Raw genomic sequence first — 51,729 nt, forward strand, 5'->3', positions numbered from 1 at the left:
CTGGAAGTGTCCAAGGCCAGGTTGGACGGGGCTCGGAACCTGGGCTAGCGGAGGGTGGAACTGGGTGATCTTTAAGGTCCCTTCCAACTCAAACCATTCCACGGTTCCATGATTCTGTTCTATGACCCTCAGCAACAGCAACAACACCACCACAGCTGTGTTGTTGTGTTTTAACAGCAGCTTTAAACTCCACCTGCTTGCGTCCCTCTCACCTCTCCCATGTCTCCCCTCTGGCAGGTGACACCCTCATAGTCGAGGAGGACACGTCCAAGCCCGACCCCGACCCGCCTGTGGTGGCCAAGAGAACCATGTCCCACCCGCTCAGGGAGGCCGTGCCCGTGCTGGCCAGGAGGGTGGTCCCAGCAGACAATTCCTGCCTGTTCACCAGCGTGTCCTACGTGGTGGAGGGCGGCGTGTACGACCCCGGCTGCGCCCCGGAGATGCGGAACCTCATCGCCCAGATCGTGGCCAGCGACCCCGAGTCCTACTGCGAGGCCGTGCTGGGCAAAACCAACAGGGAGTACTGTGACTGGATCAGGAGGGAGGACACCTGGGGGGGGGCCATCGAGGTGTCCATCCTGTCCAAGTTCTACCAGTGCGAGATCTGCGTGGTGGACACGCAGACCGTGCGCATCGACCGCTTCGGGGAGGACGCCGGCTACGCCAAGCGCGTCCTGCTGATCTACGACGGGATCCACTACGACCCCCTGGAGCGCCGGATCCCCGACTCGGACATTCCCCCCCAGACCATCTTCTCCACGAGCGACGACGTGGTGCTGGCGCAGGCCCTGGAGCTGGCGGACGAGGCCAGGAGGAAGAGGCAGTTCACGGACGTGAACCGCTTCGCCCTGCGCTGCATGGTGTGCCAGAAGGGACTCACGGGGCAGCTGGAGGCCAGGGAGCACGCCAAGGAGACTGGACACACCAACTTCGGGGAGGTGTGACACGGGCAGCATGAGGATGGTTCCATCAACTACCTCACCGGTCCAGGATCAGATTCTGGATTCCCCCCAGATAAGCTGTTTTTGCAACCATGAAAAAAAAACTCCGTTCGTGACAAAAAAAAAAAAAAAAAAAAAAAAAGATAGAAAAGCTTGAAAAGCAGAGTAGCAAAGTTAACTTCCTGGTGGCCAGGTTTGGGAAGAGGGGATTGGAAATAGGGATCTCCTCACGTAGCAGGTGGTGGGCAGGGGCAGCTACACCTCGATTCCTGGAATAACCTTTTGTGTGTGGTCTGAGCAGACAGACACAATCGGGCTCAACACTGGTGTAAAATCCACCTCTGAGTTGCTGAGTGAACCTCTCTACGTTTTCCAAGTGATTAATCCAAAGGTTTAGGAAACACACATAGCATTACTTACACTAAGAATTAGGCTTTGCACGTGGGAGCACTCCTCAGAGGAGAAGCTGCTCGTGTAATTGAAATAGCAAATACAACATCAAAATGCAATTTGTAGTAAAAAGAGGATCTCAGAGCTGCCCTACACCATGTCGCCATCAGGAGCAGACTGTAGTTTGTGTGAAGAGAACTTTAGGGAAAGAAGTGGCCTCTAAGCTTTAAGGTAGCCTTCTTTAAATTAATGAGTAGATGGATAAGTGTTGAATAAACCTATTAATCCTCCATAGGTAGTTTTTAGTTGCTTGAAAAAAAATAACTCAACCCCCCTGGTGTTTACACTGCATCAGAACGTAGGCATGTTTTCCTGGAATACTTGGTATTCTTCTTCTTAATAGTATTGGAAATTATGGCAAGAGGGAAATAAGTAGTTAGGGAATTGACTTAATTTGCATCTGTTAAATACATTTAAGCAGACTTTACTTGAGTAGAGCCAGTCATGGCCATAGTGTTACAAAGCTGTTCCAGGTTCCAAATACTGTATTATGAGCACTTTAAGGTTGAGTTCTCACTCTTTGCTGGTAATAAGTTTTGCCCTTTAAAGGCCAGAGTGCTGAGCCAGAAGGGAGGCTTGAAGTTTCTTCATCTGCTTTCTGCCTTAATGTGTTTGTTTTATCACTGGTGACTGTAGAGTAGCAAGACTTTTAATTCTGATAATAAAAGGTGCAGTTGAAATTTCAGAACAAAATAAGCTGTATTTGTACTGTTGAGTATCAGGGAAGATTAAATGGGTTTAATATCTTACCTCACAGTGGGGTTGTGAGGCTGAACTGCAAGTGCTTTTGAGGTCTTTTAAAAGGTGCTGTAAAGGTGCATATTACTGAAGGGGATTTTTTTTTTTCCTTTGAAATGCCTGCAACACATACTTGTTTCTTGAATTTTAAAATATTCTTTGCCTGCCATTTTTCTGTTACTGTCTTGAGTGACCTTCCTTGCACTTTTAAAACGAGGAGCAAGAACGTGCATCTATCTTTGGACTGAGGCAGAAAAAAAAACCCACTTTCCACATGGAACCTAAAATCCAGTTTTAAAGGCCTCCATTCTTTAAGGCACCTGACTAAAGTGGTGCAGCAGAACCACCTTTTCTACACAAAAATCACGTTTCACTGAAGTTCTCAGCGAAAGCTCCCGGTTGGATCTTGAAACACAGGAAGGTCTTAATGAAGAAGAAACATAATTACACAAGTGCTTTTCTGAATTAAGGCATGAATAATTAAATACAAAGACTAGAATCACCAAGAGCACTATGGACCAGGTTTGGTTTTAATTCAGTATTAAAATAGCACTGTTGGAAGTTTCCTGTAGAAAACCATTTAGCTTCCAGTGTTAAACCCCACTCTGCTTTTAGCCTGTCATTAGGAAAAGAAATAAAAAAAAAAAACCCAAAACCCAACATTAAAACCAGCCCTCTAGAAGCTGATGCTTAAAAACCTAAAGAAATACCCGCCAGTTCAAAGGAACTTGAAGATTACACTGTGTTATAACTACTTGAGCTGAAATCCTGTCCAGGAATGAGACCAAGAGACTGTCAATCCCGAGGTGTGTTCCCAGCTTTCCCAGGGAAGCAGTGAGATGCCTTGGGCAAGGAGCTGATCCTCACCCTTTGCCATCTGTAAAATGGACACAAAAAACCTACCTCAGAGAGGTGCACGAGGTGTCTTTGGGTGTCTTTGAAACAGGAGTGGAAGATCCATATTTATTGTCTGCCATGTTTGCAAACGCATTGACTTCGGGGAGCAACACTTAGATTTTAGCTTCGTGTCCTTGGATGGTTTTCTCAAAGTGTGTAAAACATCTTGTTTTTGTTGTTGTTGTTTTGGTATTTCTCAGTTGCAGTATTTTTTCAAATTAGCATTCTTTAATCCAGAGTGTTGAGCTTTGCTGGATCATGTTTGCCTTGGAAATCTGCTGACAGAGAGAATCAGTTCCGTTTGAGGGAGACGTGTCACTTATCACTGCTTGGATGTTTTCTTTTGTTGCCTAGAAAATAAAATCTCTTTGCTTAAAAAAAAAATAAATCTCAACTGAACTTCTGTAATTCATGGCTGTAAAAGTTCACACTGTTACAGGCTGACAGACTCAAAAAACCACCTATGATTTTCCTAAACTGGCCCAAACAAAAATATCTACATTATTTCAAATGTAAGGTCTGGGTAGATTTAAAGTGCAACTCCCTTTCTTTCAGGGTTTGTTTTTTTTTAGTACCTTTTAACCAGGATTTGCCTGCCCTTAATGATACCTTTAGGGAATTATCACAAAAATGACATCCTGCTATTAGTGGGATGAACTTCTGAACATCACTCCTACATTTGCACTGAACTGTGATTAAATGTACAGCAAGATGTTAATTAGGGATATTTTAGACTAGAGCTGGTGTGGGACACAGGTACAGGCAGGGAATAGTCTCACCTGGCAAGAGCAGTCTGGAAAGTCTCTATAATACTGACTTATGTCCTTACCATCATTTCTGTTCTCACACACACTTAAAAGAAGCCTTAAATTCCCAGGTTGCCCAGAGGAGCTGTGGCTGCCCCATCCCTGGAAGTCTCCAAGGCCAGGTTGGAGCAACCTGGGATTGTGGAAAATGTCCCTGCCTGTGGCAAGGGGTTGGAACTAGATCATATTTAAGGTCCTTTCCAACCCAAACTGTTCTGGGATTCTAGGATAAATATCAAGAGATACCTGAGATACCAGGACTCACAGAGAATTTTACATACCTCCAGAATCTTTTATGCATTGAAATGTATAAATCATTAAATACACTTTACAAATATTTGGGCTCAGTGGTACACAGATCTAGTCCATGGATGCCATAGACTGAAACACCAGTCTTGGGAGAAAATCAGTAATACCCTGAATTTCTCAAGGGCAAACCCAATTCCTTAGTTCTGGATGAACTCAGATAAAAAGAGCAGCTCCCGGGGAGAGCACTGAGAAAAGGAACATCTTGTTCCATGGTACAGAAACAGCATCTTAAATCAGCACCTTTCCATGTGCAGGGGCACAGGAGGAGCCACTGGGGACAGTCTGGGGACAGTCTCCTGTTCCCATCCCACTTTCATCAGGAACTGGTGGAGAACATCACAGTGCTACAGTTGTGATCAGTCCTGAGGCAACAACCCACTGTGAAACTGCACCACAGGAACACAATGTTCATTTTTAAAGCTCTCTGACCCAAGCAAAGTTATCTATTTGCCCTTCTCCACCTTAGAGGAGCAGGAGAGGCACGAATGAGAAAAAGCGGAATTTCTCTGCCTGAAACACAGAAACCCACGTGTTGGGGCAGTTTCTGAGAAATCAGACTGACACACAGCCTCTGAATCATCTGTGCTTGGCTGATTTTACTGCCCCTGCCCTGCACGAACCCACCCATGGGCCAGCCCTGCCAACCCCTCCCTGCCAGGGAAACTCTCAATAAGAGGAACACAAAAAGTTCTCAGCTTGCTACTTCGAAAATTACAACCATCCTACAATTAAATGTCTGCCTGCATTTTAAGTCCAACTGCATCCAGCTGCAAAACTGCCATCAGGTTTACTCTGCTCTGGCCTGGACAGAGTAAAATTCCTTCAATTTGGGTGAAATCAATATTGTTTTTTCACCAATCTGAGCACCAGAATGGTTTCTGTAACAGAAATGCAATAGGGAGTTAACAAAATTAGGTTGGCCGAGATTGCAGTTTCCTCACCTATTATTTTTAATTAAAGCCTTGAGGAAAATGTTGGGGAACTGTATTATGCCTTGAGAGCTGCCTTCTCATTTCTGGTGTTGAGTTAATGGCAGCCAAGCTATGGAAACACATCACTTCAGCTCTCTCCCTCTGTTCTGTAAAATAGAGATAATAAATAGAGTTCCTTGACCATATTAGGGTTTAATGACTTCTGTAAACTGCTGTGGAATGGCAGGCAACAGCTACCTGGTATTTTCCATAACTGATTTGTCAGCACACGGGCTGTGCCTGCAATTTGGTTTAAGGAAAGTGTCCAACAGCCCCACAGAGTCAAATAAACGTCTTAAGTTGACAGGAATCTTATCAGTGACGCCATGTGGATGTGTTTCCTTCGGGGCCAGCCCTGAATCATTTGTGTTTATGGACAGGGTGGGGCCCAGCGGGTCTGAGAACGTGCCAAAGTCCTTTCAGGGCATTGTGAAGTTTTCCCTGCATCATTTGACTCCCTGCATGTACTTCGTGCCATATATATGAAATCAGACCTTGTTTTGGGTCAGAGCTATTTATATTCAGTGGAGGAAGAGGAGGAATGTGGAAAAAGAACAGGTTCTTCCTGGGCATCTGATTCAGAGGAGCTCAAGATTTCTCTTAATGGACCATGACACTTTCCTGACCCCCACAGGGCTCTGCAGGCAGCCAGCTCTGCCTGTTTTATTGCACACATTCGAGGCCTTGTGCTGTCAGGACACCCTCACCCTCTCCTGTTGCTCATTCACACGCTGTTTGCCGTGGAATAACAAAATAACTCCTCGTTTTGGTTTGCTCCCCCTCTTAAAGCAGCCTCAGCACCGAGGCACGACTCAGCAAAAACCGGCGAGACCTTAAAACTTCAATTTAAAATTTAAAATTAATTAATCAATTGAAAAGAGTTAATTGATTTTAACGTTTAGCGTTAAAAAGACTTAATTAATTTTAACGTTCAACATCTAAACTCTCTTTAAATCGCCTCACCATCCAGCAGGACACCAGTTAACACCCCCGGAGCAGCTCCACCAGTCCTGCCCTGGCTGTCGCAACGCTCCGAATGTGCCGCGTCCGCATCCCTTCCCTGCTGCGGGCCAGCCTGGGAGAGCAGGAATGGTTGGGGCTGGCTGGGCTTGTCAGCAGCCTCTGGCTTCTTGATTTGCTCCTCGGCACACGTCCCCTTTTGTAACAGCCCCAAATCCGGGCGCTCAGCACCGCAGGTGGGAGCTTCCTGGCTCATCTGCTTTCTTTTCTCTCCGTCTTTAATTAGCTGATGTTTCCACTTCCCTGTTCTGTGCGGAGAAGGGAACATGCGTTGCAACACGGCCTTTGGCTAAAAATACAACTTTAAAAAAAAATAAATCACCGAAGCACAAAAAATGTGAATGAATCCGGTGGCTGTGCCAGTGCCGGAGATTTCCTGCAGGGTTTCTGCTGGGATGTTTGTGGTTATTCAGTGAGAAGCACCTCGCAGAGCAGGTACAAGTCTGGGGGAGGAGAGGGGAGAGGGGGGAGCAACGGCCAAAGCGCTGTTTGTCAGCGAGAAAAGCTCTGATTTTAATAGTAGAGCCCAAAGTCGGGGTAAAAACAAACCACTGCCTTCTCTCAGCTGCCCCTGCAGCACCACCGGGGCAGATCGGGGGTTGGGGGTCGGTGTCACCCTGTATAAGGTCCTGCAGCTGGGACAAACTGGGCTCGTCTTTGCTTTCCCCTGGAGGGAGGCGGCAGAGGTGATACCCTCGTGCTCGGAGAAGGGGATGCTGCCGCAGGAAATGCCTCAGCAGAGTTTCTGAGAATGTATCAGCGTGAAGAGGAATGGACTTGTAGAGGGGCCCGATGTAAGGAAATATTCCAGGAGGGGCAAAGGGACCTGCAAGTCGGTGCTGGCACAACGAGCCCTGGAGAGGCACAGACCTGGGCACCCCCTTCCCTAGCACGTAAATAAAGCTCAGTGGCGAAGCTTCCCTTCCAAAACACTTTCTACCTGTCCTTACAACCTCCTGCCAGCGCACAGCAGCACGCAGCAAACTTTTGGCCTCTGGGAAGCTCTGCTGGTCTACAAGTACATACCTGTTCTAGCACAGTCTGTGTTTTTAAGAGCCGAGAGAAGGAACCGGCTCCTACCCCCCGAGCCTGCGGGACCTCCTGCACAAACCACCTGGGAGAAGAAACCTGTTGTGGGGGTGACGCGTTTCAGGGCGCAAACGCCCAGCCAGGGACGTAATTACCGTGTACAAAGGCTTTTTGGTCAGGGCAGCAGCTCGGAGTGCCCCGAGTGTCAGCGAGCAGCTATGCGGCAGAACAGGATGTCGGATTAAGGAGTCTCCGGCGAAACCCGTGCCGAGGACATCAGAGGACACCCGGCGGAGCAGGGAAGTGAGTGAGCTGGGTGGTACCAGCCCGCAGCCTCCCGGGTGCTGCCTGGGCTGGCTCGGAGAGCTCGGCACGCCACGACCCAGCGCTTTGGGGTCACAGCATGGAGGAGTTTTAGGGGCTTGCAGTGCCCTGAGCCCAGCCCGGAGCAGCAGGAAAGATGCCCTGCGTGGGGGCAAGATGAATTTCTGTCGCCCCGGTGCTCGTGGCTGCAGGTGAGGGGCCGGGGATCGCTGTACCTGCAGAGCTCCCCGCCCGCCCAGCACCCGCGCAGCCTCATCTCCGCCGGGGAGGAGGGTTAATGTGTAACCCGGCTCTGTTTGGTTAGCCCAGAAAAGCAAAGGAGTCCTGGGATAGGCACGGCCGGGACAAGGAATTGGGCAGCACGCGACGACGGACGGCCTGGTAAAAAAAAAAAAAAAGAAAAAAAAAAAAGACAAAGGAAAAAAATACAGATTAATAATAATAATGATCTATATTCCTTCTTGTCCTTTGCTTTCTGTGCTTTTCCTGCTCGATGGGCTGCGGGTTGAGGGGCTGAGCGTCTCTGCCTGGGTGGGATGGGGGGTGCTCTGGGTGCCTGCAGGGCTTTGCTTTGGAAGGGTGAAATGTGGTGGAGGTGTCACCAGCAAAGCTGGTTTGAAGGTGGTGGTGGGAGACAAGCTGGGGAGACCCACAGCTGCTGGGGGAACTTGTGCTCAGGACAGCAAACAGCTCGGGCAGCTGCTGCATGTGCTTAATCTACTTGTTTAAATAGGAGAAACTGTAGATCTGCCACCATCCCCTTTCCCCCTGAGGTGGGATCCATCCTGCTGTGCTGCTCAGAGCAGGAGCAGCTGGGACGGTGCCTGCAAAGGGGGGGTTTTGCTTTCATTTGTGTTTCGGGCTGGCCAGGACAAAGCCAAGGCAGGAGGGGTTCGGCTGCTCTGCCTCAGATGGCAAAACCACCGAGGTCCTCTAGCACTGCTGGAGAGCTGGGATAGGGAGCTTGGAGTGGTGCTGGCTAAAAGAAAGTAGCCTCTTCACATAAAGCAATTAGCATTAATTGCTACCCAGCACGTCTTTGATGTTTGAGGGCTCCGTGGGCTTTGCAAAGGACAGTTATGGCAGCGGCCACGGAGGCTGAGGGAAACTGGCTTTTTGTTTTAGATAAAAAACAGCTTCTTCCAATAGAATTTTTAGTGGGGGAAGAGCTACACAGCTATGAAAAACCAGCTATAAAACAGCTTTTCAAGCACCACATCTTTAAATGCTCGGTCGCATTTTTAGTTTGTGGCTGTTCCTCAGCGAAAAGGAGGAACTGTAAAATCCTTCTGAATCACGAAAACTGGGGGGGGTTCAACACTGATTTTTTTTTCCCCCCTTTCCCGAGTTATGCATTGGAGCCATAATCGCATCAGAGAACTGGTGGGCAGGAAAATGAACTTCTTGTTTTGGTGCAGATCCTCTCCAGCGCCCGGCGAGCTCGGGGCTGAACTTTGCCTCCCCGTGAGCTGGGGCTCGGCGGCTGCCAAACCTCTGGCAGCTGCTTTAGGTCTCTACAAGTACTGTTTGAATGAGAGGAAATTAGTTCTTTAGTGGACTGAAGATGGTGGGCATCCTCATGGAAAAGCTGGCTCCCTCCCACTCAGACACTGCTGGCCCCAGCCAGCTGCCAGCTCAAGTTAAAGCAAGACTTTCACTTCCCCAGAAGTGTTTTGCTCTTTCAGATTTGGGAGGGAGGCAGCAAGAGGCATTAAAACAATCATGGTCAAGCCTCTTGATACTTAGAAGTAGATATAAATCTACAAATCTGTATATCTAATTGTGATATAAATCTAAATTTCACGTTGTGGGCGTTCAAGTGCACAGCAAAACTGTGCAGAAGCCTAAAGTCCCCTAAACTCAGCAGGTATCTGCTTTCTGACAGCTCAAAGCCCTGGCTATGAAGTGATCTGAATTCAAAGGATCCAGGGAATTGCTGTTTCAAAGCCACCACTTACTGCAACGTCATTTAAGCAGTAAATAATGCAAAGCCAAGACTGAAATATTAAACTCCTCCTGCATGGAAGGATTAGATCTGTCAGGGTGTGGGCGTCGAAATCTGATTTTTGTGGCGTATTCCAATTACAAAGGAATTCTTTCAGGGTCTAACGCTCCGAACAAGCAGCCAGTTCTGCTCACTTATCTCTGGATCTAATTCCCTGATCCTGCTACAGGCAAAAAAAAAAAAAAAAAAAAAAAAAAAAAAAAAAAAAAAAAAAAAAAGAAAAAAAGCAGCAGCAGTTTGTTCCTGTGGCCAGGTTACAGCACAAAGAGCTCCTCTGTCTCCCGCCGAGAAAATCCTCTCGCGTGGGTCCCCGTGTGTGGCAGGGGGGGTTTGTTTTGCTGCTCCCATTCGCCCCCGCAGCCCCAGTTCCCTCCTGAAGAAGGGGGTGGTGCGTGTGAAGGAAACTAATTGGTGGTGCCAGGGAATTTTGGAAGCTTCCATGCTTTACCTCCATAAGTAATCACACCTTCCGTGGGCAGCAGAGCTCTCTGCAGGTGTAACTGTCCCCTCTGCCACCCAGGACCCTGTTCTGGGGTGGTTTCGGGGTTGGGAACCTCAGTTCAGGGCCTTTGTCAGGCAGCTGCTGCCACGTTGGGGTCCCTCTGGTGTTTGGGGTCTGGGCTGCATCCAGAAGAGCATCAGGGGGGCATTGAAGTGAGCAGAGGGGACATCGGGGTGCTCTTTGCAACCCCCCTGGGGCAGCTGCATGCCCTGATCCCTGCAAGCTGTGCCAGGCATGTTCCCAAACACACCCAGGCATGCCCTGAAGGTACAGGGGCACCTCCCTGGGGGCACCTCCCTGAGGGCACCTCCCCATGGCTCCCCAAGGAAGGGTGGCAGAGGAAGCTCTTTGCCAGGAGGAAGCTCCTGACAGAGCAAGGATGTGAGTAAACAGCAACATTTCGGGTCAGCACGTTCAGAAGTTCAAGCTGCAGGGCTGGCAGAGGGTGTGGTGGAGGGAAGAGGTCCCATGAGCCAGGGCTGGGGCAGGATCTCTGCTGCTGAGCTCTGAGGCTGAGCTGGGCTTGCACAGCTTTTTCCCTTGCCTAATCCACCCCTCTGAGACCCACCAACACGAGCTGGCTGTGGACGGGCTGTTCCAGAGCTTATCCCATCTGGGGAAAACATCAGTTCGAGGATGCTTTGAAACAGCCCAGCTGTGTCTTCTCCTAGAGAGAGCAGCCTAAGATGGAGCACATTTATACCCATCCAGCAGCTTCAGAGCCTCCCTCCAGCTGAGCCAGGGGGGAATCTCACAGCTTAATGCTTCTCCTTTCTCCTGCTCCAGCTGGGATACTGCCCCCGTGCCGGACGCCACGGCAGCCCAGGATATGCCCAGGAAGGAGCTGGGGATGGCTGGCTGCAACTCTGGCAGCTGTGACAGCATGGTCAGCACGGCCTCCAACCACTCACAGCGGGTAAGTCACCCTGGTGTGATCAGCTCGGGCATGGAGGGGCTCAACGCGCCCCTCTGGGCAGCTGAGGAAGGATTTTGGTCAGATCTCTGCTCCAAACCTCTCTCCATCAGTGCTTTGGAAGCACCTGGGGGCCCTGAGACAGCACCGTGCTCAGGGTAGCACAAGGACCAAATTAATCCCTGCCCCAGAGCACTCCCAGACCTCCCATCCTGCCAGGGGTGCGGCAGCACTCGGGAGCCTTCGCTCCTGAAAGGTGTCCTTTGGGACATGACCCCGAGAGCCCAGTGGCTCCTGTGCTGCCCAGAGGTGCAGATGGAGGGCAGGAGGGGCCTGGCCATGCCCCAGTGAGGGATTAGACCAGTTGGATTACTGGGTCAGACTGGCTCCAGCAGGGGAGACAGCGAGCTGTGCTCCTCCCAGCTGCCAAGAGATTCATTTCCCAGTTAAGGCACAGAGGAGTTTGGACCATGGGTGTAGATGTGTAATTTTTCCACTATCTGTCCATTAAAGCTTGTTTGTCTCCCAAGACTGATTCCAAGATTGATGGACTAATTACATCCTGTCTGACTTGGAGCATAATTGATATGTGGAAGTGCAGCACTCAGTCCTGACAGGTTTTCCATTTGATGTATTGCAAACCAGAACCAAACCCTCTGAATTTAATAGGGATGGAAAAACTGGTTGTGATATTGCACGGCAAAAGATTTGGATAAGTGTCTCTGCAAAACAGCTCCACCTGGGATAATTCCTCCTCTGTGTTTGTTGATCTGATGCACACTCCATCCTGTCCTGCACTTCATTTTCTTTCATGATATATTGCAGGAATCACCTTGTAACCTGGCATTTCCACAGCAATATCTGATATTACAATATCATATCTCCTGGTACTCGAAATACAACAAAAATTAAACAGGGTCTTGCTGAGGTTTGAATGGCAGAACAAGGAGAGTTCATCACCTGCACAGAAACCTTCAGTACTTAGGATTTTTCTAAGGTTCAGCATTGCTGAGCAGGACAGGTGTCTTTACCAATAGATCACCCATGTCACCCATCTGCTCATATTTCAGAGTAAATTAAAGAACTAAAAGGTAGAGGCCAAGTTTTCAAGATCAGAATAACCCATCTTCTGACACACAGAGTGGGGCAATATAAAAATGGCTTTAAGTATATATATATATTTCTATTTTAGAGGAAGTTGTATATATATTTTTTTTATATTTTTTTGTCTATTTTTCAGTGGTTGCAATACCAATTTTTGGAATAGCCACTGGCCCAAGTCTCCTGGCCAGGAGCTGTCACAGGCTCCTCTTAACTACCAGGACATTAAACAGAAAACACCTTTTTAAACAGAAAACACCATTAAACAGAAAACACCTCTGTCTCTTACCTTTATGCTTTATGTTCTTTTTTCCAGAGTGATAACAGCTACGACTATTTATCTGTGGAAGAGAAGGAGTGTTTGATGTTCTTAGAAGAAACCATTGGCTCACTGGATGCAGAAGCAGACAGTGGGGTCTCCACTGATGAGACTGACTATGCAGAGCCCTCCAAGCTGCCTGGGACACGGCCCAAGAAAGACCCCATGGGCCGGGGTAAGCAGGAAACCCTTCTCCAGGATTTGTGTGCAGAGGGAATGTCTCATGGGGGGCATTCCCTTGGCAGGGATGGGAGGGGCAGTGCCCCAGTTTTATGTGTGTGGTGAGGCACAGCCAGGTGATTTCCATCACTCGCTGTGGGCACAAACTGCCTTCTCCTGGTTCTCCTGGGCAGCTTTGGAGCAAGGTCAGCAGGACCACAGGGCAGAGCACCTCTGCTCATGCTCCCAGCAGGCTCACACAGATTAACCTCCTTCACCAGGTGCTTTGTCAAACCCAAAGTGTGTCTGTCTGACTTCCCAGGCAGTGACAGGTCAGTTGGAGTCAGGGTGAGCTGTGCTGGCTCAGTGGGTGTGAAGTGTGTCCTGCAGACAGGAAGGTGCCCTGAGCCCATGTGTGGGATGGTGTGTGACTTCATCTCTCTCTTTCCCCAGATTTGGGAAATGGGGCTCCCCCTCCAAGCAGAGGTCAGCGTGCAGCTGAACAGAAGAGTGGCAAGAGCATCTCTGCCTCCTCCAGCTCAGCTCCAGCGGTGGTTCCAAGCCCAGGCTATTTCAGTCTTCCAAGGAATATCCCTGCAGCAAACAGAGCTCCTGACAGCAAGGTGATTGTCCACACGGCGAAGGACCCGGTGCCAGGACAAAAACCTTCACAGGAGGACAGGCTTGACCAAGCCAACACAAGAAGCCATGTGAAGTCCATGGGATCTTTGATTATCCAACCTCAAGATCCCTTCCAGGATGACCAGGTGACCCACGAGTGGTCACGCAGCAATCGCTCAGATGCCAAGGGGGAAACGGCCAAGGAGACCAAGACTTGGACTTCATGGGGCCAGCCAGAGAAATCCACACTGGAAGAGGCCTCTCAGGACCCTGATGCCAAGCGAGGGCCTCCAACTGCCCCCAAGCCGCGAAAATTGCCACCAAATATTATCCTGAAAACCAGCAAAACCAGCCCGGTGCCGCTCGCCACGGAGCACATCCAGAAGGTAAAGGCACCACCTCCACCCTCAGGTGGCTCTCAGCCCAGCTCTGCCAGTGATGCCGCTGCTGAAAAGGTGAACCCCGGGCACCTCGACCCCAAGGAGAAGGAGAAAGCCCATCGGGAGGCACTGGAGAAGCTCGGACTGTCACAGGACAGGAGGGAGCCCAGCGCCCACCTCCAACCTCCCACACACCCCCAGCCAAGGGAGGCTCCGCTCCCCGTCCCTGGGGAGCCCGAGGCAGCAGGAATCCGACAAATAGCATTCAAATCCAACACCCTGGAGCGCTCTGGAGTGGGGCTGAGCAGCTACATGGCCAGCACCAAGGAGCAGAACGCCAAGAGCAGCAGCTCCCTGGGCAAGATGTCCTTCATCGAGCGGCTCGCCCCGAGCTTCCTCAGGGGCGGCCGCCCCCGGCCCGTGTCCCTCGTGGCGGGGAAGGACTTTGCTGGCCTGAAGGAGCAGGGGCAGGTGGAGCAGGAGAAGAGCAGCAAGAGGAGATCCCACCCTCTCCCGAGCTTCCCGAGGCCCTCCCGCTCCGCCGTCAGCGTGAAGATCTCCCCGAAGGGCACGACCGACGAGAACCGGCGCGAGGCACTGAAGAAGCTCGGCCTGCTGAAGGAATAACTCCAGGGGCTGGGGGGAGAGGGGCTTTTCACCCCAAAATCCAGGTGCCTGCACTGCCTGTCCCCTGGCAGGTCACTCCTCTGCTGTGCTCTGCTGCTCTGGCACCTCAGGAGAGGCCCCCGGGCGTGTTGGAGCTTCATGACCAGATAAAGTAATGCCACATGTACATAATATTTTGTACATAGCAAGTGTATATGAGCTATTTATATAAAGCATCACTCGGCATGTGGGCAGGGTGTGTTCTCCTACAAGGTCTGTAATGCATTTGGGGATCCACTGAAACAGGGAAGCCTTAGAATTAGGGGTTTGGCTTGTTTTAAAAGGGGTTGCCTGTGGATAAAGCCTATTTGGGAAGAACTGCAGGACTCTGCTGTTCCTTCAGGACTTTTTGGGGGGTATTTTTATTACTTTTATCACAGCCTCTGAGGCCTGAGCGCTCACCTCCCACATGCAAGTGCCTCCCAAAACCACCACTGCCACGCACAAACTCCAACAGGCACTGGAAGGGGCTCAGCAAAGCTCTCCCTCACACGGTGTCTGCTGGAGGGGCTGGAGGGCTGCCCACACATCCCACTGCCTCCTCTGCCACCCTGCTCTCCCACCCAGCCCCAACCTGGATCTGGCACTTGGCAGACGTATGAACGTCATGAAGTGACTGTTAAGAAGCAACAGGCTGTGTTGGTGTCAGATCCAGAAGTGCTGCCCAAAAATGAGAGAGATGCAAGTCTGAAACAACACCAACTCATTCCCTTTCAAACTCTCCTGGCATCTCTCAGCCCCAGCTGATGCTGCCAACATCTGTGCTGCTCACCTTTTGTAACAGAGGCGGTTTATTTCTCTAATAAACTTGTATATGATCAGAAAATGACTGTGTAGTACAGATTTATGTTGCAATCAAAACTCTGGGAAAGCTAAATACCGCTTTTTAACCTTCAATATATCTTGATTTAAGGAGTGTGAGTCACCCAGGCAGCAGCTGGGCATTACAGCTGATGGGTCTGAACCAGAGGCAGGGGATCCTGCACCCCAGGAGCCACAGAGATGGGATTCTGTGTAAGTGCACAATCAGCAGATGCAAAGTCTCCCATGGCAATCCCATGGAACAGCCTGGTCTGGTGGAAGGTGTCCCTGTCTAGATCAGGGGGGTGGAACAAGGTGAGCTTTAAGGTCCCTTTCAACCCAAACTGTTCCGTGATTCTCTGACTCCTGGCTCTCCCTGGGAGCACAAGGGGGGAATGTGGAATACCTGGTGCTCCTGTGTTTACTGGCAGGCTTGAACCAGCCTGATGTGCAGCCAGGCAGCAGGAGAGGTTCCACCCAGCCCTGAACTCCTCGGGCTGGAGACTTTCAAGTGCAAATGATTGACTTTAAAGGCAGCAAGAGCACTGTCTAAAGAGGAGAGGAAGATGTAAGGTTAAGCCCCAAATAAAGGGGTCAGCCAAGCTCTTGCGTGGTTTAATGGTACATTTTCATCCATGTACTCCTCTCCTCTCACCATTCCATCTTACCCACAGCAGATTCCAGCTACTTAATGCTCTGTCTCACTGCTCATCACTTGCATAATGCAGATACATGACTGCTGCAGACTCAAAGGTAACCTCACCTCGATTATCTAATGAGAAAGGAGGAGAGCATTCAGGTCTCCCTCAAAGCAGTTTTGGCCTGAAACAGAACCTAAACTTTTCTTAAAACCAGATTGTTTTGGAAACAAAAGGATTCTTTTCCAATCCTTGGTTTTAGTCAAAACCAGAATGTACTGGAGCTGTGAAAGCTGAGTTTTGATCAGATTTCCAGGCAGAAATCTCACTTCCAAAGATTGCTTATTAACCTGTGATGGGGCGGAGTGACGTTCCTCAACAGGGGCTGTGCACATTGGAATGAAATGCAAACAAAAGAGGCTAAATGAAAACAACCTTTAGCCACCAGGAGATCAGGGTCATTCCTCTGGGAATGAACTCCAAATCTGTGCCTTTGCACAGGGTGAAGTGCTCCTGCTGCTGCCAGACCCTCTGGGTTGGATCACTCACCATGGGCAAGCCCTCTTCCAAGACTCTAAAGAGCTGACAAGTGTACCCTCAATGCCTTAATGCAGGTTATACAGACTGTGTTTATGTGCCACAACGATGTTAAAAAAGACCTAAAGAAAACACTCAGCTTTGCATTTTGCACAGAATATTCATCTGCTTCTTAACTATCAGTCCTACACTGGCTCAGACATATCATTTCCATGTCTACATGAGCCTGTCAAGACCTACTATCCCAATTAAAAGCATCCTGGTGCTCATCTTTCATTACAAAGATAAAATTCAGGAGAAGTGGTTTGTTAAATTCTGGCAGTCTCAAAGAAGAACATCATCTGTGCTGGGCCACAGTCTCCAGGAGAAATCATTCCTTAGCCCAGCTCATCAGCCCCGAGCATCACCAGGGCCTCTCTCATCTTACAACAACCAACCAAGGCAAATCCTGGTCCTTTGAAATGAAAAAAAAATTAAAAATCAGTGTGGCAGACTCAAATTTAGGAACAACATTCCATGGAAATTGGTGCCCTTCCCTCAGCCAAGGGTTTGCTGACATGCAGAGCTGCCCCATCACATTAAGATGTGCCTGTGCAGGAGGTGACTCCAAGCTCTGCTCCCATCAGGGGGACACCTGTCCTTTCCCAGGACAGCCTAGTGCAGGATTGACACAATATACTCTGTGTTTCTCTCCATTACCTTCTTTAAAAGAAAAAAGGCAGCTGTACCCCCAAACCTTATCACTGCTGCTCCCACCTGTGCCACCCTTGGTACTGGAGAACCAAGAACCTGCAGGTACAGAAACCCAGACAGCAAAGACAAGCCCCACCAGAGGCATTCCAGCCTTTTCCTGCCAGCTCCTGCTGCATTAAAACAACCAGGGTTTCTCGCCTTGGGTTTGTTTTGCCTTATTTGCCAGTGATGCAAATTTACCTGATAACATCTTAAAAACAAAACTAGATCCAGCATTCCTCGTTCCTGCTCTTAAAACCCGTGGGTTCAGGCTCAGGTTGGCAGGGCAGGGGGGTGAGGACACTGTGCTTCCCCGAGATCTCTTTGTTACCAAACACCCTTTAACTTTGAAGTCCAGGCAGTGACAGAAAGGGGCACTGTTGTTCTTTGCACAGGGATTTAAGTGCAGCAGGGACAGATTTGGCTCATTTCTCATTTCTCTCCCTCGCTGGAGTTTAATCATTAACTCCTGCGGGCACCCTGGAGCAGGCAGGGGTTGTTCCCATTTATTAATTACACCTCTGGCTGCAGAGAGGCTGTGCTGAGGTGCTGACAGCAACCTCCACAACTGCTCAGTGGACACACACGTGGGCCTGGAGCTCTGGTGTGATCCCTGGTGCTGCCACGCTGCTCACACGGAAAATATTCACCCGCCAGCACGTGGCTGTTATAGGAAGGAAATTCCCTTAACAAGCAGAGCCCAGAAGAATAAATTCTGTAAAAGTTAACTCTCCTTTAGCAGTAGAAGGTGCAAGGCAGTGGTACACCCTCAGGAGGGTCCTTTCCATGTGCTGCCATCCCTGCTCCCAGCTGCCTTGGAAACGATGCTGAGAGATCCCCTTGTTGCTTCCAGTGTTGCTGCCCCTGCTGGATTTATTTTCTTTTTTGGTTTGAAGGAGAGGGGTCCTCAGATGTCCCTGCTCCAAAAGCTGGGGGCACCTTGGGGACCTTGTGCAGAGCAAGGTGAGTGTTCCCACCCTGGACAGGTGAGGAAGCAGCACACGGTGGTGTCACAGGTCAAGCTGCCTGTTACTACCCCTGAAAATCACCTCTGTCAGAGCCAATCTGCCTCCACCCAAAATAAATCTTCAGAGAAACCCAGGGTGTGCCCAAGGCCAGGCTGGACAGGGCTTAGAACAACCTGGTCTAGTGAGAGGTGTCCCTGCCCATGGCAGGGGGTTGGAATGACATGAGCTTTAAGGTCCCTTCCAACCCAAACCATTTCCATATATGATTCTATGATCCTATAAAATAGCACTGAGTAGTCTTAGGAGGTTCCCTAAGACTATTTATTATATTCCATTTTATTACTAATACAAGGACAATTCTATGGTTTTGCTTCTGGTGTGGTAATAAATGTCCTCAGATAGATTAGTTGGGCTGAAGCCCAGCCAGTATTGGGGAGTTTATTGCACAGGTTTGGTACAAAACACAATTGCTGCAATATAAGTAATCATATCACGATAAAGAAGGCAAAACCATTCAACAGAGATTTATCTTCAGGCAGGGACATTCCAAAGGGCTTCAATGATTGTTTTACACAGAAAACAGTCTGGCCTTCAAAGCCTGTCTGCACCCAAGAGGGGAAGAGCAGAACTTTGTACCCTTCAGCAGAACTAGGGCAGAACAAAGTGGTTTCCACCAATCTCCCTCTGAACCCCACACACTCCTCACACACTGAAAATCCTGGAGACACACAGGGTGCTGGAACCAGCCCAGGGCCTTCTCGGAAGTGCCACAGGTAGATTTTTGTTTGCAATAAAACATTTTTATCTGAAGGAAAAGCAGAGCAAAGTCCCTCTCAATAACACAACCGTGAAATGCCTCCATAGCTTTGAGGATATCAGCAGGTCTGCACCTCTCTCAATTAAGATTATTTGCTCAGTGCAAAAGAGGAACTGTGTGTGTGCAAGAACAAACCTCCTTTAGATCCATCCCCTGTGAGGCCACAGGTGTGGCCATTACCCCAAAATAAACTGTAATTGTCACAAACATACCTGGGTTTTGGTGGTACCTCTGCAGAGCTCTGGGTTTGGTGCTGGATGATGGTGCCTTTCCTGTGGCAGATTTTAAGTGTACAATGGTTAGAATGCAGCAAGATTAAATTCAGAGAGAAATCAGGCAGGGACTGGCAAGGCAAAAAACCAGAGAGACAAACAACCCAACTCTAAAGCAGGAGCTTAAAAGTTAATTTTACACACCTGCAAATGGTTCCCAGAACTTAGCTGGTGCTGGTGATGATGTCCTTGTGGGAGAAGCATCTGGACATGCTCTGTGATGAACAACAGGGAAGAGAAAAACCAGACTTGAAATGTTGGTTAAGCAGCACTTGTAGCAGCACAGCTTCACCACCCACTTCATTCTTGTTGCAGGGACTGTTTTATAACAGGGGTTGAAGCAGAAACCACCTTTTTGTCCTGGATTCATAAAAAGCACAGGATCAAAAGACAGGCACGAGCTACATGAAGCACTTGGGTCCATTCAAACCACAGCAGTCTGAGGAAACACAAGCACTGAGTTCTTCCTTGATGTGAAGTTCTGCCTGGAAGTGGCTCAAAAAACACAACATTTTACTATAAATATTTAGAGACAGGTGTTTCATGTTAAAGTATTTTGTCTGTAGAGCAGGGGAACTCCTCTCAGACTCTGGCACTTTCTGCTCCTGACCTCTTCATCTTTTCTTTTTCCCCCTTCCATGATGTCACCCATGTCATTATGGCTAAAAATGACCATTTTTGGGTTCCATCCTCAGTATATTGGTGGCCTCTCTGCTATCCCTCCAAGCATTTTGACCATCCCCAGTTTGCTCAGCAATGCACATCTAGGTTTGAAAAAATTTTTGGTGCACCCATTTTAAACTCTGGACATCAATATATGAAAAAAAGAATTAAACATCAAGAGGTGAGCAAAGACTAACTAAGCTGCAAAAAACACTTTATTAAACTAAATTCAAGTTGGAAGCAGAGCAGGAGAAGATTTCCAGCACCAGAAGCACCACAATCTAAGGTAGGTGAGCCTCAATTTGCCCTTAAAATACTGTTGTTTAAAGAACAATGTACAGTGATTATATGGGACACTTTGAGGGACTTCACCTGTGGTGTGTAACAGATCTGAAATTTAAAGTAATTATTTCCATAGCAATAAAGGTAGTAGAGCTTTACAGCGATTTTTCTTCTTTTAAAGTAGTTTGCCTTCATTTCTTTTTTTCTTTTTAAAGCTAAAAATTAAATTACTGTCTCTTTTTGGCCTTGAAAAAGTATCTGGACAAGGTAAATACTTATACAAGTCCAGACACAGAGACACTCTGCTTAGTTATGCAGCCCAGTTATGGATAGGGGCAGGATAATGGTTTAATCAGACAGGTGCAGAAAATTGATCATATAAATATTTTCACAACATGAAACTGAAATGAGGACAGGAGGCAAAAACACAATCATATATGGTTTACTTCTGGGATTTATATTGCTCTTTTTTTTTTTCACTTTCTGCTTTATATTTAATGCCTATTTGCTGGAACACCTCCTTGCCTAAAGCCTAAGATTAAATGAAATGAAAATGTAGCTGACAGCTCTGTCCTGCTGATACTAATCCCAAAAATGAGGAAAAGAGGGAGTGCACTGGCTCAGCTGCAGTGCTGTACATCAGAAAAGATTAAACAAACATGGGGATAATATTTTCCTTGATGTAAACAAGGACGTTCAGCTCATTCTTTTCATCTCCTTATTGCTCTAAGCCCTCCAGATCGGTGGGAATTATAGCACTGAGTGAAAATCCCCATTTTTCAAGTCACGCATCCAGTGGCTGCGAGGAGGGAACTCCTGAGGCTCTGCTGAACCCACTGCCCAGGGCTGGGGGGGCTGGAACGTCCTCCTGGCTCTTTGCTGGGCACAGGAGGCTGGGCTGGGCAGGCAGATGTGGTTGCACGGACACAAACACCCCTGTCCCCTGCAGAGCTGCCTCAGAAATGGGGAAAACCTGGAGGGGAACTGCCCAAAGGGGATCCTGGGCCAGCTGGACCCCCCCCAACCTGTGCTGAAAGGGGAAGAAAACATTTCTCCAGCCCTATCCCACACTTCCCACCAGCCAAGGGGAGGCAGAGGTGGATGTTTGCAAGCATAATGTCCCCAGCACAGGGTGTTCAAGGCACAGCACCTGACTGGTTGGCAACCCAGTGGTTTCCTTTGACAGATCTCAGCCACAGTCTCTCTCTTCTGTTTGATAACACAGAAATCAGCAAAATCCCATCCCCAGCGTGAGATTGTTGGAGTTTGCTGAGTGGACACTCGGGAAGGCTGGACATGGTGGTTCTCTTTGTCTTAGCAGCTTTGCTGCAAGGTGAGTCACCAAGAAACCAGGTCTCCAGCCAGCTATGCTGATAAGAACAGGTAAAGCTGGAACCGGGGACACAGGCTGTGTTCTTCTGGCTAAATCCTCACTTGGACACTAGACACCTCCACCTGCAATATGGAAACCAGTCAAACCACCCTCCCTGCCCACTAGAAATCTGCAGAGAGTCAGCAAAGCGTGGCCAGAGCTGGGAGGAGAATCCCAGCTCTCCTTTGCTCTCGCTGCAGCATCCACGGGGAGAAGGAAGTTGCCAGATCAGGCAGAGTTTGCAAATGCCAAGGGTTATTCTTGGGTGTTTGCCATTAATTGCTGCCCTTGACCTTTAACTCCAGGGCTGGTGGGGGTCTGGAGCACCCTGTAAGGGGCATGAAGGGTCTCTCCATGTGTGCCATGGCATAGATGGGTAATGTAGCCCCGAGGGAAGGTAACACATCCCATCCAAAATAAACTGTGGACTCTCTGAGCCGGGTGTCCCACTGGGGGCACTCAGAGTCACACCCCTGAGTCCAAGGAACTTGATTTTCCACGTGGAATCGGGTTGTCTCTGAGTAACCAACAGTTTCTTTTTCTTTCTCCTCAAAAGAGCCGGTTTGGGGCAGCCTGTACGGAGCCAGGGTTTTGACAGGTGAGGTCGGGGGGTCCGTCACCCACCAGTGCTTCTACTCCATCACACCCGCCAACAAACACGACCGGAAATTTTGGTGCAAAATAGCAGAGAACGGAGTTTGCTACACCATCGTCTCCTCGACCGACCCCCCCTCCCCGGAGTACGAGGGGCGGCTGTTCCTGCGGGACGTCCCCCAGAACGGCACCTTCGCGGTGACAATGACAGGGCTGAAGGGCAGCGACACCGGGAGGTACCGATGTGGCATCGGCCCCACCAGGGGGGGCCTCTACGTCAGCCTGAACCTGACGGTTTCGGCAGGTAGGTTTTGGCAGGTGGGTGGGGAGAGGGGAGGTTCTGTTCCACCACCAGCTCAGCATCCCAGGATCGGATGCAGGAGCATCCACGCGCAGCAGGTGTATCAGCTTTTTATACCCCGCGCTGTTAATCACATATTTACGGTAATGGGGTGTAAAAGCACAGAGATTTGGACAAATCAGCTGTTCATAAATGCAAAAGGAAATTCTCCCCTACCTGGCTGCGTGCTGGACAGTCCCTGTCCTGCTCTCTCCCTGCAGATGCCGGCGTGTCGAGGCAGATCCAGGTCGTCCAAGGGAAGCTCCACGGCTCTGTCACAGTCCTGTGCCCCTCTGGGGACACCCAAAGTGATGGGAGGAGGTTCTGGTGCAAAGTGGGAAGAACCAGCTGCACTCTCCTAGCCGACTCTGATGGCTACGTGGGAAGGAGATACCACGGGCGCATCTTCATCACCCCCCGGGAGAGCTCTGGAGCTTTCAAAGTCTTGATAAATGGCTTAGTAAAGGAAGACTCGGGGCTGTACAGGTGTGGGGTGGAAGGGCTGAATGGTTTGGACAGCCCACAGGAGGTGGCTCTGCAGGTGACCACAGGTAGGACAGGGCACAGGGGGCTGCACAGGTTCCTCACAGTACCAGGTGAGGAGCATCAAACACTAATTCTATCCCCTCCAACCTGCAGCCTCCGCTCTTCCCAGGAGACCCAAATTCCTCAGCGGCACAGTCGGAGGCTCCCTGTCCTTCCAGTGCCACTATGACCCCAAGGGGGGCTACAAGAAGAAGTATTTGTGCAGGTGGGAGGAAGGGAGCTGCTCTCTGCTCCTGGACACCGACGGGTTTGTGCACGAGTCCTACAGAGGGAGAGTACAAACAACCAGCAGCGACCCCGAGCACGGGACATTCACGGTGGTGATGAGCCAGCTGAGAGAGGAGGACTCAGGATGGTACTGGTGCAGGGCTGCCAGTGGGCACACGGAGCACACGTCCTCTGTGAAGCTGCACATCCACCAGGGTAGGTGGTGGGATGGTCTGGAACACAACAGGATGATCTTTACCTCCCAACCCCAAACCATTCTGTGATGAGAACACTGTGAGAAACATCAGCTCTGCATTTTGCCTTAGTTATCAGCAAGCAACTGAGGCGATGGTAAAGGGTTTGAGGGACGTGAGCTGAGCTTTCAGAAGGGATTTAATTGGTTTGAATTATATTATTGATTCTTTATGATGCATATGACATCCTGACCCAGGCAGGTGCAGCGCAGAGACACGTGCCTGGCTCTGAAGATAAGCTGAAGTTTGCAGTTTGAGAAACTGCAGCATGTAAATACACAGATCCATGGAACTGCTCCTCTGGCAGAGACAGAAATAGTGGGGTTAAGGTGGGGATGTTTGCCAAGTGTTAAGGTTTAAGTGGTCCCAAGCTGCTTTCTTTAAGAGTCAAAGGAAAACAAAAAATGCTTGGGTCTGGTAGTTTTTTTCATGCAAGGTAAAATGCATAAATCTTTGGCAACTCTAACACGTTGCCTCTGCAAGAAGACAGATATTAAAGCCTAAAAATAATGTTTTCTGCAGAACTCTGCTCTTCACAAGACCCAGAAACAACCACTCCTGTCAAGTCCACTTCATCAAGCCTGGCTGCCTCCAGAACACCCACACAGAGGAGCATCAGGGGCCGGGTGTACACGGTGGGCACTGTCATCAAGAGCACCACAGTGGGCACTGTCACCAAGAGCACCACAGTGGGCACTGTCACCAAGAGCACCACGATGGGCTCTGTCACCAAGAGCACCACGGTGGGCACTGTCACCAAGAGCACCACAATGGGCTCTGTCACCAAGAGCACCACAGTGGGCATTGTCACTGAGACAACCAGCACCCTGCTGCCCACTGCCACCCCTGGCACCTCTGGCACCTCCCCAGGTGAAAGCTATCACGAGAGGTAATTCCACAGCCACGTATCTCACAGACTTGGTGGTTTACAACCTCCCTGCCCCAATTCCCAGGGCCCTGCACGGAGGTTGTGCACAGGTTGCAAGTTGAAAACACCTGCAGGAGAGGTTAGGAGTCAGAGAAGCAGAAGGCAAGGTTGCCTCACGTCCATGCACACATCTCTTTGAACTTGTCTCCAAAACTTCTGGTGCTGCCCACTCCTGGGGACCAGATGCCAGAGTCAACAGATGTGCTCCTGTCTGTTTTGCTTTGCTCAGTACAGAGACAGGACCTTGGGAAACATCAGGCTTGAGCAATAACCTGGTGAATCTGTGCCTGCTGCACACTTGACTGCACACCTTATCCAAGCCCCTGCAGCAGCCAGTAACCCGGGCAGTGTTGGGTGCTCGGGGTTGCATCAGGAGTTAGCTTTGGACAAGGTTAATCAGAAGGCTGTGGGTATTTTGGCCAGTAATTATTCCATGGTAGTTCTCCACACCAAGCCCTGTGGCTCAAGTGGTTTCCCAGTGGATTTACCTCCTGTGCTTCCTGTTAGGCAGGATGGCTGTGAGCAGCTCCAACACTTCTCTCTCCAGCCCTGTCCACCATTCAGCACTTGGGGTAAAGGATCTGTGTAGCTGGTGCAGATGCACCAGATATTCCAGGATCAGCCATAACTGAACTGGACAAACCCACAAATCCAGTCCAATACTGAGATGTGCACCCTGGATTCACATCTGCCCCACTGACCCCCAACATGAGAAACACCATCCCCTCCCTCCTCCAAGCCATATCTCCCACCCATCCAGCCAGAAAGAGGAGGGGAGAGGATGTTACTAATCACAAATCATGCAAATCTCATATAAAGGCTCAGATTTTCCACCATTCCTGGCAAAGCCTGGGGAGCTCTGATAGCACATATATCATTTCTGCAAGGAGATGGTTTGTAGACACCTTCCAACAACACCAGGGTCTGTAACAACTCACAAAAAAGGATGTACAGACCTTGCTTGTGAATCCATATCATGAAAACAACTTGTTTTCCTTTTGGAGGGGCTAATTCAGCACAAACCCAAGCAGCAGAGCAGAGGCAGATGTAGAAATTACTTCCTCCTAAGACAAACTCCTGGGGAAATGATTTCACCTCGACTTTGCTGCCTGTTCTTTGATTCAGTCAGAGTTTACAGCTCCTTTGTACTCTCTGGGGTAAAAACAACAGCCTACATAGGAGAACCAAAATTCTGTTTAATTCTGGTGATTCATCTTTCCAGCTCATCAGGTGAATCCCATCTGCTCCCAGCTGTGCTCCCAGCCCTTGCTTTGCTGATTTGCATCACTGTCACTGTTCTCGCCCTGGTCAAAATAAAACTTCAAAAGAAGACAGGTAAGTTGGCCAAGCAACACCTTTTGGGCTTGCAGGGGTTGTTTTGCAAGGCCTTTGGCTTGTGATTTCCCAGAATTGGAGTCTGACCCATGGAATGTTTCCACCTCTGGGCACACGTGGCCGTTCTGTGGCCGGTGCAGCCTGAAAGCTCATCTGGAACTGAAAGCAAGCAAAGTCCTCCAGAAGTTGTTTGGCTTTTTTTTTTTTTTCTTTTTAAAGATGTTTAACCAAAAAGCAAATGAAAGAAATGGAAATGCTGAAGCCCTGCTGAAAGCAAGGTCGGGTTTTTGTGTGTAGAAGATTTATGGCACCTCGAGTGCTCGGAAATCCTGAGGTATAAAGAGCAGGTATAAAGACCTGCGTGGCCTGAGCAGGTCCTGGGGCCAAATCCAGCTCATTCAGTGCAAAACTGACAGAGACAGGCCAAAAAATCCCTTCTAATGACTTATTTTTTTAAAAAATACATGCATATATCTTATTCTAGAACATATTATGTCTGTAGATAAATTTAGGGGCGGAAAACCTTCAGTGATGACAGGAGTGAGAGGAAATAGATTTTTCACAAGAATGAAACTGGGAAATACTGGCTCTAGTCTGGTGTGTGGCATGCTGGACATGTTCCCTCCAGTGCATCCATGTGTTTTTGTTTTAAAGGAGGAGAAAGAAGCACCACTGGAATCCTGGAGGCAGCGACAGCTCAGGCTGGTCCAAGTCCTGCAAAAGAGCAAACAGTGGAGGAAACCTCAGGTCCAGGAAAAGTGCAGGAATGCAAGATGGACTCTGGCAAATGTAGGTGGGTGTTTTCTGGATCTGGCACTGTGTCTTCTCTCTGGTTAGAAGAGAATAAAACCAAATTTTAAGCAAAGAACTCGTGGCTTAGCAAGTAAAACACCTCCACGGGAGAGGTTTGCAGTCCAGGAATTACAATCCACAGTCCAGGACTTGTGTTCTGCTGCCAGACTACTGCCTTTGTTCCTCACCAAGAAATTTTAAGCCATAGATTTCAAAAGAGTCAGATTAAACCCTATATAAAGTTCATAAATTTATTATAGGGGTTGATTATGATTTTTGCTTACATGTAGTAAACCTGTTATCACTCTTCCTGCTTGTTTCAGTGAAATCTGATTTCTTATCACCTTTTCCAGTATTCCACAGGAGTGATTATTGTTCACTGTGTTGGAACAATATCATTCTTTTCTGTCTTACTGTGCAGGAAAATCTATGCTATCCTTGGAAGATTCAGGACCACCAGCTTATATGTAAGAGTCTCTGTCTTCTGGTAAAATATAAGTACAGTGGGTCTGTCTCAGAATGTTAATACTCTTTAGAGAGGAGCTCATGTAGAAAACACCTGAGAAAGTCTTTTAGAAACCTCTGTTCTGTGGAAATTTGTATCAGTGAAAAGTCCTCCATTAAAAGAAAATATTGAAATAATGGTTCAAAAATTTGTTGGTGGGATTTCACATCCTCATTTCATATTCTCATGCACTGAGAGCCAAAAGGGGTCCTAAGTATAAATAATGGGAAGAAAATAGTACATCTCCCCTAAACCCTTGAAAATAAACAATCAACCTTCTGTGAAAAACCTCTAAAAGTGAGAACAAAAACCAATATTTGTTAATTGTGCCTTCTGTTCTCAGATATCTGATTTGAGGTAAAGCTTGGGATAATTCTCCTCTTAATCTCAGCGTGGGGTTGACTCCAGAAGTTTCCCTCTGAGCCAGGTTTTTCCACCTTTCTATTCTCAGGACTCCCTAAAATAACAGACCCATTTAAAATACCAAGTTTGGCATAAAAACAGAAACACCCCTGAAATCACCTGCAAAAATATTGCACAGAGAGGCAACAGCAGATCACAGCTTTTCTTGTGTTTTGTTATTTTCCAGCTACCCTACGGGGAAAAAATGCTTTTCAAGGTGACTGATGAAGAACTGAGCCAGAACCTTCTGTGAAAGCCCCTGTGCACAGGAGCTGGGAATTTTCCTTGTGGAAAACCAAGGCTCTGAACTGCCAGGCACCCAGAACCCCTCGTTGCTCCCTGCCCTGCTCAGAACCCAAACGCCCTGAATCCCAAATGGCACTTGCTACGTGTTTTGCAGAACAGAGAATAAAAGAAAGCACCTCTAACCTGGCTCTTTGTGGGCAGCTCTGACTTGCAGAGGCAGAGAATCCCAAGGGAAAAGGAATGGAAGGGAAGGACCCTCAGGGTTGCTCAGTGAGAGTCAAAAAAAAAATCAGAGAATCACAGACAGGTTTGGGTTGGAAGGGACCTTAAAGCTCATCTCATTCCACCCCCTTGCCATGGGCAGGGACACCTTCCACTAGCCCAGGTTGCTCAAAAAAATAAGCATTTTCTGGTTTTGTTTAAAAAAACCCCTGAGCCACCGAGTCATTTTGCAACACACAAACCACATCTGATTTCGGTTTATCAGACACCCACCTTCCCAAGTGCTGCTTTCCCTTCACCCCCCTCTGCAGAACCATCCACAGGTTCAAAACCCAACCAGTCCAGCCCAGCCCCAGCTACAAACCCCCCTGGTTTGTAGCTCTCAGGCTCTGTGTTTGTCATGCTGCAAACTGGGCTTTGCTCCCCCCCCCCAATAAAAGCAATCCGAAGGTTGTTTGTTTTCTGGAGATGCCAAAATGCTTTGGAACCTGTGACTTGGCAGGAGAATGTTTCCTCGTGTGTTAAGGCAAGGAAATGTATTTGCATGAGGCAACAGAGCTGTTTTACTGGAAGCCCTAAGGGTGGTTTGGTTAAAGGAATTGTTCCTTCAGCTCGGACTAACTTTTCCTCCCTCAAATGCACCAGAAATTCCAGGTGCCCATGGCTGGTTTCTGCCCAAATTTCCTCTGCCCGTGGCCATTCCACCTTTCTCCTGGTCTTTAAAACACATTTCCATGCTAACTGTGGGATGGAGACAGGCTGGTTTTTCACCATCCCTTTTCACTCCCAAATTCTCCCATTGCACTCCCAAATTCCCTATTTCCACTCCCAGCTCTCACAATTCCACTCCTGAACTCCCCCTTTCTGCTCCCAAAGTCCCCCTTTCCACTCCCAAACTCCCTATTTCCACTCCCAAACTCTCCCTTTCCACTCCCAAACTCCCACTTTCCACTCCCAAAGTCCCTTCCCCGGGGGGATCCCAAGGGAGAGATGCCTGGCAGGTACAGGAAAGCAAACACACCTGTGTCCACTGTGGCCAAGAGGAAAAAAAGTAATGCCAACATTTTTTGGGGAATGTTTGGAATGTCCAGGGAAGCAGCTCTGGTGGGAAGGACACAGCTTGCAAGGGATCAGTGTTTGTTCTCATCCAGGAGAGGTGGTGGCTGTTCTCTTAGTCCAAGATCCCTGCCAGATCACCCTGTGGAAGCACAGCAACAGCCTTCCTCACCTCTGAAGCCCCCTCCTCACCTCTGAAGCCCCTTCCTCACCTCTGAAGCTGCACATTCATGGACAGAAAGGAGCTTGACACCCTGAGCTAAATTAAAGGTATTTCCAAGGTTGGCTTTAGGATCTGAGAAATTTCTTAAAGATCCCAACTCCAGGTCAGGACCCTGCTGCTCCCAGGCACAGCAGGAACAGCTGGAGCTGCCATCCTGTTCAAACTCATCAGCTTTCACTGAGAGCAGATGAGGAAAGCCCCGTGTGACCCCCCCAGTCAGAAGGAACTACTGCTTTTGTATTGTTAGTACAGGTAAAGGTAAAGCAGGTTAATGATTCATCCCATGTAGTACAAATACTTTCGTTTTCATTAATTTTACTTTTTTTTCCCCATTTCTGACAACCAGGGAATTTATATTTGGGCTCCTGACACGCCCACAGCAGGAGAGCAAAGAAATGAGGTGGGAGATGGCAGCAAAGCCCCTGTTAATTATTTCTGATTTTAAAGAGCTTGCAATGTTATTGGTCTGCACAGACAAGACCAACTTTGTTCACCCAGACTCCTGTTCTTCCCACCAGGCTGGGGGGAGGCAGAGAGGCTGGAGAGCAGGGAAGTCAGACAGACCTGCTCTACTGGGATGGCCAATCAGGGTCTTCTTAGGGACACTGTTTTCCAAAAAAATGTGCAGTACCTCAGGAAAAAAAACCCACCTGGATGTGTCCAGTCCTTGCAGCAAGGGGCTCACCTGCCCAGAGCAATGGGAAACACAGTCACAGCTCAAGGGTGGTGCTGGAATGCCAACAAAGAGGAGGGAGCTCAAAATTAGACCCCCCCCTAAGGCTCCCCAGTGTCTTTGTGGCAGGCACAGGCACCATCCTCAAACCAAGGCTGCCTGGCTCCTGACCAAGCAAAAATCTGGCTGAAAGGTACTCCACGGACTTGACCCCGTGGAGACTCCTTCCTAAAGGAGGCAGAGGTGCCCTGGACCATTCCTGGGAGCCCACCCCCCCTCGGGGGTGGCTGTTGTGCAATGGGGGGGTGTAATCAGGAGGTAAATCAGAGGGTGCACCCTCGGAGTGCCAGCAGAGCTGGGCCGGGCATTGGCTCCCCGGCTCTCACGTGGGGTGCTGCTCACCTGCCAGAGCTTTTGGATGCTATTCCTTTAAGGCACAACAGGTGGAAATGCAGGGCTAAAGGAGTATTTAAACCAGCCTGGCACTGCCAGAGCCCTCGTCCTGCTGGGACAGGGAGGCAGGACAGTCACACAAGGTCCCAGGGTCACCAGCAGACTAAGAGTGGTCAGCCCCAAAGAAAAAGCAAGAAGCACAAAAACCCTGCAGAAGGAACTTCAGGTGTAAGTAGTGCTGCTTCTTTGTCTTTTGGAAATGCAAAATCTTTCTTACTACCTCTTTGAGGTGGGGAAGGAGAAGAGCAGGAGTCTGGAGCCACTTTTGAGGTCTCTTCCTCACACGTGTAGGGAAGCAGCAGGTCTCAGTGGTGGGAGGTTGATTTCTTGTGAAAGAAGCTCAAAAGTACAGGAACAGGGTTATGACAGTTATGTTTTCTTCTCTGCAGTAGTTTTTTTAATCTTTCCTTTCTGGAAAAAAAAAAAGAAAAAAAAAGGATAACTATCATTTCAATATTTGCATTAAGTATTAACCTAGAAAATAACAAATGTTAGTAAATATTACTGTAGCAACCTAAAGCTTTGCTACTCAGCTTAAGGTCATTCCGGTCTTTTGAATTACAAGAGGCAAATTTTGAAATTTAAGAGGAGAATTGGTGCAGTTATGTCCTAAAGGAGCTCTGAGGAGCTCTCAAGCTTGTACAGTTACCAAGAAGAAAAATAAGAGAATGGTCTGGGCACAGCGTCCTAAAACTGAAATCAGAGAGTCCTTTCACACTCAGACCAAGGTGAAGGTGTGGGTTTCTGCACACCTGAGTTCTCACTCTGCAAAGAAAATATTCATACAGGATTTAATACATTCCATCTGAAGCACAGAGAAATATCACTTCCTAATTGTTAATGAGTCCTGCACTGGCACTGTCCACCCATCCAGGGGCTGCACAGTGAGTTGGGCCATGGGATGTTCCTGCTCCCTGCAGGAAGAGTAGAATTAAACTATAGAATAGTTTAATATTAAACTAATATTAAATACTTAAATTAAATAATAATTAAATAATTAAATATTAACAATTAAATAAATTAAATAATTAACTATAATTCAACTATAGAATAGTTTAATAGTGTCAAAGTTGGTTTCACTTTCCAGCCCAAGAAACACATGAACCATGACACTCTTATCTGAAAAGCAACAAGTTGGTGCATGGAGCACCTAACACCATAAAGGAATATAAAATTAGGTCACATGTTGATGACTCTAACAGCTTAAAGGAACATAAAATCAGGCCAGCAGCACAATCTCAGCTGAGATTTCAGTCACTGCCATGAGGGATGTCTGATTGTTCTGTTCCATTTCTTCTCTGGAATATATTGCTCATGCAGGGTAGTGTTTAACTGACAAACAATCTTAGGTGGGAGGGTCACAAACACTGCAGAAATTCCTAAAAACTGCTAATTTCCTCATATATCTTGATAACCTTCAGTAAGTTCTGCCCAGGTTTTTCTGCTCGCTGTATGACAGAAGGAGCACCTCCTATTTATCTTTTCCGTATTGTGAAGGAGTTTGCAACTTGAAATGTTTATTTTCTGCATGTGTTTAGGTCAGCTTGATCTTTTATCTGAGAGTTGATTCCTCATTCTTAACTCCATGAAAATGGGGCGAAATGGTGGCTTTTCCCCATCCCACTACAGCAAACAAAACTCACAGCAAGGTAATATATGCAGTGACCTTGATGAGCAAAGTAAAGATGTGGATAACCCAGTCCTGTGCAGGAAGAAATCTGTTGTTGTGCCCTTTTTTGGGAGCAAAGAGGTCTTCAGCACCTCCATAAATCACCCCTAGCACAAATGCCAGTGCTCCTCCTCACAGTACAACCCTTAATGCTGGTCTTGCTTTAAAAGGATTTCAGGGGGGGAAATATGACCTATACATGGAATATATATATCACCCACATGCTATTATTTCTTCAACTATTTGAATAACAGCAAACATTCCACAAAAGAGAAGGGCTCCCAGGCTGGAATGACAAATGGCACGACTAAATCCTCATGTTTTGTCCATCCCACTGCACGGCCTTGACACTGGTCATTATTAAGAGCAATAGTTAATAGCTAATGGGTTGGACTGTGCTGATCCCTGGCAACTTCCATCAGGAGCTCTGAGGAGCTGGCATGCTCCTGGTGCAGCTGAGTCAGCAGAATTTGGGAACTGGACTCTGGTATTTCATACCCAGCCAGAGCAGCTGCTTGCTCATGTTTGCAGAACTCGGGGATCAGGCCCTGATCTCTTCCCAATCATTATAAATCTGAAGATGTTTCTCCCTAGGACTGACAGATCCCCAAAAGCACAAGAGAAATGCAGGGAAGGTCTTGTCATGGCTGAGGTTTGGAAGAGCCAAAATGGTCAGAGAGCACTTGCAGGGGAAATATCAAAATGGGAAATACCAAAGTGCAGGCAAACAACAGTGCTGGAAGGGAAGGTGATGGTCCCAACCCAGGTCAATCCTGTGGTGCTGAACCAGAAAAGTCCACATACAGTAGATTGGGAAACACAGACAGAGAGGTTTCCTACCACATCTACTGCTGATCAGCCTCCTGCTGCCTGCAGAGGCATCGTCAGCCACTTTCTGTGGGCAGACACACTGAAGGCATGTCCATCTAAGAAAGAGGGACTGACCATGGGCTTTGAGGGAGGCTCTGACCTCCCCAGAGCTTTACACACAGCATTAGAATGTCTTTATCACTGAGTGGATGCCCAGTGAGTTTTAGAACACATCCCCCCTTCCATCTGCAGAAGCACCAACACAAGCCACTTACCTGCACTCCCCTTCACATGGGCTCAGCAGGCTTTTCTCCTCCCTGGAGCTCTGAGGTTTGGACCTTCTGCTCTTCAGCCAACATCCTTTGAAAGCCATAAGGAACAAGAGCTCTTTCACCAGCAGCTCCATGAAATTCTCCTCCAGCAGCTCGAGCAGCACTTGCTCCTCGCGGAGTGACCAGCAAAGCTCGTGACACCCCTTCTGTGGGTTAGGAATGTCACTGTCCTTGTGCCACACAGCACTGGAGGCAGGGAGGGGGTTTCCAGCCATCCAGTGGAGGTTCAGAGCAGGTTTTTACGTAACAAAGTGGCTGTGCCTGCTCAGACCTGCCCTACCTGGGAGTTTTCACCATTCCTTCAGGTGAGCGGGGGAAGGTTTTAACAGCATCTGAGAAAACAGGACTGGAGGCAACTCAGAGCTGCAGATGCTGGTTGTGCAAGAACACAGGAACCATTGTTTTTGGTAGACAAAAGTGCACATGTGTCCCCAGAGACAGAGAGGCAAAAATTCCTTCCTGCTCCAACATGCTTATGTTGGACCTGGTGCCACCACTCCTGCACACCTCTCTGGAGACAGCCATATCTTTGTTCCAAAAAAGAGATCTTGGTAAGCCTTCCCTACCTGATGAAACAACATTTGGGCCTGTAAGCCAAAAATAGTTGATTTTTTTTCGGAGAAGAAACCAGAAGAAGAGATTACTCAAATGTCACCAAAATGGGAAGGCTGAGCTGGGATCATACTTGCACCACAGAGAGAGAGGGCTGGAGGGCAGTGAGGTGACCATCAGCCAGAGGAATTGCTAGTTAGCCAGGGGCAAATATCAAGGCCCTCTTTGTGCCATATTGTTTGCTTTCTGCAGAATATGTTGTGTTTATCTTGCTGGCTACTGCTGGGATATGTATGAAAGAGCATTTTTCATGCTCAGTGAGTTAATTATTAGCCATGGACAAGTAGCCATTGAGCAAGTGGGAATCACAATACAAGGAAGAAGGCACAACAGAACACCTTTCATCTTAACAGGGAAATAAACCCCTTTTTCTTCTACCGGGAATTACCCTTAATAAAAGAGTGTCACTCGATGCCCTGAAATCAAATTCCTCTGATTGTTTATAAAGATTTGCCTTGGCACCTCTCATCATCTCTTATGGGTCTCTTCCAGCTCAGGGTATTCTATGAACTTGGAATAGGCAGGGAGATCAAGAGCCATGCTCAGGAAATGCACGTTCCCACCACTGCCCTGGGCACTGTCCAACAGCACAGGCAGCTCAGGCCAAAGGAAACAGTTGAGTCAATTAAGAGCCTTGGTTTCCTCCGAGCCATCACTCTGTTCAAAAACAAAGGGGAGGTCAGAAATATTCATCCTGAAGATTATGGACCTATTTCAAGAGATGCAGCTTGGTTTGTTATTGCCTGTCACTGGGTCCTGGCCCAGGGTTAATTTGGGTGAGGTTGGACAGGTGGGACAGGGCTTTACTTGGTTCAAGTCTGATTCTTGGAGGAGCAGGGCTGAGGTAAATCCCTGCAGCTCACTAAGCTGGAGCAGAGGAAAAGGGGGAAAAAAAGTAGAGGTGAAAATATTATTGTTTTTCTCTTTCACGTGTCCTTGAAGAGACCAGGGAAACAAAGAGCAGGAATTAAAAACAGGCTTCAGTCAGGAACTCTGCTCTATGACAGAAGGAAGAAAGTTTTACAATGAGTGTGGTGAGGCACTGGAACATTTTACCCAGAGAAGCTGTGACTGCCCCATCCCTGGAAGTGTCCAAGGCCAGGGCTTGGAGCAATCTGGGCTGGTGGAAGGTGTCCCTGCCCATGGCAGGAGATGGAACCAGGTGACCTTTAAGGTCCCTTCCAATCCCAACCATTCTATGATCCTTGCTGATACCATCCTACCTGCTCTGAAAAGCGAGGCTTTGGACCTCTCCCAGATCTGGCACTTGGAGTAATCCATCACCATCACTGCACATGTACTGAAAACCAAAAATGAAGAGACCTGCAGGCAAGAACAGAGTTATCAGCTTCCTCTTTCCCATTAAATTCCTTGACAAAAGCAATTAAAAACCGTATTTCTCTCTCCTTCAAGTAGCCACCACCCTCATATCCTCCAAGCAAAAAAGATTTAGATGACTAAGTTAAATTCTACGAGTGCGGTTACTCACCAGCTTCCGTGTCTTTTCCAGGGAATGCAAGAAAAATGGCTTTGCTAGCACTCATCTTCCTCCTTGCCCTCCTCCCAGCTGGATCTGCAAAAAGCAGACACCTCCCCAAGGCAGCAAGTAAGTGTGACTGGCCTGGGGCACAGCTCTTGTGGTGGCACCTCTGGGGAGCAGCTTCACCTCACCAGTGCCCACCACTGCCACGGGACCTTCTCGGGGCACCTGGTGCTGAGCAGCCCCGGGTCCACACTCGCCCTGGGACACCTGAGGGGGGTGGCAGAGGTGACACTTACAGCCAGCACGTTTTCCTCTTGCAGTCCTGAGCCCCGTGTTCGGGCCGCGGCAGGTGTACGGCGTGGTCGGCGGGTCGGCGACCGTGACGTGCTTCTACCCCCCCACCTCTGTGAACAGACACGACAGGAAATACTGGTGCAGGCAGTCGGGCAGAAGCTGTGGGACTGTCACCTCCACCGGTGGCTACGTGTCCTCGAGCTTCAAGGGCAGGATCTCCCTCACTGACTACCCAGAGGCAGAAAACTTCCAGGTCAACATCTCCTCGCTTGCGTTGACGGACGCCGGCACTTACCTGTGTGGTGTTGGTGACAATGGCAGAGGGCTCTCCTACAAAGTCACTCTGAGCGTTTCCCAAGGTAATTACAGCTTTGGGGCCTTCTTAAAATATTATTTTCTCTTACATTCCCCCCCTCCCCTTTTAAATAAAGCTCCACAGATCTCCTGTCCAGTGTCTGAGAGCTCAAGGGGCTCCCTGCTTTGAGCAAACAGCAGTTTTCATTCCATGGGCAGCAGGCCCTGACTGTGTCTCTGTATGCACAGATCCACCTGTACCTGAGGTAGCTGAGCAATTCTATGTGAAGCTGCACAGCACCTGGACCGTGATCTGCAGCTTCGGGTCGGAATTTTCCACCTGGAGGAAATACCTGTGCAAGATGGAGGGAGAAGATTGCCACGACATCATCGACAACCAGAACGGTGTCATTGATGAGGATTTCAAAGGGCGAGTTCTGCTGAGCTACGAGCTGTCTGCAGACTCAGTCAACATCATGATGACTCAGATGGACTGGGAAGACTCGGGCTTGTACCGCTGTGGGGCCGGAGAATATGGGAAAAATGGAAAATCCAAGGAAATGGATGTGTTTATCTATGAGGGTAAGCTATTCCCAGTGCATTTTAGACTTCATCTCTGCTTCTCTTTGGAAGCACTGCTAGCAGTCTCACTTTATTTAACAAGAATTTTAATTTCCCTTTGCAGGCTGCTATTATCCTATTCTTCATCTAGATACTTCTTCCTATTTATTTAACCATCTATAATACACTAAACCACCACTAATAAAGCTTGTATCAAGACTTAGCTTTCCCAGCAGTGGCTGGCTATCTTCCCCAGCCCAAAACAACAGGAAGCAAATTCCATCTCCCAACTGTCTTTTCAAGTCTTGATTCCTTAAATCTCAGTATGACTGATGTAGAAAGGAGAAGACCTGCCCTTCCTCTAGCAAAGGGAAAAAAGCTTTGAAATGTCCATCCACAAAGCAAATAAGCAGCCAGTGAATTTGGGGAAAAGAAAGGCCTGACAGATTCTTTAGGATCAATTCCTGGCAGTGCCAGGACAGTCTCCTGCTGGCTGCACCCCTGAGCTTTGCCTAACCTTGCTTTTTTAGCCATAAGAGCTTTGTTTGATCTGATAATATTTATTTTATTGGAAGATTTGCCATGTGGACACAAGTGAGATGTTCGTAACTGCTCCTGTCATTTTTATCGACAGACAAAAACTTCCGTCAGCTGAAGACCACGGTAACTGCAAAAACTGGAAGTTCAGCAACCTTCGAATGCCTCTATGATCCTCTGAAGAAATCCTCAACGAGGATCTGGGCCAAGTGGGAAGCTAACAGATACAACTGGATCATAGACAACACAGGCAATGTGAGGCCACAGTATAGGGGAAGAGTGGCCATGTTTGAGAACCCAGATAACAGGACAGTCACCATCATCCTGAACCAGCTGAGCGAGGCAGACAACGCCTATTACTGGTGCATAACAAATGAAGCGAAGGACCAGCAATCATCAGCTGAGCTGAAGGTCATAGAAGGTACGAGGTGGCGCTTTGGCAGTTCTCTGCCTGCTCAGTGGGTACAAAACAACCTCCTGAGCACCACAAACGAGCAAATCTGGCTTTTTGGGAAGGGACACGAAGTCCAAACCTGAACTCGCTTCAGTGTCTCTAAAATTGAAACACGTGGTTTCAGCTTTATGAGAAAACGCTCACAAAAATTTCTCTTGCAAATATTTCTTAAGCCTTGCAAATACAGACCCCCAGCTTTCACCCAGAGATGCATGAAGAGCATTAATTTAGGAATGTAGGGAGCACTTTCCCTCAAAGAGCATTAATTTAGGAATGTAGGGAGCACTTTCCCCTCAAAGATCCCTCTGCAGCAGCACCACTACCTGCTGGCTGCCATTCCCAGCACTGCAACCACTAACACCAGCCTTGATGTTCCATTTGCCCTTGCAGGAAATCCTCAGCTGACAGGAGAGAAGGAAGTGGAGGCACAAGTGGGCTCACGGGTCGATTTAAGTTGCACCTACACGTGCGCCTACTACTCCTACGAGAAGTACTGGTGCAAGTGGAGCCCCAGCGGCTGCTCCGTGTTGCCAGCTTCTGATCTTGGCCAGTCGGGGCCACAGACAACCTGCAGCACTTCCAACAGGACAGTTATCCTGAGCTTTGACTCGGTGGCGGAGGACGATGAGGGGTGGTACTGGTGCGGGGTGAAGCAGAACGGCCTCTTCGGGGAGACCACGGCGGTGAAGCTGTCGGTGACCGCAGGTGAGCCCCAGGGCAGAGGTTTTCCTGCTCGCCCGGGCTGTGGATCACGCTGCCTTGTGCCGAGGGAAGTCCTCCCCGCAGCCACTAGGTTGCAGCACCTCAAAACACAAGCGCTGTACACCCGGGCAGCCTCCCAGCGAGGTGCCAACATCGCCCCGATCCTGCACAGTTTGCCGTCAGTGTTTTCATCCACTCGTTGGTTTTGGCTTCCTGGTCCCCACCAGTCTAAAGCTCACTTCCTTCCACACCAATTTTACTGTTAGCCCCGTCCTTCTTAATTGTTGCTGTTACAATTTGTAGCATCATTTAGTTTCAGCCACATCTGTCACGTCTTCACCAGGTGAAGAACTGATCTAGTTCAGAGACTTATCTTGCTCCAGGGAGCTTCTTATCTTAGGAAAGAAGTGTGCAACAGGAGAGGAAAGACTAACACCAACAGCAGGGGGTTTAGTCTCAGCTTTGGTGCAGTATTTTGGAATTAAGATGGTTTTTCTCGTGGAGGAATATTGTTAGAAGCAGGGAAAAAGCAGAGCACTGGATATCCCATATTTAGCCATCCTAAGTGGATGATGGTCAAAGGGAAAACCTCATTTCAGTGCCTTTGGGGGTAAAGGAGCTAGAAATAAAAGCAAAGCAAGTATTCAAAACTCATTCTGGAAACATTAGAGGCAGAACTTAGCAATGCAAGAACTTTTCAAAAGTTTGTAGGCAGAGAGAGTCTACATGAGATTTCTGCAGTAAGTTATTTGGAACGAGATTATTTCAGATCTCAAACCCCATTTTAAAGAGCCCCTCATGCAGAGCCAAAACCCACAGCAGCTCCACATCCACCCCACACATCCAGCTGGTTTTTGTGTCCCCATCTCCGTGCTGCTGCTCACCAACCACACTTCCTTCCCTGGGATACAACAGGAAATGATGCCAAGCAGAACCCAGAGCTCCTGGATGTTGATACCCCCAGCCACTCTGAGTTCCCCAACCATGTTGAGCCTGGCCCTGGACCCCGAGGAGGAGCCTACAGTGAATCTGGGGTGCGAAGTGGAGCTGCCCCAGCAAGGTTGGTTCTCTCTGTCGTTGATAATTCTTGTGAGGTTTATATTAACCCATTGTGGGTACTGTGTTTGTGCACCGTGTGTGTGGTTCAGCAACAAAAAAAGTTCTTGTCCCAAAAGAACTTTGCTCAAAACATCAGAGGAAAAGAAGAGGGAAAAGTCACAGCAAAGGGCAAGATGACTTGAAATTAATCTGCAGGTCAAGAAAATGGTACCAGAAGGGAATGATTAGATATTCCAGACACAAAACAACTACTTGAAAGTACTTCATATTGGAGAAATTTCCTTCACACATTTATAACCAAACTGCTAATGCAGCTATTTTGGCACAACCTCTATACTAGATTTTTATTTGGCTTTTTTTTATTTTACTAGGATCCAGTTCATTAAGTGAATTGCATCAGGCTCACTCAGAATTACCATCCTATACAGATTTAGGCTGCTGGACCTTCAAATACATTATTTGTAGTGATCTCTCCTTCCCTCTATTCCAGCTCTGATCAAGGCCATGGCTCCAATACTCTTCCTTTGGTGTTGGGCCCTGTTGCTGCCCTGCTCCTGATCATTGTGACAGCTTTTGCCATCGTCAAATACAGGCAGATGAAGAGATCTGGTGAGTCCCTGCCTTTCCTGTCTCTCAAGAAACACCAACAATATTAAGATGAAGGCAACACCTTTGTGCCTTTGCTGGGCTGAGCTGCTCTCCTGGTTACCCACCATGTGAGGGGCAGGGAAGGGACCTTGCTGGTCCCACTGACCCCATCCTTGGAGCTCCAACACCCAGGACAGAGTGCCCAGCTGAGACAGAGTCCACCCCTCTGTGTGCTTTGCACCTTGTATCCCACAGAGGGTTCGGGTGCCAATGTGCTCACACCAGCTCTAAAAAGAGAATTTATTTATTTCCCCCTCTCTTACCAGACCTGGTGTCCATTGGGAGCTACAGGACGAACATCAGCATGTCAGACTTTGAGAGTGTGAAGGATTACACTGCCAGCAACAGCACCTGTGTGAAGGAGAGCCAGGAGACTGCCATCGGAGGGGACGGTAGGGTGCTGGCTCCAGCCCCCCCCGGGGTCAGGGGTCTGCAGAAGGACCCCACAAAAGCCACAGAAATGCCTGCCCACCACTGCCCCCCTCCCTAACACCTCCCTTTGCCTCCCTGCAGAGTTCATCACCACCAAGGACACCCCAGAAAGTGCTGCTGAGGTGAAGAAGGCAAAAAGGGTAAGAGGAGGCAGGAGAGAGGCCACTGACCTGGGAGACACAGCCACAGCCCTCCAGTCTCTGCCAAAGGGGCTGCCTTCTTCCAGGGGCCTTATTTATACCCAGGTGCTCTCAATCTTATCTGATCCAGCACCTGCTGCAGATCAGCCTCTGTGGGAAGGACTTTATCCCTTTCCTGACTCCATGTGCTAGTGGAGACAGTAACAGCAGTCACCTTGCTTCAAACAGTAAACCAGGTCAGCCCCAGGTTGCATCAGGAAAGTTGGGGTTGTTACCATAGAGATGAAACACTGGGATAAGCAGCTGGCCAGAAAACAGAGCACATCCCACCTTCCAACCCTCCCACACGTGGGCAGCGGTTCAGGGGGCACAGGTAGGCAGGGAGGGCTCTGCCATTGCAAGGGCTGTGACTTGTTCCTGTGATCCCTGCCTTTCCCTGCCTCTACTTTTCCCTGCCATCTACTCCCCCACCCCTCCTTCTGGGGAAGATCATGGTCAAGTGGCAGCACTGGGCAGTAGTTGAAGGTGCCAGATGCAAACCTGTGTTTTTCCAAGTCCCTACCCACAGGTGAGATGTGGGTGTTGTAAGTGCCAAGAGCTGGACTGGAGCAATAAAGGAAACCAGTAAAGCCTGGTAGCTTTAGGACAGGGAGCTGGATGCCAACACACAGGGTCAGGCTTGCCATGGAGTCCCAAACCCACAAACACTTGGGGCCTTTCCAGGGCTGAGCAGAGGAGTGATGCTCATACCAGCACCAGCATGACCCTCTGGATCCTCCCACTCATCCACCCTGCCTGTGTCATCCTGAGACCTTCACAGCCCACAAAATGCTGCCTTTCCCCTGCCACGTGCTGCTGGCCATCCCCAGCCACCTAACTGTGTCCTCCTGTCCTTCTCCAGAGCTCCAAGGAGGATGCTGACCTCGCCTACTCCACCTTCCTCCTCACCTCGGGCAGCATCGCTCAGGGTGGCTCCGGGGGGGACAGCACTGCCCTGGAAGTGTCCCCCTCCCAGGACCAGGTCTGAAGGTCAGGGACTGAGAGGAGGCAGCGACTGGGACTGGCTCTACCTTGAGGATCACACCAAGCCATCAGCAAGCACACACACTGTTCATTGCTACCACGATTTGCTACAGCTTGACCTTTTTTTTTTTTTTCTTTTGCTTAAATTCAGCTTCGAGCGGTGATTTAGGAGGAATTATTTGATGTCAAATAGGGCTGGGCTGGAAGTGCAGGGTCTGAGTGAGCAGGTTGGACTGGGAGACCAAGTGGCTCACCCCACCAACAGTTCCAACAGAGTGGGCTCTCACAGGGCATTTTAAAAAAGTCCCATTTTCTTTTAAAGGCAGCTGGAAAACCCTTTAGAACAGCATCTGATGCTTTTGATTCCTCTAAGCTTTCTCAGCCTGAGGGCAGCACCTGCAGGCCAGACATGGTCTGAAGTGTTTTCATGCACAAGCAATAAAGAATATCAGTGGCTTTCAGCAGACCAGGGAACTCGGTCCGTGGGAGAGCACAGGGAGATCACACCCAGACAAATACAGTAAGGGTGGGACAAGCTGAATATTCCACAGATAAAGCAATGTAGGAAGCAATGATGAAGAGGTGATGAAGCAGAGAAGCAATTTTCCCTGAACACCAGGAATGGGATAGGCTGGTGCCTTACCTGGGGAAGAGAAGGGGTGTGGAGGGGTTTGACAGGGCCAGGGCAGAAACTGCACAGGAATTCAAATTCCTGACCTTGTGCTGCTGAAGTGCAGCTCTGAGACCAAGCCATAAAATATAAAGATTGGGAAGCATCACTCTGGGTAGGGTCTGATGTGACTGTGTTACAGTAACACCACACAATATTTCTGGTTCAGTAAAGTATTAGCTGCCTTTAAAAAAATGCAAACAGTGTCATAGCTCAGGGAGGTGCTGGAAAATGGCTGTCACCTGAGAGACACTGAGTTTCCCCAAGGACAAAACACAAATTATTCCTGAATCATGGACTTCCCCAGAGGGCAGCAGCCCCAACAGCATTTGTGTTTTCACATCCCCAGTGCAATAATCATCACCTTACCCATAGCAAGGCTGGCACCTCAAAGGTCAGGTTACAGCTCACCTACCTCCTCTCCAGACCTCCATCCCCTCATCAGCCTGGTGGGAAGGGGCTTGGATATTGGAAAAGGTGTGGAGGGGTCAGGACAGGTCTGTGCCTGCCTGGGAGTTGCTGGAAGTGAATGACTGACTCTGCTGGAAAGTGTCCCCGGGGGTGAGCAGGCAGAGAGCGGCAGGAGAACGCTGAGGTTTGGAAACTTCTGAGAGGAGAAAACCCCTTTTGCTCTCCCTTTGTGAATCCACTTCCTCTTCAGCCTGCCCAAAGGCGTCCTTCCCTCAGCTCCCACACCGCCCTGGGAGCAGCTGGGATGAGCTTAATTCCCGGGAGAGGAGCAGGGGCTGAGAAAGGGCTGAGCATCCTGGCTCTGCCTGCACCTCTCAGCCCTGGCAGCTGCCTGCCTGAGACCCCTGCTCCTTCCCACTGCTGATGCTTCCAGCTGGCACCTCAATTCCAAAGGGGATTGGCCCTGGGCTGCTGCTGTGCTTTGCAATGTAAAATCCCTGGTTTTGATGGAAGCAGCAAAGCAGGAGTGGGTTGGGGCATGCAGCACTCTGCACAGGCTGTGAGCAGTGAATAGGATCAGCAGTGAGGACTGTGACAGCATAAGCTGAGGACGTGGAATAAAACCCACACATCTCACTCAAGCTGTGATCCAGAGCCCACCACAATCCATGGAAAGGTCCACAGGGAGCTCACCTGACTCTTCACCAACGTGTCAGCTGATTTTCGGGGGTCAGTGGTGAGCTGTGGTATCTCACTGTGTCACAGCATCATTCCCAGTGCTTATTCTTTACCAGGGAATCATGGTATGGGCTGTACCTGTGGGGTCTTAAAGGGTTGGTTTCAAGAGTGATGGAGCTGAAATATCACCTTTCAGAGCGTGGAGGGATATATTCACCCTGACACCTGGACAAATGAGAGTCACTGAAAAAAAAAAAAACATGAGAAAGCAAATTACAAGAATCAAAGCCCTGAGAGGCTTCCCTTTGGCCTAAACAAATAGCTGAGGAAGGACAGTGAGCAATCAGGGAGACCTTTCCTTTGAAAGTGAATCACCAAATCTGGTTTGATGCCAGAAGTCTGACCAGGGTTCTCCTGTGATGGAGATTAAACCAAAGCAGGAACTCAGTTGTCCTTGGGGACACAAGGACCTTATTCTACGGGAACAAAATCCTGCTAAAGAACCTCTTCTGCAGTTGAAGCATTTCTGGTGTCACCTCTGTAGCACCATTAGTAGTTGGTTGCCCAAGCTGGGAACAGCCAGCCCCCCATCCATCCTGGCTGCTGAGGCTGGAAAGGGAGACCTGGAGAGTTTGGGGCTGTCCCATGGGAACAGAGATGCTGGGAAGAGGTTTGTGCGAGCCTGAAGGATTCACACCAGAAGCAATGAGAGCTGCTCAGAGCCAGGGGAGAGCACACAGCCCCCTGGTTGTGCCCATGGCACCACAGCAGGCAGGACTTGTGGGACACCTCGCTCAGCTTAGTTGACTTTTAGAGCAAAACACACCAAATCAGAGCTTTACCCTCTAGTCTTACTCAAGTCTTATGTCTAATGAACACAGCAGGAAGACTTGATCACTTGAAACACTAGGACTAAGCTGCTACCAGGGACATAAATACCCAACTGCTCAGTGAGTTCAGAAAGTTTCACCAGCAAGAATCATATAATTCCTCAGAATTCTGACAGACTCAGCACAGTTTCGAGTGGGGTTTATTTACAGTCATTGCAACCAATTTCCACAAAACTCACTACTGAGTGTCAGTAAATTGCACAACACACACAGGAGCCTTTTTCTATTCAGCAACCACATAGAAACTTTTTTACTGATAAGGCAGAAAATATCATCTCAAAAGGACAGACAGATCTCTAAGGCCTCACACACCTTCTAGGACCTATTCTTGGAAGCATTTCTCACACTGTGCACCTTGTTTCAGCCAGATCCATCAGTGGCAGCAGCCCTGTGAGACTGAGCCCAGGTTTAAGCTGCACCAGAGTCCTTCCAGCCAGCACTCAGCACTCATGAATACACATTTCCTATCTGAATACACATTCCCTACACAGAAAATTTATAACTTAAACAACAATTTTATTACATGGTCACAGCTTATGTCTGCCAGCAAGAGAAACCCTTTGAGCTTTTTCCCTTGGAGCATCCTTTGATAGAAGCCAGCAAAGCGAGGGCAGCGCTGATTTAATCAAACTCGTTATTTCCATCTTAATGAAGACTCTGTTGGTGCCTTCACTGATGTGCCTGGCTAGCAAAGCACTCTGTTTGACTGAACCCAGCTGGAATCAGTGAGGAGCTGCACTGATACAGGGCATTTCTGTCCCTCTCATCACTGGGGTGTGCAAGGTCCCAGCAGCTCCGTCAGCCCTGGCCGTGGTGGGTTGTTGATGCCTCCTGCTCCCTAAGGAGATTTCTCCATCCAGTCTAACAGGATGTCCAGCTCACCCAGGGACTTCATTGCTGCATTTGTGACATTCAGCTGAAATGGGATAAAGGAAGAAGTTGTGAGCACAGATAATGAGTACGAACCAACGTAAAGAGGATCTAAACATCTGTGTTAATCACCAGACTCAGGCACCAACTCACCCCTTCGTAGTTTGCAAGTATTTGCTGAAATTTCTCAGTGGATTCCTGCCCACACAGGCACTGATTTTGCTCATGCTAGAAAAATAAGATAAATTCATTAGTTCGAGGAGTTACATTTAAAAATAATAGTTCAGTTTCTAATTATGCTGTAAATTATAGAACTGAGACCTTGTGAAACTGTGGGAAAGGCTGCAGGTCCCTGAATCAGACTTCAGCTAAGAACAGTTTACTTGACAGACACAGGGACAAGATAAATATTGTCCTTGAGGACTAACGTGGGAGTTTGTTTGCTGGTGAGTGGGCAAGCAGAGAAATTTCTCAGCGGCCAGAAACACTCTTCACATCACGCTGCTTTGTGTTCTTGTTGAATCCACTTGTATAAATAAAGACTTTGAACTCTGTAAAGCTCTTGGGTTTGTTTATACACCAAATACTAACAGATGGAACTAAACTGCAGCAAAGAGACGAGACTTACACACTGCTCCAGTTTCCTCTTCATGCTGAGGAAGGAGTTGGCGATGCTGCTGATTTTGCGGTTCACATACGAATCCTCGGTCTTGCAGTGCTTGAAGACTTTGTCCACGTAGAAGTTGAAGAGGTGGTGGGTGATGCAGCACCTATCTGAAGACTTAAAGGACAAATTTCATTTTTTAAAGGTTATAAACCTGCAGCCACCAAGCCCCTCTCTGGAATAAACCACCCCTGAGAGGAAGCACGTTGTAGCTGAGCACAGCGGGACATTTTGACTCATATAAAGCTTCTTCAGTGCTGCTTGATTTATGCTGGTCATATATATATATATATGAAAATATTTTAGACTGCTTTTCCAGGAGATCCATCCTCAGGAAATCTCACAGAGTCAAGACAATAAACAGCTGATTTTGCAGCTGGGTGTTAGAGGCTGAGACCTGAAGCAGTGGCCAGCATCCAGTGCTTCAGGGTGTGAGAGAGCTGAAAAATGCTTATTTATAGCATACTGCACCTCCCAAGACCACATTCCTCTGCTTTTGGATTCTTTAATGGCTTTCAACCCAAGGACACTCACGTTAACCTTGTGCAGGGAGTGTGGATGGGACAAGATGCTCAGGGTCCGGATGGGGTCTCTTGCTTGCTGCAAAGGAGAGCACAGAGATGGGGAAGGTTCCAGAGGGGCTCTGGGAGCTGCCAACTAAAGAGCTTCCCCAGCTCCACAAGAGCCTGGAGAAATACTTACAATATTGGCTTTAATTGCTGTGAAACCAGCCCTGATCTCAGTCATGCTCATGGAAACCCTGCAGGCTCCAAAGTGCAGGATTTTGTTCCCAGCTGTGGGCATCAAATCCACCCAGCAGCACATGGAGAAGAGGCAGAGGAACAAGTGGGATCCCTTCATTTCAGCTGCCTGGGAGACCTGCTCAAGGAAAACAGCACTGACTCATTATCTGTGCTAAATAACACAATTGTGATGCACATGAAAATATAAACATTTTACATAGCACTTGTAAAGTACATCTCTATTAAAAAAACCACACTGGGTAGCATCTCTTAGTCATTTTTTTTTTTACTCTTCATCAGCAAGAGAAAGAAAAAATCAAACAAAATCAAATATTTAACAGAAGAGCCCAAGAGAAAACGAGGAAAAATAAATAAAATGCAAGTAAAAAAAATTGCATGTAAGTAGAAATAGCTCTTCTGAAAAATATTTCATCGGAAAAATAAATATGGATATACATTAAATTTTTAAATGTCTACTAACTCAGAAGCAGCAGGAGGTAACTGTGACTGAAAGCAGCAGGTTCCAAACTCTGATCCCAAAGGAAAATGCTTTCCCTCAGGAATAACAGAAGTCAAATACAAGTTCTACTAGCACTGAAAATTAAGGTTATTAAGGAAAAAACTATTTTAGAGACACCTTATAGGAATACAAGGAAATACCCACGAGCACATTGAGCAAAAGGACAAAAATCAGTGTTTTACCTTGTTCTTTGGTGTGGGTTCACCTGTCTGGACGATGTCTGACCTGGAGAGCTCCGAAGAACACGTTTTTATCCCGGTACCAGGAGGAAATAACTCTTGGATTAACTTTTGGGATTTTTCTTGCTTTTCCCGGCATGTATTTCCCTTTGTAATTTGCTGAATTAATGAGCAGGGGAAAGGGACCAGCTCTCTCTCCCCCACAGGTGTTTTCCTCACCTACAGAGGCGGGAACTCTTGGCATCGCTGCGTCATTTTTCATTCGGGAAGAAGGATGTGACCAAAAGGAGGGACCATCACGGGCGTTGCATCCCGAAAATGCCAAGCTCAGGGGCTTCCCCAGCATGGAGCCAATGCTACCAAGTGATTCCTGGAGAGGGCCCCTTCCTGGCTTGTCACAGAGGTCTTGGGATTAGGGAAGTTGTGGGAAGTTGAGTGGCATCACCCCATGGTCTGAACACCTCAGGGCTTCTGGCACTGGACAAGGTGCTCTGGTAGAAGAGCTGTGACTCAGGAAGTTGTCCAGACCTTTCTCCATCATTGTCCTGGCCTTCCCCTGCCAGGCTCAGGGAATTCTGCTTCCAGGCTCGCTCCTCAGGTGGGTGGACACTTGTCTGCACCGTGTGTCCCTGGAGCACAGGTACACACAAGGTCAGGGATTTTGGATGGCACAGCTCCCACCTTGGTGGCAGAAGTCTCTTGGTCTCCAGGGTCACAGGTGACTTCAGTGATCATTATGCATAGTCCAAAAGTGTCACCCTACAGAGGGACAGAAATTTCACTCCAGCTTCTCAAAGTCCACCAGCCCAGCAGCAAAATAACAAGCCCATGATTATCCCACCCCAAGATTTCGCTGCTGAGCAAAACTGATGCAGGCGAGGTCCTCCAGCAGAGCAGACACATTCTCCCACCAACATTTCAGATCCAGGCTGCCCCCAGGGAGCCAGGGTTTGCCAGCTGGGGCATGTTGTCACATGAAAGTGGCACTACTGGTGCAAACCCCAGGCTGGTTCACCGGGCTGTTGGCTCCGAGGCTGGTTTGGTTGTTCCTGTAACCCCTCTGGAGAGAGCCAAGCTCATTCTACAAACAAAAAAGAGCAGTTAAAAAAAACTTCTTGGACTATCTGTGCCCGGGAAGGATGGTCAGGTGGACTTAGAGGGCATGGGGGTGGTAAAATCACCTCTTTAATCCCACAGCCAACCTCCAGAAAAGGTTCCCACTGAGAGCAGCAGCCCCAGCGTGCACCTCTTGCAATGCAGGTGTATCTTGTGCCACTGCCTGTGGGCCAGGGCTGTTCTGCACAGTTTTGCTGAGTGACTAATTTATTGATAACCAAACATATATCCATCACCAGGGAAGACTAGGCAAATGGATTTTATGCCCAGGCTAGTCATAGTATTGCACAGAGCGTTGCTGAAACTGCCCCAAATGCACCCAACGTGCCTCCCTCCCGCTGCGCCTTCGCCCTGTAAATCATCCAAAGGGCAGGTCCAAATCTGCAGCAGGTTGCATTTGCCCTTGCTGAGGTGTTGGAGGGATCTGTGAAAGCACAAGGCTGTTAATCCCTCCCTTCCTCCCCCAGTTCCCAGCTGCTGCCTGTAATTCCAGCAAAAGTTTTGCTTGGAGCAGAGGAAGTGGCAGCAGCATTCCCAGGAGCCTGGTGCACACCCAGCCTGGATGAAGAAACAAGGGAAGAGGCAATGAGTTCTTACTTCATTATGTAAATGGCAGATGACAAAAAGGGATTTCTTTTTTTTTTTTTTTTTTCCTTTTGGTAACTGAACTGGAGCTCACAATGGGTCAGCTGAGTGCCAACAGGAAAGAAAGAGTTGTGGGTTAAAGACTGCCAGGCAGGTGCAGGGGAGGTTTGGGGGTGATATGGGAACAGGAGGGAAATGTTGTATTATCAGGGCCCAGGGCCTTGCCACAGACCTGGCTGGGTGTCCCTCAGGATGGCATCAACAGGGATCACAGAATGGTTTGGGTTGGAAGGGACCTTAAAGGTCACCTGATTCCATCTCCTGCCATGGGCAGGGACACCTTCCACCAGCCCAGGTTGCTCCAAGCCCTGTCCAACCCGGCCTTGGACACTCCCAGGGATGGGGCAGCCACAGCTTCTCTGGGCAACCTGTGCCAGGGCTTCAGCACCCTCACAGGGAGCAATTTCTTCCCAATATCTACTTTAAACCTCCTCTCTTTCAACTTAAAGCCATCAGCATGCATTGGACCAAGTCCTGATGGAAGCAAATCACCTGGCTCTCACCTACCTGCCAACTACAGCAACCTGAAAATATCCTCAGTGAAACAATGAAACAACCATTTCTCCTTTGCTCTGGGAAGGAAGAGGAAAAAGAGAAATAGGGATTTCTGAAACTCAGCCGTGTGACGCTGCAGATGAGCTCAGACAGTAAAATGGGAAGAGACTCCCCCAGGCACTCTCAGAACAGTTAAACTTTTCGGGTACTGCAGCGCCGGGAAGGGAGCAGGAAAGCGGTCCTGTCCCCAGGAACACTTCCAGGCAACTCCCGGCTAACGGGGGAGGGCTCCTCCCTCGGGATTTTATGGCAGGCACGTTATGACAGGGCACACTAAAAGTAGTTACAACCCGAAGAGCAAGCAAAGGCAGCAGAGAGGGTTGTGAGCCAGCTGCCAGCGTGCTCGGGAATTAAAACTAAGCCCCGTGTATCATTAGCTTATCTCAGAAATCAGCTCTGCAGACTGCGGGGTGAGCGGCACAGCTCCTGCACCTCCCGCATCTGCTGCCGTGCCACTCGGAAAGGCACAAAAGGGGCTTGCGGGGTCGAAGGGAATGTGCCCAGCGCAGCTGGAAAATAACCCTCGGAGCATCCTCTGCCGGCTCTCGGCAGCTCCGGGACGGATATTGAGGCTCACTCTGCTGTCACCGCGCAGAGCCGGCCCCGCTGCTGTGGCAACGAAACATCCCCACAGCGGCAAAATGCAAGAGGCTGCTGCGGCCAAATGGAGTGACTAACAGAGCAGACAACCCTGGAGAGCCCGGGAGTGTGACAGGAGACGAGACACTTCATCACCGGTCGCGTTGGGAAACTCAGCAGCAGCTCCCAGCCCTGCTCCAACGCGGGGCAGGGGAGTCACCCCTGTGCACCCCACTCATGTGGAGTTACTGCACTCCTGCTGCCTGATCCAGCCCTGACCCAACTTAATTCATTTCAAACAGGTTTGTTTCATTCTAAAAAACAAAACAAAAAACACCAAAGCCTTAAAAGTATATCATCAAACTGTTCTGACCTCAAGGATCTGCTGTCAAGGACTGATCCCACAACATGCTTAACATTAGGTTTCCAGTAAAGTGTTTCAGAGTGATAAGGCACCAGTTTCAATAGTGCATTTCAATGCAGTTTCATGCAATAAGAAGTTCTGATAGCACTCTACAGCCCAGCCTTGGTTTATCATTCTTTGTCATCACCCATATTTCACAGCAGCTTTAGGTAAACCATTATTTCAGATCTGAGGGTGATAATGGTTTGTACACAGATCCCCGGAGCTACAGAACGTGAGTGATAGAAATGCTCCCAGGAATTTTAATAAAGGGGAAAATTAAGCGTTAATAACAACATCCAGCAACGATATCTGAACTCAGGAACAATTCCTCATATCCTTCAGGAAAAGATCTGCAATATCCAACTTGCCCACATGAAACAAGAGTACTTCTAGGATGTTACACCTCTCCTTGTAATACTGTTGCTCATCAAAACACCTGTCAAAGGAACGTAATTATTGTTCCACAGGCAGAGGAAAATGTTTCCACTTGTTTTTTATGCACTGGAGTAATTTCTTACACACTTGCAGTGGGGTAAATTCTGAGCCAGCCCTACCCTTCTCATAGCTGGGAGTTAATGGGAAGGTGGGCTGCAGGGTGGTGCTATGCTGCAGCTCAGAGTATTGTCAGCACCTTAGAAATCAAAGTTTCATTGTCAAGCCATCCAGAGCCAAAATCTCGTTTGAACAAGCACTGATCTGTCACGATCCTCCTGAACCCAGGGGCTGACACCAGCACCCGAGAGATGTCACCCATCCAAACGTCACTCTTTCGAAGAGCTCCTCCCTGACACCCTTCTCTCTTTGGGATGGAAACGCCCTCTCCCAGCCCTGACACAATCACATTGCTCTTCTGCTTTTCCCCCTCTTGATTAGTGCAGCTCGTTATGGGCAGAGAGCCGGGCTGGGGCTGCCGGCCCTGCCCTCGCCCAGCCCCAGCCCTGCAGTGCTGCTGACAGAGGTACAAAAAGTGTTTTTCTCAGTAAACTCGACAAATGACTCAGGAAACTCCGCGAGGAGTTATGGGCTGAGAGGTGTGGTACATCGTGTACCCTCTCCTCAGGCACGTTTCTAACCATAACCACTTGAATAATTCTGAAGATCAAACACTTGAGTGCTGCCTCGTAGGGAGCAACATGCTGAGCACGGCTCGGCTTAGGGAGATGTGATTGTTGTTCAGCCAAGCCCCAGAGACACCCAAAGCCAAGGGAGCAAAAGTTCAGGCTGATTTCCAGGATCCCTTCCCTCAGACTGGTTTCCAGGATCCCTTCCCAAGTGGCTCACTGTGCCCAGGATTCCCAGCAGTTTTAGGACCTCCCCTCATGGGCAGAGCATCTCTTTTCCCAGCGCCGAGGGACTGGGCAATGTCCTTCATCCCAAAATAACGGGTGAATCACCCTGATTTAGGGCATCACCCATGACTGTCCCTCTGGGGCTCTTCCTGCCATTGTGTGTTACCAACAGCCCAGCCCAGGATGCCCCCAGGTGCACGACTCCCCAGAAAGGGGACAGTGCCACGTTGCCCAGCGAGCATCACCCCTCTGCTGTGGGTGACCTTGGCGTCACTTTGTCCTCACTGGCTGCCCTTGCTCATGGTCAGCTCCCAGCTGGGCAGGGCTGCACATCACAGCAAATGCCACCAGTGCCAGCCACCGCCCTCAGGGAGCAGATGTGACACTTGTCTGCGTGACTCACCGGTGCCAGCACTGCTGCCAAGGCAGGATTTCACCCAAAGAGGGTAAAGAAA

General features: G+C 48.8%; 4 protein-coding genes across 5 annotated transcripts; 3 read left to right on the plus strand and 1 right to left on the minus strand.

The window, feature by feature from the left end:
• Positions 1-64: 64 nt before the first annotated feature.
• On the plus strand, positions 65-2,172 carry YOD1 (YOD1 deubiquitinase). The gene has a single exon (XM_018079832.2). The coding sequence runs from the start codon at positions 309-311 to the stop codon at positions 942-944; it is 636 nt and encodes a 211-aa protein (XP_017935321.1). The 5' UTR covers positions 65-308; the 3' UTR covers positions 945-2,172.
• Positions 2,173-6,820: 4,648 nt separating this feature from the next.
• CUNH1orf116 (chromosome unknown C1orf116 homolog) lies at positions 6,821-14,967 on the plus strand. The gene is made up of 4 exons (XM_018079546.3): positions 6,821-7,866; positions 10,779-10,908; positions 12,323-12,500; positions 12,938-14,967. The coding sequence occupies exons 2-4, from the start codon at positions 10,822-10,824 to the stop codon at positions 14,110-14,112; spliced, it is 1,440 nt and encodes a 479-aa protein (XP_017935035.2). The 5' UTR covers positions 6,821-7,866; positions 10,779-10,821; the 3' UTR covers positions 14,113-14,967.
• A 15,012-nt stretch (positions 14,968-29,979) lies between these two features.
• PIGR (polymeric immunoglobulin receptor) lies at positions 29,980-41,705 on the plus strand. 2 transcript variants are annotated; one of them, XM_018079826.2, is made up of 11 exons: positions 29,980-30,177; positions 34,943-35,038; positions 35,236-35,568; positions 35,753-36,085; positions 36,699-37,022; positions 37,446-37,760; positions 38,673-38,817; positions 39,307-39,425; positions 39,731-39,856; positions 39,978-40,036; positions 40,938-41,705. In XM_018079826.2, exons 2-11 carry the CDS (start codon positions 34,957-34,959, stop codon positions 41,061-41,063), a joined length of 1,962 nt encoding a protein of 653 aa, XP_017935315.1. In that variant the 5' UTR covers positions 29,980-30,177; positions 34,943-34,956; the 3' UTR covers positions 41,064-41,705. The 2 variants fall into 2 exon arrangements, with proteins under 2 accessions (XP_017935315.1, XP_017935316.1); XM_018079827.2 differs by lacking the exon at positions 29,980-30,177 and adding an exon at positions 31,640-31,658.
• A 2,282-nt stretch (positions 41,706-43,987) lies between these two features.
• On the minus strand, positions 43,988-48,746 carry LOC103757587 (interleukin-20-like). Its single transcript, XM_029962548.1, has 6 exons — positions 46,688-48,746; positions 45,945-46,121; positions 45,777-45,842; positions 45,207-45,359; positions 44,732-44,806; positions 43,988-44,624 (listed from the first exon to the last, which is right to left on the minus strand). The coding sequence occupies exons 2-6, from the start codon at positions 46,101-46,103 to the stop codon at positions 44,547-44,549; spliced, it is 531 nt and encodes a 176-aa protein (XP_029818408.1). The 5' UTR covers positions 46,104-46,121; positions 46,688-48,746; the 3' UTR covers positions 43,988-44,546.
• Between the last annotated feature and the right edge of the window lie 2,983 nt (positions 48,747-51,729).

The sequence above is a fragment of the Manacus vitellinus genome, unplaced genomic scaffold (assembly GCF_001715985.3).
Source record: "Manacus vitellinus isolate BGI_N305 unplaced genomic scaffold, ASM171598v3 scaffold_47_pilon, whole genome shotgun sequence".
Taxonomy (NCBI): domain Eukaryota; kingdom Metazoa; phylum Chordata; class Aves; order Passeriformes; family Pipridae; genus Manacus; species Manacus vitellinus.

Coding starts and splice junctions, on each gene's coding strand:
- YOD1 (XM_018079832.2), top strand. CDS start 309: ATGTCCCACCCGCTCAGGGAGGCCGTGCCCGTGCTGGCCAGGAGGGTG.
- CUNH1orf116 (XM_018079546.3), top strand. CDS start 10,822: ATGCCCAGGAAGGAGCTGGGGATGGCTGGCTGCAACTCTGGCAGCTGT. Junction 10,909..12,322: donor CCTCCAACCACTCACAGCGG/GTAAGTCACCCT, acceptor TCTTTTTTCCAG/AGTGATAACAGCTACGACTA. Junction 12,501..12,937: donor GAAAGACCCCATGGGCCGGG/GTAAGCAGGAAA, acceptor CTCTTTCCCCAG/ATTTGGGAAATGGGGCTCCC.
- PIGR (XM_018079826.2), top strand. CDS start 34,957: ATGGCTTTGCTAGCACTCATCTTCCTCCTTGCCCTCCTCCCAGCTGGA. Junction 35,569..35,752: donor CACTCTGAGCGTTTCCCAAG/GTAATTACAGCT, acceptor CTGTATGCACAG/ATCCACCTGTACCTGAGGTA. Junction 37,761..38,672: donor GAAGCTGTCGGTGACCGCAG/GTGAGCCCCAGG, acceptor GGGATACAACAG/GAAATGATGCCAAGCAGAAC.
- LOC103757587 (XM_029962548.1), bottom strand. CDS start 46,103: ATGAAGGGATCCCACTTGTTCCTCTGCCTCTTCTCCATGTGCTGCTGG. Junction 45,843..45,944: donor CAGCAATTAAAGCCAATATT/GTAAGTATTTCT, acceptor TCTCCTTTGCAG/CAAGCAAGAGACCCCATCCG. Junction 45,360..45,776: donor ACTCCCTGCACAAGGTTAAC/GTGAGTGTCCTT, acceptor TTGTCCTTTAAG/TCTTCAGATAGGTGCTGCAT.